The following is a 72,089-nucleotide window of genomic DNA, read 5'->3' as shown; positions in this document are numbered from 1 at the left end:
ATTCCTTCAGGTGACCACATGATCCTACCTAGTCTGATATAGAGAAGCCAAGAATATACTCCACTTTGTTTAATGGTGCTTGGTTATAATCCAGTCAAAACAAACGTTCTCTACTTTCCTCACATAGAAGACATAATACATTGATTCCTAGAGGTCTTGTCACAATTACAAATAGGAATAAGCAAATTTTATATATTTTTCAAAAGATCAAATCTCTCCAAAAGCTTCTGGTTTCAATATTTCTTCCTGTCTTAAGAGCAAAAAGAAACCCATTAGTAACCACATGCTCAGAATATTCAATGGTATTAATTAAATCCCATTTAAATGTACAGTAAAATAGTCACCAGAATCCTGGAGCCATAATTATTGAAGACTAAGGTTCTGGTTGTTGCAGACCTGTGGAACTGGAGAGGAAAGTGTGCTGGGGAGAGATGAGAAGAGGAAAGAAAAAGGAAAAGTTTTAAAAAGAAAAAAACAAGGTAATGAATAATATGGTCAATATTTCAATCCACTGGCAGCATTGGACACACAAAATCTTGATGGCAACACTGGACAAGGTTCCTCTCCAGAGATAAGGCCCATGTCCTGAAGAAGGAAAGACCAGAAGCCCAATTGATGTGCTATTGTACTAATTTTTCACAAAACCAGTACACAAAGTGACACTTTTAAGGTCATGATAAAAATTGCTATTGAGCCACCTGAGCACAGTGGCTCATTCCTGTAATCCCAGCACTTTGGAAGGCCGAGGTGTAGAGATGACTTGAGGTCAGGAGTTCAAGACCAGCCTGGCCAACATGGTGAACACCTGTCTTTACTTAAAAAAGAAAAAAAAAATACAAAAATTAGCCCAATGTGGTGGTGTGCACCTATAGTTCTGGCTACTTGGGAGACTAAGGCAGAAGAGTCATTTGAACCCAGGAAGTGGAAGTTGCAGTGCGCCAAGATCACACCACTGTACTCCAGCCTGGGTAACAGAGCGAGTCTCCATCTCAAAAATAAGTTAAAACATTTTTTTAATTAAAAATAAAAGTTGCTGTTGTACTCCTGAAATAATAAGTCTCTTATAGATATCAAAATGACATAAAAAATATAAGGAGGAGAGGAACATGCCTTACTGTTTTTTAAATCTGTATACGCCTAAAATACATGCTTCAAAAAAGATCGCTTGCTTCCTAGCTTTTCTTTTACAAAATTTCAAAGGCAGGACAAATTCCCATAAGAAATAGTTTTTTAAAAAACAATATAAATATGTATTTTGTGGTCTATGGTAAAACCTGCTTTTTGAGTCATGCTTCATGGTGACTGCTTTAGAAATGTCAGTCCAAAACAGACTCAAACTTCATCACTCAAACTTTCCTCTATTGCCCAAGACTGAAGTGGCATTAGTAGATCGTTTTTCTTTCTTTTAATAAACTATTGCTGATTGCTTCTACAATTTAAAAAATTCCAAACATGAACGAATATTTAGTATCTTTTTCCCTTCTGAGTGATCAATGTGAAAAAAAATACAAAAGTTAAAACAAACCAAATGGACTTTTCTCAATACCAAGAAGAAGTCTCCGGAATTATATTTAACATATAAACATATAAACATCAATAGAAAGAATTAACTAGAAAGTTAACTCTGTTGATCTACTTAGGTTTATGTGAAGACACTAATTATTTTAGAAATGACAAATTATCTTGATTGATTTCCTAAACCAATTAAATTTATTAGCTAACTTTCCCATATTCCACTTGATTTTCTCTCTAGAACAAAAACTTTTAACTAAATAAAGGAACTATCAAAAAGAAAAGTGAGAATATGATTGCGTTCATAGGTACTTAATGCAGGTTGACTAGCTATAGTTTTATCTATTGTGTGTTCTTTATGTCTTGTGTGTTTCCAAAGTTGCATTTCACATTATTTAATGAAGGTCAGCCTGAATGACTAGGGAAGAATGTACAAATTAGGTCCAGAGTAAAACACAGCAAACAGTCATCCATCAATAGAGGATCTATTGGAAATGGATCTCTCAGCTTTGCTACTATATATAATATTTTAATTCATTCTAATCATACACATTGCTCACAGATTCACACACACACACACACACACACACACACAGAAACACATATGCACCTCTGTTTAAGAAACTTCCAGGTCAATCTCTATGGAATCATTGAGTTGAAGAGGAATATTTTCCTCTGTTAATCTGTATGTCCTATATACATTAAGTCTAGTTTTTAATTGCCAGAATTGAATTCCTTTTAATGGATGCGTGAAAACATGTAGATTAGTGACTCCTGAATGCACGCACATGCACACATACACTTCTGTGACATACAGAAGAGAGAATACCTGGAGTATCTCCCTTCAGCAACACACTTTTCCTCTCCATTTAGGTCAATGAGAACTACATTCAGGTACAACAGCCTAGGGAGCAGGAATTTTTAGCAGGTAATTGTTATTGAAACAGCTTCAGAGAGCATCTCAAAAAAGAATCAAAGATGAATTCACCTGAAATCTTTGCTTTGAGCCAGAATAAAATAAAAACCTCACAGCATTCTTTATAAAAAAGAAAATTACTTTATAACTAATACTCAGAACCAAAAACAAAGTTTTCATGAGTCTTGCATTCCTCATTGTAACCTTGTGTACCTTGTATATTTATACTTACAAAGAATTTTTTAACTACTCTAAGTCAATTTGTCAGAAATTCTACATTAATCTAAATGATGATTTTTTTTCTCTAAATAGATTATTCAAATCTCACTCAGATCGACAACAGTTTAAAAAATAAAGAAGGCTCACTGTATATTATCCAATTCTAATTTTGCATTATGGATGGATGAAGTAACATCTAGTAGTAACAAGAATTGCTTTAGGCATTTTATATACTATGTTTATTATTCATTTATTCAATAAATATTTATTGAGCACATACTATGTTTCAGGCAACGGTACAAGTTGATGAGCATAGAGTAATGAACACAAAAATTACACTGCCTTCAAAAGAGCTTACATTTTAGCAGGAGAGATGTGTATTAAATGAATAGCTGCAAAAATAGTTGCGATAGGATGCTATTTTGAAATGTGAATTCACATATTTTCTATATATTTTCTTGGACTTTATTTAGCCAATTAATATCTTCTATGCTTTTGCCTCAGAAAAGGAATATTTCACAACTTAAAGAAAAAATATAATTCAAACAAACAAGTCTATTTTTAGCTTAGTCCTCAAAAGGAAGCAAAGAAATAAACCTCGCATTGTACAAAATGTACTAATTAATGAGTTAGAACCAAGATATCATATTTCAAGATGAAGGATACAATTTCCTAGAGGATGACAGGGTACATGTTGAGTGAGTTCTGAAGAAAGATTTCTGGCTCTCTGCTTCCTCTTGTACCTGGTCAGATTCAGGCAAGGAAACAACAGAAATCCTAGGCTGGCTGGAAATGTGAGTGTGAGGAGATCGGTGCTCCTTTCCCATGTGGAAACTTGGGGGTGGGGGCAACAGAACTACAGGCTGTCAAGCCTGGTGGATCTGAGTCAGCTCTGAGAGTGTTTGCATCTCTTGACAGTAGCATAATACCCACATGTTTAAGCATAGCCGAAAAGATGACAAAAGGCCTCTCAGAGATTTCTGTGACCCTGGCAGACCATGGGACTGGCAGAATTTTGCTCAGAGATGCAAAAGGAGGCCTGGGAAGGAAGAGAGAAAGAAAAAATCACCCGTCCTGAATGGGTTTGGCAGGCAGGATCCAGAAGCAGCCATGTGGACTAGTGGGTGAAGATCAGGACACAGGACATCTCAGAGGTTCCCATTCAGGCTGTGACCTTGACACTTGATGTCCTTGCCTGAAGCCTTGGCTCTGCATGAACCCCTTGGTACTTAGACATATTCTGTTTTGAGTGATTGTTGCCCCACTTTCCCTCCCACTTATGTATCCTTCTTCCTACCCATCTAGGACTAGCCAAAGAGAAGGATGGAGCGTCTTGTTCTTTTCTCAGGGACCCACTCATTCTAAATTTTCAATGTTTCTTTTCCAACTTTTTGTACACCTCCCCAGCCTGAAAAGGTTTTATCTTATGGCAATAAGGCAGCTTGGCTCTGTATTTATTGGGTGGTTTTTCAAATGTTTTGTCTACGCTCTGAGTCCTTTCTCCTTCCCCAGGAAAATAGGCTTTCGAAACTCAAAAGCTAAGACTTTACCAATTTTTACTTAGCATTTCACCACGTTATTACTTTCCTGAATTTTAGGGAAAGAACTAAGGGTACAAGGATATAATAGGAAATGTATCAACTAACATTTCAAAACCTTAACCCACTACATAATTATTTATGCAGAGTTGTAATAAGCCTTGAAAGAAAGTACAGAATTCATGAAGAGTAGAAATTAGGATGAAGCAAAGACAGTATGGGGATGAATTATAAGGAATGAAGAAGGAATAAGAAGGAAAATACAGAAGAAGGTATGTATTTGTCTTCAAATATTTGTGTAGGAGGGGGCTTAAAAATCTAACATTAAGTAAATAATATAATTCCAAGTACCCTGAAGTTAACTGAGACAGATCTTGATACTTAAAGAAAGACACGAAAAAATGCCATAAAAGTGCTCTGTTGTGACATCAGAATTTATTTGTATTTATTTTTAAGCACTGAAATTTTAAGATGCATTTTGCTATTCATGTCACCATAGAAAGATAACATTTTAATTACAATTAGGAAAATTACTAAATCCTAGAGCAGACACCATCACTTCTAAACTCCTCTAAACACTCTCACAAAGAAAATACTCTTCTCTGTCCCAGTTCTAAGCTTCTCCCACAGTCCTTACTCCAAAGCTCCGTTAGTGGCTTGGTCACAGAATATAGAGGAAGATGTGTTATGTAGACAAATGAAATCAATAATATTTCACTCATTTTACCAAATTCACAAGTTATACAGGCAACAGAAACAGAGTGCCCAGCAAGGAAACACCAACTAGTCCTGCTAAGTTTGTGTAAATAGATCACATTTTAGAAGTCAAAATCTTGACTATTTTCAGCTGACAAATTCTTTGGAAGCTTCTTAAAAAAAAATAAGCTGGCAATGCTCACATATTTCAACTTTAAAATGAAAGGAATCTCTGAACTTTCCTTCTTTAGCAATAAACTCCCTTAACCCCTTCCCCTCCATACAATAACAGCAAAAACAACAAAAGAGTATTGGTTAAGATTCTTTGTATATATGCACACACCCCTCTTTTCCTAGAGCCAAGCTGAAATTGAAACCCAGACTCTGAATTTACCCTTCAGATCTTATTAATCAAGTTTAATACTTGCATTTTTCTCCTTAGTTTAGATCACATTTTCTCATGATAAAAATTGGTAGTTGTGGCCTAGAAAATGGGAAAACTGGACGAACTGTGAACTAGAGCAAAGTTGAAGACAACTCGAAATATTCTGAGAGCATGTTCCCTGATTCCATGAGCTTTCCTGACAATTGGTCATTCTAGCCTCACCGCATCCTGTGGTATAATGTCACATACCCAAAGACTATGATGCAACGTAGCACAGCTTCAGGGGTAGGAGTTTTCATTTAAAAGCAATAAATAAATAGTTTTTCCAAGGAAGTCTAATTATTTTAAGGTTATTGGCTCTGAAAAAGAGTTGTGAGTTTATTAAAGATGTTTAGGGTGCTGGTTCTGTGAAACTTAGCTGCATGTGGCTATTGGATCACTTATTCATTTTCCCTGCCATGTAAGAAGAAAACATCTCAAAATGTAACTATTAGTTGGCTTTGTGGTGTTGGGTTAGTGTGCCAGTCTGAGGTTAGAGCAGAGATGAGATCCCAAGCCCTGGGCTTTGTATTATATAGTATTGTATTTTTGATGTTGTACTTAAGGGTCAATTACTGTTTCCATTATAAACCCTGTTTTTCAAGGGTTTATAGCTCACCAATTTTCATTTTGGTATGCAAGCTGCATGAATATACAGGTTTTAAAAATAGCTTAAATTGGGCAGTGCCATTTTTAGATATAAGGCAGTAAAATACACTTTTCATTGGTTTCAGTTTGTTTTCAATCTAAAAATTTATTCTTTCTTAAAATGCAAAAATGCACATTTTTTCATGCTTTTTCACAATAGCTTTGCATAGGGGAACTGATAAAGGGAGTATAAGATATATCAAATGACATTTCAAAAAAGGAAACAAAAATAACTTTTGTAAAAATGTGTAGGTAAATATCATTTTAGTCAATGTTCTCAAAAATCAATAAACTAATCAATTAGTATTCCCTGAGCATTGGCATTATTTTGTGCTCAATACTGTGGTCAGTACTGTGAGGAATAGCTTCTGTCCTCAATGTGTTTGAAATCCTGGCTCTTGGGGTCCTTATGAGAAACAGAATTATATACTTGGGGCTCTGGACGTCTGTAATCCTTCTTAAGCAGCCAACCCTAGTGGATTCTAACTATGAAGACATCAATATTAAGCATAATAGCACCGTACTTTGAGGCATTAAAGTGGTAAATCATTGGCCAAGACTTTAAGAGGCAAATGCAAAGGCACTTAAAGACTTCTGCAACTTATTTGTGTCCTACAAAAAGGGCAAAGAATTCCAGTGTATAGACAAATGCCCAGATACAGAAATGTATCCATCTATGGTCTTGCAAGCTTTAAAACTCCTACCCTAACCGTCAGAATTAGAAAATGCCTACCTAAGGGTGAATTGTTTTCCCTACCATTCTGAACTTTACAAATCATAAAACAAATTGAACATTGTTTTATTGTAAACAAATTATTAAAACAGTTGTCTACACTATTTCTACTCTCTCAGTAGGTGAAGGGGAGGAAGGCAGCAAATCACACTGCCACGTGTGTACCTATGCAACAATCTTGCATGTTGTTCACAGGTACCCCAAAACCTAAAATGCAATTAAAAAACATGCAAAAAAAAAAAATCAATTCTCATCCCTCAACCTATTCTTTCCTGGTTTCTAGCATTACTGGTTTCCAGCACTCTACTTGTTCTGCTCTTAATTAAGTTACCAATAACCGTCTTGTTGCTACTTCCTTTTTTTGTCTATTTTTTTTTTAATTATACTTTAAGTTCTGGGGTACATGTACAGATCATGCAGGTTTGTTACATAGGTATACATGTGCCATGGTGGTGGTTAGCTGCATTCATTGCCCCGTAATCTACATGAGGTATTTCTCCTAATGCTATCCCTCCCCGCTACTCCCACCTTTTGTTATTCCTCCCCTAGTCCCCCACCCCCCAGGCCAAGGTGTGTGATGTTTCCCTCCCCGTGTTTGTGTTCTTACTGTTCAACACCCACTTATGAGTGAGAACATGCCATGTTTGGTTTTCTCTTCTTGTGTCAGTTTGCTGAGAGTGATAGTTTCCAGTTTAATCCATGTCCCTGCAAAGGACATGAACTCATCCTGTCTTACCGCTGCATAGTATTCCATGGTGTATCTGTGCCACATTCTCTTTATCCAGTATATGATTGATGGACATTTGGGTTGGTTCCAAGTATTTGCTATTGTGAACAGTGCTGCAATAAACATACGTGTGCATGTGTCTTTATAATAGAATGATTTATAATCATTTTAGTATATACCCAGTAATGGGATTGCTGGGCCAAATGGTATTTCTATTTCTAGATCCTTGAGAAATTGCCACATTGTCTTTCACAATGATTGAATTAATTTACACTCCCACCAACAGTGTAAAAGTGTTCCTATTTCTCCACATCCTCTCCAGCATCTTGTCTCTTGATTTTTTAATAAATGCCATTCTAACTGGCATAGGATGGTATCTCAACGTGGTTTTGACTTGCATTTTTCTAATGACCAGTGATTATGAGCTTTTCTTCATGTTTATTGGCCTTATAAACATGTTTCTTGTCTTCATGTTTCTTGTCTTCTTTTGAAAAGTATCTGTTCATATCCTTTGTCTACTTTTTGATGGGCTTGGTTTTTTCCTTGTAAATTTGTTTAAGTTCTCCATAGATTCTGGATATTAGCTCTTTGTCAGATGGATAGACTGCAAAATTTTTTCCCATTCTGTTGGTTGACAGTTCACTCTATTGATAGTTTCTTTTGCTGTGCAGAAGCTCTTAAGTTTAATTTAGATCCCATTTGTCTATTTTGGCTTTTGCTGTCATTGCTTTTGGTGTTTTAGTCATGAAGTCCTTGCCCATGCCTATGTCCTGAATGGTATGCCTAGGTTTACTTCTATAGTTTTTATGGTGTTAGGCCTCATGTTTAAATCTTTAATCCATCAAGAGTTAATTTTTGTATAAGGTGTAAGGAAGGCATCCAGTTTCAGCTTTCTGCATATGGTTATCCAGTTTTCCCAAACCATTTATTAAATAGGGAATACTTTCCCCATTGCTTGTTTTGTCAGGTTTGTCAAAGATCAGATGGTTGAAGTTGTGTGGTGTTCTTTCTGAGTTCTCTGTTCTGTTCCATTGGTCTATATCTCTGGTACCAGTACCATTCTGTTTTGATTACAGTAGCCTTGTAATATAGTTTGAAGTCAGGTAGCATGATGCTTCCAGCTTTTTTTCCACCCCCTAGGATTATCTTAGCTATGAGGGCTCTTTTTTAGTTCCATATGAAGTTTAAGGTGGTTTTTTTTCCAATTCTGTGAAGAAAGTCATTGGTAGCTTGATAGGGATAGCATTCAATCTTCAATTCCATATGAATTCCAACCAGACCAATTCCATTCATTCTTAAGGTACCTTTGTTTTTCCCAGGAAGCCTCACTCTTCCTACAAGACTGAGCCATGTCCTCTCTTATGCATTCCTAAGTCATCTTAGTCTCCCTAACATTTATTACTCTGTATTATTAACTGTTTTGCTTTACTGGTAGATTTCACTAGACTGTAAGATATTTGAAGGCAGAAGCCATATCTCCTTGTAGTTTTTTCCATACCACATAGTGTATGACCAATAAGCATTAGCTAAGCAAAGAGATGATAGCTATTACACTTGCATTATCAAAAACATAATTTCAAACTGTGAAATTATTGCTTTTTCAAGGCATATAATACTTTGAACTATTCTCAGATAGTTATACCTATCTGAAAATTTTGGCACTTACGTTAATAAGCTGTGCTACATTGCATCACTGATCAGATAATAGAATAGCAGCAGCCTCTATATATGTTGATTAGACATACCCAAGACTGGGAAGAGAAAGAGACTTAATTCGACTCACCATTCCATATGGCTGGGGAGGCTTCAGAATCATGGTGGGAGGCAGAAGGCACTTCTTACATGGTGGCAGCAAGAGAAAATGAGGAAGGTGAAAAAGCAGAAATCCCTGATAAAACCATCAGATCTTATGAGGCTTATTCACTACCATGAGAACAGTATGGGGGAACCTCCCCCATGATTCAAATTATCTCCTACTGGGTTCCTCCCACACAATACACTTTCAGTACCCTATTTTCTTTGAAATTCATATGTTTTTGAAATCGTTTTAGAACCCACTAAGGTTGGCTACTTCAGGAGGATTACAGAAATCCAGAGTCCCAAGAATGTAATTTTGTTCCACATAAGGATCCCACAAATCTATTTTTTTCATTTTTATTATCTTTTCCTTTTCGTCCTTAAACTTCTTTGAAGGCAAAGAGAAGTGGTCCTGAGAAGAGATCCAGAGTGAGAGAATGTTCTCCATAATCACAGGGGTGTACATGAAAGTACCTATTGAGTGTCAGGTTATGTAGATAGTCATATGGATTCAATGTTTTATAAAATTAGCATTGTGGAGATTCTGCAGGATCAAAACTATTTGCATAGTAATATTAAGATGATTTTTTTTTTTACCCTCATTTTCTCATGGGTGTACAAAGGAGGTTTTTCCAGAGGTGACATACTATTCGATATGACAACAAATCAAATGAAGAAGCAGATATAAGAACCCAGGCAATTAATGAGATTTACTAAAATCTCATTGTAAAACAGTAAAAACAGTGCTACTTTTCTCTCTAAGTATTTTTGGCATGGAAAAATGTGGTTATTTTTTAATCAAATAAAACCACATTTATGTTAACATGGAATAAATACTTTGAGAACATATTAATAAATAAATGTTTAAAATGTCAGTTTTAATTTCTGGTAGGGTAATATTGACAGCTCTAACACATAATTATTGCATGTTCTTGGTAACTTTTTAGTGTGACAGGATCTTGAAAGCAAAAAGTTTGAGAAGTGCTGATATAGACAGTGAAGTAATCATAAGATGAAGCACCTAACCATAAATGATACTGCACTGGACCCCACTGGAAATGGAAACATATCCAGGTGTAAGTGATGATCAGGTTTGGTTTAGCACTCCTCTCTGCCATATGTGTGTCAGTCTTCCAGAATTGCAGCACTAGGATAAAGAGGGAATCAGCCTGTGCACTCATGTAAATGTAAGCACTAGGCTTTCCATGATTAGTTGAGGATACTCCTTGCACTTCCAGAGTCCTTTTCTTTCTCACATCATCTATTCAAAGAGTATAATAATGATTTGATTCTTACAGAAGGCCACATTTTCAGACAAACAGCTATAGTGCAGTAAAATTTGGCCAAGTGTGAGTTAAATAAGGAGAGTCTTGGAGCACTGATCATTCTCCATTCTGTTTGCAGCTGTCTTGCTTCAGCTAACTCTCAATAGTTGTTTGGATGCCATGCCAAGAAGGTGTGCAATGTCTGTTAAGTAATTGACTAATTGATCAATTCTTGCCTGGAGTCCAGGAGAAAGCATTGCTTCATTCTTGGTAGACTAGCCTATTAACAATGTAACAAACTATACTCCTGAATAGTAGTATTCAACTACTTTCTTATTCAATGTGTCTCCTTCTGAAAGAGTGAATACAAAGTCAGTGCAAGTGTCTTCAGTGCCTTGGGAGAGGATGTTAGGATTTCTCTTTTTAATTGACTTTTGCTAAAAGTAGCAAAGGCATCATAAAAAGAACAGTTAACAAAATTGCTTTTCTTTCCATTATCAAATAATATAAATATGTCAACACAAATATTCTTCTTTTTAAAAAATTATTCATGAAGTCTATCTTTGCTGAACTAGAGGGTAAAGATAAGAATTACAGAAGAATAACTCAACTGATCGCAATTTGAGAGGGCTAATATAAAAATAATTTAACCCCAATTAATATAAGGGATAATTCTTCACCCCCTAAAAACACGATACAGTAAAATAAAGAATGCAGGTTAATCCTTAATTTGACCTACATCAAATAGTCACCATGTAGAGGTAAAACTATAGATAATTTCAAGGTATCTAGAAGGTCTCCGCTTAAGTAAATGAGAGCTCAGATTTTACACACTGACATTCCTCACTTCATTTTTCCTTAGGTACAAAGTTCTATCAGGACTCCTCTCCTATGAAATCAACAAGGTAACTGGCTTACCTAGCGGGTATTGCCCCTCTTTATATTGAGGTCTGCAAGCATTTGCCACTTACACTCAGATCATGTTTTTGTAAGAGGCCATAGAGTGACTTTCTTTAAGGCTATCAAAGCCTTCCTCATTATCCTTTATGGGCTGTGCAGAAAACATCTCAACTATTAGATATTTAACTGGAGTGCAGTAGAATGGGTTTGCTGGCCCCCTCCAGTTCCTCGGGTAAAAGCTCTGTTCATAATCAGTTTCTGGTTCTTTAAATGACCCTCAAGAGGTTCCTTCTGGTCCACTTCAGCTCCCTTTTTAGTGTCCCATTGATTTTCCAGACTTTAGGAACGTGTTCTTAACGGCCTGCTTTTCCATTGGCTCTCTACTGAATGCCAAAGGAACACTTTGTGCTTCATACATTGAGACAGGAATATCTTGAGAACTAACACACCATTTATAACAGTATAGTTTACAATAGCACTTCCTGCAGAAAGAAGGTGCCTCTCTCAGAAGGAGAAGGACAATTTCTGCCCCAATTTACTTTTATAACTACAAGCAACACCCTTATTTCTTGTCAATAAAAAGGAAGATAAAATAGAGTAGCAATCACAATACATAAATGATATTATTTTTCCCCAGAGTGCATACCAAAGAGTAATTCACTCAGAGAGCTCACATGAATTATGAATGGCAGGAAGGCGAAGAGAGGGAGTGTTAGTACAGACGCATCTGCACTGCTGTTCTACGAATATTTTAAAGTCAGAGGAGCCACAGGAACTATGTGATAAAATTGTAAAGGTGTACCATTTACTTTTGACTCCTTCTCTACTCTCATTCTCATTTTAACATTGAGACACTATAGAATTTGTGAATCTAAAAATATAATTTGTATTAGTAATATCAAATAGATGATCAATATAAAATCTGAAGAACCTCATGGGAATGATGAGATTTTTAAAGAGATACTTCCTTGTCCTTACCCACCCGCAAAAGAAGGAAAATGCAAAAGCAAAGGAAAAAAGAACAGAAAACAATGAGTTCAAAATTACACATAGAAGGCAGAAATATTTGTTCATAGAAGCTTGAGCATTTATGTAACATTTGGTAACGTAATAGTGTGCATGATGGACTCTGTCCTGACTGAAACTCAGGGGCAAAGCCGTTTTTGTTTCTGTGGCCAAGAAAAGGAGTATTCATGTTGTAATATAACATATTGTTATATTGTTTAGTTCTTTTTTGGACTCCATAATAAAAAATTATAGTCATTTTCTAAGGAAAAGTCATAGAATGATCAGATCATAAGCTCCATAAATAAAAATGTGCTGGAGACCTTTAGTCTCATCTCAGAATACAGTATTCATGGACCCTATTTTCTTATTTTTTTCCAGCAACATTTTCTTTGAGGCCCTTTTGAACTAAAAAATCAGGGAGAATTTGGAGGGGAAGGAGGCAAGAAATTTTTTCTTTTTGTAGGAAAAAAAAAGTTCTAATTTATAGAAGAGTTTTTCTCTCATACATACACCCCCCAAAAGGCAGCAATTGAATTGAAACAGAATCATTATGAGGAAGGAATGTGTTAGGAGGAAAAAGAAAAAATATAAAGGCAGACTCATATAAATGAACCTAGTTTAGGGCCTTACCAAGGAGACAGCTTAAGTTATCTTTGAAAATGGGTGAGTCGCCCTGCTTGGCTGAGTTTGAATTGAATGTTCCCAAAGTAACATTTCACAAATAGGGATACCCTTCCATTTCACACTGCTCTTTCTCGAAATAGCAACACCATTTAGCAATATTTCATATCAAGACAATTACATTGTAGAATTATTGTAGTCTTAGTGCTTCATTAAAATTAAAAAAAAAAAGTTAAATCCCTGTTTTGTTGAACACAAGAAATGAATAGTAAATATTGATTTAGAATGAATGCAAACATTTCCCTAGGAGTGGATAATTACTGCCTTTCTATGCAAAACACTTATATTTGAAGAAGCACTTCACTTACTTTGCCATGCGGCATACATTCCTTAGTACATTTTAAATTATACGTTGTCCTGGACAGTGTCTGCTCTATAATTTCTTGTGTCTCTACACCAGAGTCAGTATGTAATTTTAAACTACAAAGTTTCTGCCAACTAGTAGAATAGGCTTAACTCTTTCTCTTTGCTGGTTCACAAATCCTTACACGAGGAGATCTGGAAAGCCATAGGATGGATGATCTCAGACCTTGAGCAGTTTGGCCTCTTTTTTGGGCTAGTGGAAATGCCACTAGTAACTGCCCACAGTTTTATAAACCAGAGACTAAATGGAATATAAAATTTATCGACCTAAGCCAGCATACTGTATATTTAAAAAACATAAATTAAATAATTACACTAGAAATGTTGAATGAATGACAAGTGGGATGAATACTTGCCATAAAAGAGTTTCGTTTAAAAAGGGACCATCATATTTTAGAATACATCTTTTGTCAACACTGATTATCTGAGTTTTTTCCTTCTGCCAAGATATTTGCAACTCAGCACTGCCTAAATTATGTAGAGAAATACATTTTAAACATTTCAATATCACCTGGGTATGTGGTGATTTAATTTAAAAATTGATGTTGGAACACTTTTAATTGAGTTCCTAAATACAGAAATATTAAACAGTACAAAGTTATTAAAGATTATGATATTCATCATTTTACCTATAAAAATGCCCTTCCCTAAAATAATAAAAATACTGTGGAATAACTTCATATTAGAAAGCTCAACGTAAATGAAGAAAGCAAAGAAATGCTAAATTTGAAGTCAAGTAACCATGTAGGAGAAAAACAAGGTCAATGGATTGTTTATGTATCTGGATGCAGCAGCGTATCTGGATTCCACAGAATCTCTGTATTTGTAGCTTGTGGGATTTAGTCTTATTTATTCTCCCTGGTTTCAAACAGCATGCAATCTTGGATATATTAAAGTTTTACAATATAGGAAAGATAAATTCTAAGAGAAGCAATACAATTTCAGTGATTATTCCAACTACATATGTACTTTAAAAACATAGATCAAAGTTCTGCCCTTTTGCATGTCATGTGGTATCTTGTGGCATCCACTGTGTTCTCTTATGTTTATATCCTCTCCTGTTATTGGCTTATTTTATAACAACTTGCCTGGTCACAAGAACTGCCTGGGGAGCTCATTAAAAATACCATTCTCAAGACCTTACTCCTGAGAGGCTGACCTGATGATACTGGAACCGGGCCCAGGAAGCTACATTTTTTTAATGCTCCAGATAATTTTTATGATTAAGCTTGATAAACACTGATCTAGACCTTCCCTAAACCATCTTCTAAGCTCAGCTTTATTTTTAATCAGTGTGAGTAGTATTTTCACTGACATACTTCCGGAGAAAAGAGTGAAGTCTACTCCTTCAGCCTGCTCAGTGAGAAAGTCTTCTTAAATGTCTCAGTGTAAAATGAAAGCACAACCAGACTTGACATTAATCCATACCAAAGTAACAGTAATGAGTGCCAGGCCTACTTCTTGATGAAGGTTCTGACAGAGATGTGTTTTAAGGAATGGAAAGGTACTGAATTACTGAAGTGCAGACCGAAAAGGAGGTGGGCACAGTAAATAGAAACAGAACCGAGAAGACTGGATGAAGAGAAAACTGATGCGATGTTGCCTTTGTCAGAAACAAGTCTAAACTCTGCTCTTTGGAGATACATTAAATCCAACAGTCATCTGAGAATAGACTGAATCTTTAGAAGACTATGAATTTTGCTGGTGTTAACTAAAGGGAAACAAAAACAAATGCACACACTAAAAAAACAGAAATGATAATAATTCTGCAGAGATTATAAATAAAGAGAGACAGCACTGGTGAATTTACTAGCACATGGAAACATTTCAAATGTCAGGTTCTATCATACCCAAGTGAATTGAATACAAGCTCCATTGTATCTTTGTGAGCAGTATCAAGAGACGTTCTGAAACAGAATGTTGTAAATATCCTAGATGATGTCAATACTAATGTAAATGATATTGATAAGTATCAAACATACTCACTACACAGTAAATAGTCGAATGTGAAATATCATAAAAGTAATATATGGGTACATTAATGTGTTTGACTTGGTCTATCATACCCCACCCTCTTCTTAACCACTCTAAACAGTGAATTTTATATAAGTAGCTTTTGTCTTTTTACTGCATTCATTGGGAACACAGGTGATAGGGAAGGTGTGAGCAAAATGCCAAGGCTCCTACTGAAAGAAGATACTCTAGACCAGGGTCTAGAATCTAGCCTTTGACACCAGCATTCAGTGAATTTAGGAACTACCTTATTTTTTCCTATCTAAGCCACTACTGATTGTAACACACTTCCCAAGTTCAGAAATGTTAAAAGGTTAAAAGAAAATGTGCATGTCATACAGTAGACTTTGAGGACTCAGGACAAAGGGTGGGAGATGGGTGAAAAATCAAAGACTACACATTGGGTACAGTGTATACTGCTTGGGTTGGGTGTACCAAAATCTCAGAAATCACCACTAAAGAACTTATATAAATAACCAAACGCCACCTTCTCCCTAAAAACTTACTGGAATAAAAAAGAAATTTTTAAAAAAGAAAATGTGCATCTTAGAATAAATAATATGTAGAATTTCTTAAAGTTCAAAAATAAAAACACAGACAGGAAGACTCCTTAGGTTTTTAAAGGCGTTTATCAAATAAACTCAAAACTGGCAAATAAAGGGCTGGGAATTGTCAACCCTTGAGTCAGTCCCCTGGTTACTGGCCCCTGTGAGGATGACATGAGCTGTTGAAGCCACTTTGTCATGGCACAAGGACCTTTGTACCTCTCAGATGAGGCTGTGACACAATGGACAAGAGATATCTTTCAGAGAGCAGGTCTTAGGGCAGCCAGACTGGGGGACCTTGGAAACTGTCTACTATCAGAAGGGAGCAGTCCTGCTACTCCAGTCCAAAAGAATATGGTATATGCCAAGAATTCCCAACCACTGTAAGTTGTTTCCCTCTCTCTCTCTTTTTCTAAATGATAGTTTTAATAAATTTATCCTCTCCTTCCTGCTCCATCATCTATGGAGGGAGTACTTGAAAATACCATTAAGCATTCAGTGAGTGGACCACAGAATTTCCACATCAGAATCAAACTAAAGGCAATTACATGCCTCTCAAAGATCCTAAAGATACACTTGAGATGAAGTAACAGGGCAATATTTTGCTTTATATCTCCTTTGGAAGGGGTAAATATTTTTATAGGATACCGGAGGGTCACATTATTTTAGGCAAGTGCATTACAAAATTATTCCCATATGGAATGTAAATTAGTTCAACCATTGTGGAAGACAGTATGGTGATTCCTCAAGGATCTAAAATCTGAAATACCATTTGACTCAGCAATCCCATAACCCAAAGGATTATAAATTATTCTACTATAAAGACACATGCATATGTATATTTATTGGAGCACTACTTACAATAGCAAAGACATGGAACTAACCCAAATACCCATCAATGATAGACTGGATGAAGAAAATGTGGTACATATACACCATGGAATACCATGCAGCCATAAAAAGGAATGAGATCATATCTTTTGCAGGGACATGGATGAAGCTGGAAGCCATTATCCTCAGCAAATTAACACAGAAACAGAAAACTAAACACAGCATGTTCTTACTCGTAAGTGGGAGTTGAACATTGAGAACACATGGACACAGAGAGGGTAATAACACACACTAGGGTCTGTTGGGGCATGGGGGAGGAAATTTAGAGGACAGTTCAGGAGTTTAGGTGCAGCAAACCACCATGACACATGTATACCTGCACATTCTGCACGTGTACCATTTTTTTTTAGAAGAAATAAAGATCAAAAAGTAATAAACAAAGATATTCACTGAAAAACAGTTATTCTATTATAAAGAAGATTACATGTAGAGAAAAACAGGGCACAGTGGTAACCTGCTGATGTACATCCATTACAGATATTCAGGGTCATGTTTGCCATCATGTGGAGGCAGCTTGTTTAAAATGAATCCATCATACAGGAAAGTAAGTCCTGGAAAAGGGAGGGAGAGAGATTTAAAAATGTGCGTGCGTGTGTGTGTGTGTGTGTGTGAGAGAGAGAGAGAGAGAGAGAGAGAGAGACAAAGAGAGAGACAGAGGATAACAGGCAAGGGGAGGGGAAACATGGCAAGGGTAGAAAAGAGTCCACAGGACAGAATTCCTGGAAACATAAGAAAATATGAAAGACAGATCGAGGTTATTTTTTTTTATCACTGTCAATTTAAAGAGACCTCATTAATACAGAATTAATGGGCTTTTAATTCAGATTTTTTAATAGCTTTGCAAAGATAGGATCGGATAAGAAAACTGTTCTTGGTTTACTGTCTTTAAATCTTAGATATATATATATATATATATATATATATATATATATATATATTTACATTAACTCTTTCCATCCCCTCAACAACTAAATGAAGTACTTACTCCATCTTACAGATGAGAATACTGAGGCTTGGGGAAGATCAATCATTTGCAAGTTCCCATCACCACCTGGGACTGGAACCCAGGCTCTTTGCCATCAATCACCCATGCCTGACCACCTTGCTCAAATCGGGACAAGTATAGTACTTCTAAAATACCAATGAAACTTTTGAATTTATCTTTATCTCCTGCTCAAGTCCAGGATGAGAGAAAAAATCATTTTCCCTCTGCCAACAATACCACTAACATTGCTATATTGACATATTCAGCAAATTGCTTTCACTTAGGAATCATGGTGAGAACTTGCCGCCCAAATACTCAAGACAGTTTTCCAACAAGCCCAAATTCAACTAGAAATAAACCAAAAAATTTCACAAGTAGTAGAAGAGGTGGAACATTATTTTTAAGTCTACTTCAAGATTTATTTCGAGACCTGACTGACCATACTTCTATGTTAGACATTAGGACAGAATGTAATTTGCCTGGCTGTTAGTTCAGCATTGAGCTCAAACTCACCCTTCTCCAGTCCTTGCGGTGGGACACCATTTCAGAAAGCTGACTGTTCAAAGGAATGTTACTTCTGCAAACAGCATTCCTAATGTCAAAGGATAAAGCATCATAGTTGTGAGGAAAGTTGTGCATCTACCAGGAAAATATTCATCAGCCTACCCAGTTGGTCATTCACTTCCCCTCTGGCTGTTTGGACATATTTGAGTACGTATTAAAATACCCACGAGATCCCAAATCTTAATTATAAAGCTTGAGAAAAAACATCCAGTGAAAGCATTTTCAGGTATAAAATTAGAAAGTCCTTTTAACTCCTTTGCCTCAAGATTTACATAACTGTGAGGGCAAAGGAATCACATGATAAAAATACCAGATACTGCAGATTAGAAACGAAAAGTAAACCAGATGCATGCCAGTCTCTTGCTATGACTTCCAGAGGAGACCAAAATTATCGTGACTGAGAGAAGATGTAGCATGGAGAGAAAATCTCCCAGGATAATCAAGGGATACATTTCCCAACTCTGTTTCCCCCCACAGAACTGTTTTGTTTTCTCACATCAATGAGCTAGAATCAAATGTGGATCCCATGATCAAGCTGGCAGAAGTCAAACTCCCTACCTGGATGCTTGCAAATTGTAAATCACAACTTTACAAGGATTTAACTTTTCCCTTTCCAAAATAATCAAATGTTGTGGTGAGGGGGCCACCAATCATGACAAAAAATATACTTCAAATTCTTTCTTTTGGTGCCAAGTCCAATAAGTTCTCTGAGTGAAATTAAATGTGCGATCTTATTCCAAACCACAGCTTCCCTTGGGGATGTGCAAATCTCAAGTGGGGGCCGAAAGGCCAGTTGTATCAAAGCCCAGGGTTACGCCCATTTTTTCAAGGCTTTTTCCCCCCTTTTTAACTACTGCCTGTAGTATAAACGACTCAGGCCCTTTTGCTTTCCAACCTTTGCAGTCAAATTAGCATCTTCATACTTTCCACATTCCGTCTCTAAAAAGCAGGCCAGTCTCTGACTTCTCTTAGATTCTCACAGTTTTTGTTTGTTTAAAAGATTCTCAGCTGAACTCCAGGGAAGCAGGGAGAAAGGAGAGAAAGAGAAAAATATATATGTATATATATCTTTACATATCTGTTACGTTGTAAGCAATTACCAGCTCCATCTCTTCCATCTGCAGTATTACAGGAATTAGAGATGCAAAAGCCCATTAGGTCATTGTGCACATCCTGTGCCCACACAGAGCTTTTGCCTACAGTATGTTATCTCTTCCGAGAGTTTTTCATACGTTTAAAGGGTAGCTAATGATAACATAGTTTCACCTTATTTCTTTTTGCTTCTTTGTTCTGTCCCAACCACAACACACCATTTCTAAGGATGCTCTAGAGTGACTTCCCAAAGGACATTTTTGAATGTCCATGAAAATTTAGAATATTTGTGCTATCCAACAGCTATATTCAGTAAGTTCGGCATGGAAGCATACATAAAAACAAATTTTAAAGAGCCAACATTTAGTCCCAGGATGGAAGTGTTACATATAAAACAATTTTACATAGACATATTCTGTATATCTGGTGCATCATATCATAAATATAACCGTGTTAGTGTGCATACATGTTCACATAAAGTGTGTGCAAATACTCATCATTACCCCAGAGTGTTTCTGTTTCCTAAAACTTGTGCCAAATGCTGTATAATTCACGAAAATGTGATCCAAAATAGTTAAGGTTATGTTTCACACAATTTCTTCTTATCTCTCTTAAGTCATACATTTTAAATGTCAACTTGCATAGGGAAATATTTAATTTCAAGGATAGTCCTCCATCATAAAACTCTTTATCTCTTCCTTAAGTAGTTTTGTTTATTATTCTTTGTTCTTGTTATAAGATAATGGAGTATTTTGACTTACTTTTAATGTGCCAAATCTAGGTATGTCTACCTGTTGGACCACCAGTTTCATCCCTTTAGGAAAAGAAATACAATGTTAGGGGAACCTAGCATGTAGAATGGACACATTGTTTTGTTTTTGAATGGCTACCATCTTAAACCACTGTCCTTAAATACTAACAATAAGTCAAATCAATATTACTATTTGAAAGCTTATTATGTTATTCTGGGACCATAATGAACTCTGATAAAATGTGTATTTTTATTATGCCATATTCTAAGTTATACAGTATTTGTCTAGGTGTAATGCAGGATATATTTTTATTTTTCATAATTCTAATAAGTTAGTCCATCATTGATATGTGTGATAGAAAAAAATTCTCACTGTTCTTACAAAAGGCACAATAGTTCAATAAGCAAGGCCCTGAGACATGAATCACCAAGGTTTAAACTCTTAGTGTACCCTTCACAAGTCTTGTGATTGTAGGCATTATCAGTTATCTTTTATGTTTATTTAGTCAAGTTGTTCATCATATTTCACCAGATATAAGATGTCATCGATCCTAACATTGAGGCTTATTTGATGTACTTGTAAGGAAGTAAAAGCAATGCTAATTAAATGAGACCGTGATGCTTGCTTATCACTTCGATTTCTTTAACACAATATCATTCCATGTGCCAATAAGAACAAGAAGATGCTGTTTCATTTCTCTGAGTACTACACCATTGGCTCTAGGTGGTATTTTTAACCAAATTATTAGAGATTTATTCTGTTAAGTTTTGATTTTACATTTTTTTGATCACAAGGAGTCAATAAAATTTTGAAACAATTAGAAAAATATTTTAAAAGGCAATTATACTCAGCATACATAGTTCTAACAATGCATGTATAACACAATTGAAGTAAAATGTTGCAATCACCTATGATCAAGTGCATGCATTTATAGGCAATGACAACTATGCTATGACTGAGATTATAAAGTGCCATCAATTGTAGGACGTATCCTGAGATCAGAGATGGGGATAGATAGATAGGGGGAGAAAAAGAAGGCACCATAAAATTGGACCAACTCCTATGTGCTTTAGTTTCTTTATTGGTAAATTAAGGAATATAATAACATCTAGCATAGGATTTCTGGAAAAATTGAATAAAACCAACACACTGGACACACAGGAGGGCCTCAATAAATATTAGCAGCTATATAATTTTTGCTGTTACTGTTCTAAATGCTTAAACAATGAGTATCATAAGGAAGTGTGGTAGCATTCAGTGATTTTCAACTGGAAAAACAGAGACAGGGATTGTGAAAAGGGTAGTGTCTTTTCAAACTTTTGTTCTCCATTTTTCTTATGCATTGCCCTTGAGAAAAGAATTGTGCCTCTTCCTCAGGCCCTCAACTCCGCTAAGGATTTCTGCCCCATCTTAGGAAACCGCTACCATAGGTAAGATTATACAAAGTCTAAGGTGAGTTATAGATAGAAAGTATTGAACAATTTTTAGAATCAAGCAGACAAATTTTTCTTTTTTGGGGGGGTGGGGGTGGATAGAGTCTTGCTCTGTCACCCAGGCTGACGTGCAGTGGCACAATCTCGGTTCACTGCAACCTCCACCTCCCAGGTTCACGTAATTCTCTTGCCCCAGCCTCACAAGTAGTTGGTAATACAGGTGCAAGCCACCATGCCCAGCTAATTTGTGTATTTTTAGTAAAGATGGGGTTTCACCAAGTTGGCCAGGGTGGTCTCAGTCTCTTGACCTGGTAATCTGCCTGCCTTGGCCTCCCAAAGTGCTGGGATTACAGGCATAAGCCATTGCACCCGGACTAAATTTTTCAAATCTTGAGTTAGCTACTAACCAGTTGGGTGGCCTCAGGCAAATTTAAGATCCCTGGGCCTCAGGGACTCCATGTGTAAAATGATTTAGTGATACAACTTACTTAAGTGTGAGAATTAAATAAGATAAAGTATTAGAATGCTCTCCATGACACTTTCACATAGTAAACACTAAACACATTTTCATTATTTTCCTTAATTTGCCAAGAATCAGTGATGATAATTTTTAACAAACATGATTATTTAAAAGAGAAAAGCATCAACTGAGATTATAGAAAATAAAAGAAGCAGAGATTAAGGATGAAACTAATAGTCTTAACAAAAGCTTTATTAACAAGTAAAGGTTTACTTATGAAATTAGTGATCTATGGTTTAAATAATACTCTTTAAAAAAAAAAGAGCCTAAGTTATCCACAAAACAAATGTAAACAACAGGGGAACTCAATTTACTCTATGTAGGGAAAGATTAAATTTGTGAACGTTAGAGGAAGAAAGTTTGAGCTCCAAAACCCATCCGATTCTTCCCCACCCTCACTGGGGAAGCTTTGGCACTTGTTATTCCCTCTATACAGGGTTCTTCTCATGACTGATTTCTTGGACTCTTCCCTTCCTTCAAAACATACTTTTTGAGCACTGTGGTTTAATGAGGGTCCCCCATTAAGCCTCTTACAGAACCTTGCTTATTTACTTCATTACTATAACAATAATAATCAGTTATTGTGTCATTTACTTATTTGGTTAGCCGGTGAATCAGAGAGCAGCATGATATAGGGGTTAAGTGCATGGGCTGCAGCACCATCATGACTGCTTTAAACCCTTGCTCTGCCACTTTATTAACTGCTTCTCTTTGGCAAGTTACTTGTGCTGTCTTCGTCACCTGTAACAGGAAAAGTAATAGTTTCCATTTGATAGGCTTCTTGTAGGAGTAAATGAATTAACATATGTAAAGCACCTACTAACTGACATGTATGTGATGCCAATAAATGCTAGGTGCTATTGTTTTATTATTATCCTTCTTTGTGTTTCAATGCCTTGCTTAATTCCCGGCAAATAACTGGCACTCAATAAATGCGTATTAAAGCAATGAAAGAATAAATATTCTGAGGAATGTTCCTAAGAGACATTCTCCTAATGAGACCTCCAACAATAAGACAGGTATCTCTTTGAGGGCGTAATTCTCTCTTAGTTAACAGAATTGCTGAAAGAACTTTTAGAAAGATTTTAGAATTCATTCTCCAATTGCAAAGGAGATGTAACTAGTGACTCACTAAGGTATTTTTTAACTAGAAGATTCTGATACTGATCTAAGGTAGCTCTCACTACCTTCCTTCAGAGGGTTCTACTTTACTCAAAGACAAAATAAAGGTTTTTGACTAAATAATCTCTAAGCTCCATCCTCTCTAGCAGTATAGGGTTCTATGTGAGAACTAATCTGTTACTATAGGCATTACATTTTTCCTGCAAAAATTTCCATAAGAGAAATTGGCTCAAATAGCACGTAAACAAGAGTTGTTCTTCCCCACGGCCAAGGAGCCTAAACCACCATTGACTATTCTGTAGTCATTGCCATTTGGTGACTGGAACATCAACAGTCCATAGTCCATGCCTCCTCTTTCCACTATTATATTCTCCTTCACTTTTCATCTTCTGCAGCAATACAGCCTAGCCCTGTGCAGCTCCACAGCAGAGGCATTTCTGCCCACACATCTATGCAGAAACCAGAGCCAGAAAAGCCCTATTAGGTCATGCAGACCACACCCCTTTTAGAGCAGGAGCGTCCTCTCCAACTGACATTTCAGCTCCTCTTCTGCCTCCAAAATGTGGTTGTATTTCAGTGGTTCCTGTACATGGTTTGAATAACAGTTTATAAGCATTCTGGGGTCCCTTGAAAATAAAGGTTCCATATAAAGTTATATTGTTATTTTATTTATTATAAAAGTTTTTTTGTTCTTTTTTAATCTTCCTGGGAATAGTCACAAGAACATTTCTCAAAGAGGAAATTGTACCAGCAAGTATTTTGACCTGATTTTTATCAAAACTGATGGCCTTCCAGAACTTGGTTGATTAATACCCTGGCTGCCCCACTGTAAATGTGCAATAGAAAAATTAGCTTTTAAAGCAATTAAAATATTATTTAAAGTACTATGTGTTAATTACTGCTAATGTATTTACTCACATTTCCCATGAGTTAAAGTATATATTTATTGTCAGTGTAAATTCTGCTTATTTTTAATCATATAACAATGCTTCATTGCCTTTGGATATGAAGACCTATAACTGTTAGTTTGCTAGATGTTCAACATTTTGAAAATGTTCGCTTGTTTTACTTTGCTGAACAATACAAATCCAACTTAGCATTACTCTAGGTGACAAGAAATTCAACTGATTAATGCAAATTTCAAACGCCACTGGGGATTCAACCCAAATCCTTGGCCATCAACCAGCCATTCCCTTGGCTCAAGGACACGTTCATTATTTCTTTGTTAGTCAGGGCACATGGGGTTGAGAAACGAACATCCTAGACAATCATCACCAGTAGCTCCTTGCATGATACTTATGGCTTTCTTGTTGTAAAAAGTTTAAGTCACACAGCCTGAGATAATCCTGATTTTTACCACACACACAAACAAAATTAGCAACATCATACCTGTTTTACAGTTGAAACCCCGATTGTGGCCACTGGTCATTGTTACTCAAGGCATAGAGATGGAATCAGAGAAGAGCCGAAATCTGTCTACCAAGCTCTACCTCATAATTGTATTCACAAGCCCACATTTTCTTAACACTGAATTGGAACAGAAAAGCACCCCACAAAATGTAAAGTGTTATTCAAAGGTATACCAGAAGTTGGGGAGTGGGAACGGTAGCTCACACCTGTAATCCCAGCTACTTAAGAGGCTGACACATGAGAATCGCTTGAATCTGAGAGGCAGAGGCTGCAATGAGCCAAGATCAAGCCACTGCATTCCAGCCTGGGCGACAGAGCAGGACTCTGTCTGGGAAAAAAAAAAAAGAAAAGAAAAAGGAGAAGGAGAAGTGGATTAGTTGGTTTTCCCCATCTGCCCCTCTATTTAAAAGGGATGATTGCAAGGAGTGGTGCTAAACTCAATATATGCTTAAGAAATTGCTATCATTTTAGATAATTCAATAGATCATACGTTTATCAGTGACATTCTATGAGCTAAATATAATTTTATGATTTCAAAAAGGCTGCTGTTCATATTAGAAAGCCCTGGGTAACTATTGCCTACACTGACACAGGACTAATAATGCACAGGAACCAAATGCGGCCCATAGTCAGGAACAAACTGCAACTTCAAAAACTTTCCAATGAAACAGAGCCCAGAAAGGAAGAGAGACAGATATGCACTCCTTAGAAATGTGTAATTTCAATTTTTTTGAGCAAAACTAGAGCAAGTCTTCAGGGAAAAAAAGGGACTCAAGAGATAAAGAGCTATTGAAGAGAACATTGGAAACACAATTTTTGGATCAAACTAGAAGAACATAGACTGGGTATAAACTAGCAGAAAGCATTTTGAGGTTATTTTGGACAAAAGGCCAAGTGACAAAACGAAAACAATAGGTTCAGCAGTTCTAAAAACTTGGTAGTAAATACATCAACACATGTGGAAGGATGTCAAAATTTTCCTACTAGAAAGCATTCCTCCTAGGAATGCAGTCATTGAAGGCAATATAAAGACACCAACATTTATGCTACACTTACCATAATATGAATTATCTGTTTATCTACACATCTGCCCAATTAAACCTAGCTATCACCTCAAAGTGGAAATATTTAGAACATTTGAATTTTAGAGACTATCTAGGGTCTATCCAATATGTCTTGTTTCAAGTTCAGTTTGAGTGATGAAGACCACAGGAAGGCTGCTTGGGTCACTTCATTGGGAATTTGGGGGCCTCACGCTGGGCTCAGCAGGGAGAGTCTGTGATCCATGATTGCTGCCTGTCATGACCAGAGTACAGGGAGGGAGAGGGATATAAGCCTACCTGCCAGTCACTTGATTTTCTGATTCAGTCCATCTCTCTCAGTCTACAGTTGAGGAATGGAGACATAGGGAGCTTAGTCTTAGAAATAAAGAGAGAGAGAGGACTTGGCTAAAGGGTAGATGGATGCAAAGTTGCTTCTTTTTGCAGAAGGTATGTATCTGGATATTCAGTTCTCTGCGTTTTCTTTCCTCCATTGCTCTCCAAATACTAATTATTTTAAATTTTACAAAATAAAACTAACTATGTAACTAATGAATGTAATGAAAACAAGTTCATTTCAACAATAATATAATACTAGATGGAATGAATCAATTCATTCTGCCAAAAAAACTTCTTATGTTTAAACATATTCATAAATCTATGCAACCTTCTAATATCTACCATTCTGAAAAAAAAAAAAAAAAAAAAACACAACTATTTCTTAAAACTTAATTTGTCTCTGTAGGACATTTACTTCTGCAAGTATCCTGTTTTTCCTAGGCCCCCTTCCTTAGGCTTCTTTCTCTCTGTTTAGAGAGTTTATAAATCTAACTGACTTAATCCCATTCAGTGTGATACTAAAACCAGTAATGAAGTGTAGAGGAACCATTTATGTACCAACTTCCCTTAAAACTGCACACCAAAATGCCCTTGAGTAATCTCAAATTACTAGCCATATTCACTTGAAGCTTATAAGAAGAAGTATGGAATATCCATTGGCCCAGCATTTACCTTCTATAACCACACCCAATATAGAATTACTTTGTAGAAATCCAAATGAAATATTCCGGGTAACCAAGTAGTTGTTGCAATTGCAAGCACTGGATATCTAGTATCTACACTAGATATCCAATATAAAATATCCCCATCCTAACAGATGTTATGCTTTACCTATTATTTCCCCTTGTCACTTGACCCATTTTCCCCCTTCTATTCAGATATATTTATTCTAAAACTTATTTGCAAGATAAGAAAACAATCGTCTCAACAGAAAGATTTCTGGTGAGGAAACACATGAGAACTATGACAATCATTACAATGGAAGTACCTCATGCATACTTGGATTCTTCCATCAGATTTCTCAGAACTATCTACACTGTTCATTGGGAAATCAATGGCATGCCTCTATTATGTGGGTCTTTGTTGAAAATGTTTTAACACAGACTACCCTTTAAAAAAATAGCATGGGGAAGGGTAGTCACAAGACATATTTTATGACTTTTATGGCTTTGCCTCTCCAGCTGCCCACTGAAGAGATATTTTGGCTCAGGTTTACCTATCATGGCAGCATGGGCCCATGGGGACCCATGGAAGGCTGTAATGAGGGGTTCCATTAACCAGTTTCATTATTTCAGAAGGCCTAAGGGAATAACACATTCACCAATAATAAGGCTGCTAAAGCTAGAATGTCAAATTACTTTGCTTTGGGGCAAGATCTTATCAATTTCATATGAAAACCCTTATTACCTCATGCTGATCAGTGTCTCTGATTGGCAACTATATATGTGTCTGATTAATAAAGTGTGAAATAAAAATAAATGAATTGTTTTGTTTGGACATTAATTTTTTTCAAAACATACAGTCCCAGACATAGAAGATAATCAGAAAAGACTAATTTACATCAAGTGTTTAATGTCAGCCTAACATCTTGAATAAGGAAGGTGATGATGACACAATAGCTAAAACTTACATGGCACATTCTGAGTACCAGGCACTGATCTAAGCATTACACAAACACTAATTTATCCAATCATCACAACAGCCATATTAGGTAGGGCAAATTCTTAGGCCAAAATAAGGTTATAAAATAATAACTGAGGACCCTGAGAGGAAGGGTGGTCCAACATTATTGCTATTATGACACAGTCATATGGAGTAACTGCTGAAGCAAGAATTGGAACACAGGCAGTAAAGCCTCTGAATCCAGACTCTCAATTTGCCCTTTCAGGAAATACTCTAATTAGGGTTCTCATTTTTTATTATAACAAAGATAGCAGCACACAGTGGCTTACTCATCTGTAAAACTAGGATTATCAATAGTTTCGTCAAGAAGTGATGATAAGATTAAATAAGTTAACTTTTGTGAACCTCTAGAACATACCTGGTACAAGGTATGTTCTGTTTGAATAATCATACTCTTCAAATGACAAAGCTTTTTTTCTTCCCTTGAGTGCAAATTAAAGTCCTGAGGCCAACCCTCTCACCTGTGTTCAATATGGGTAAAAAATTAATTTTGAAAATGACTTTGCTTTTGTCTAATTACCAATATGCAAGGAAATGCCATTGGCTGCCTAAAAATAAACTATTAACTCATCATACTGGTAAAAGCTCAGCATGAACACTTCTCCTTACAAGCAGGGAGAGGGAGATGAGGAGGATGCCACCATGACACGTTGAGTTCAGGGGCATGCAACAAGGCACCTGGGCCCTGCTAGGGACCCTTGCTGAGTCTTCCTTTCTTTTCTGCCTCTTCAGAAACACTTTTGTGAGACTGGCAATTTACCACTAAATCTGTGAGCATAGAAAGAAACTTTTAAACTGTAACACACACATAAGCTATACATTCCTGGGACAAGCATATCATTGCATAATATAGCTCAGTTCTAATAAACCTCCATCCTTTGAAGCTCCATTGTGGAGGAGGGTAATTCCAAGGCAGCTTTGAAGTATACTCCCTTAAAGAAAGTAAGAGAAAAGCCATTGTTTATTTCACTACTATTTAAGAGTTAATGAGAGATTTGCACCTGTACAGCTGTTGTGGACTGAAACTAGCTCATGGAGTGAATGTGTTTTCTGCTTGAGACAGTTGTAAATGCCTTGAGTAAAAACACTGAGGACTGCTAATGGATAGGTTTATTTTAAAGCATGCCATCTGCTATCAATCATAGAGAAGTATAGGAAGCAAGTTTGGCTGGGCTCCCTCCTTGCGAGCCTGATAAAGACAGGGCTCCAGGACTCGGGAACATTGAGTCCTCAAGAGAATAAAACATCAAACCTACTCAGCAGCTCCACTAACAATAATAAAAATGCCTCTGCCTAAAGGTGACATTCTAAATTTACGATTATTTGTGTCTATAAAGTGTATTCTTTGGCTCCTGACTCATTCTGACTGTCTCACTCCGAGAACAATACATTAAGCCTGCCTGGAGTAAATGGAAATCCTATCCTTTTATTAAACCAGCAGCTAGTACCTGAGACGATCTAATGCCCTGTAGGATCACAGGAAGATTTTCAGTTCTGTTTTGTTTCTTTGTAAATATTTTTCATTAGAAAATTACAAACAAAATCTATGTTCACGTGCTAAAATATATATGTTTCTTAAGACAAAATAAAATAAAAGATTAAAATAGAACTAATCCTACTATTCTATCATGCACCCATTATAATGCAGACGGAAAATTAACTATGAGAGATATGTTATGGTAAAATTTAGAACCAGTTGCTTGGAATGGCTTGTGTTCTTTATGCTGTATGAACCAAGCATAGTTTCAAGAGGACAAACGTTATTTTCTCGGAAATCTTCCAGCTGTGGAATCATAACCAATATTGCTTTCAAAAATGGATCCCAAAGTATTCCTTGAAAAATGCCGAGCCTGGCTTATTAAAAGTGCTGTCTGCTGAAACCCTCAGCAGATGAAATGAGTTGTGGTGGCACTGGAACCTTCTACAGCTTATAATGTTAGATTCTGCTTCAAATCTGCAGCTTAACTTAATTCTATTGCTAGCCTGGAATATAGAGTTGTGAGTGTTTGGGGAAAACCCACCTGACCAGCAAACTCATGAGCGTAATTAAAGTTAATAGAGAAATTAAAAGAGGACAACACTGCCTCAGTATTGGTTAAAAGATACGTATAAGGCACTAGAAATTAAGGGCAAGAACTTAGATTTTTATGTTACACATTTGTTAGAAATAGTTCTTTCTTAAAGACATGAAAAATAAATTGCTATTATTTGACTTGCCATATATTATGGTTGATGTTATAATTCAGTATATGATTTTTGCGCTAAATAAAATTAATGTTTTACGTTAAATCGTATGAAATTGAAAAATATTTAACCAATAAGCATACTTCAGATCTGCTATGTATCAGAACTTTGCTAGGCTCCATGATAGTAGGAAAGTAAAAGTCACTATCTCTGCCCTTCATGGACAAAAGGTTTAATACATTCAATAGAATTTTAGAACAACACCATAGTGCCAATCTTAAGAGCTAAATTCTTAGAAAGAATAAAGGCTACAAGAGTTCAGAAAATAGGGAGAGCAGCAAAGACTGCAGTAGCAAGAAAGACTGGTAAGGAAGCCTTTCATCATTTCCATAAAAGAAGAAAAAAAGATAAATGCAGAAAAATTAGAATAATTCTGACTTAGAAATATAGAAAATAAATTTACCTATTGAAATTTCAGTGTACTTTCTAATGCAATATGGAATTAAATGTTGAGTCAAGTTACAAAACACACCTAGGCCAGAAGGAAGCACCAACAATGCTTTCGTCCTTTGACAAAGGTCAAAAAATAATATCCATACTGACAGAGGAGGAAATGCATTAATAAACGCATGAAGCAGGCGAGGGCAGAGGCCGAGTGTGGCAAATTAAAGAGCACCTGCCTCATCTAAAGAGGCAGCCTCTACTCAGCAAGAGCAGGTTAGTGCCAAGAGAGGAAGAGAATCCAGTTTTGGCAGATCTCCAACTATCAAAGAAAGCTGGAAACCTGGCTCTTAAGTAATACTATCAATTTTGTAAAAGTTAAGGTCAAACTAAACAACTTACGACTGTGGGACAGATCCACCCACCCTGCTCCAGGCTTCTCAATAGTTCATGTCATGGGGAAGCCTGACTCTATTTCTAGGAATCTTAAAAATAAATCTACAAATGTCACCAATCACTCCTGTATTACATTTGAAGTCTTTCTAAATGGTGGCACCACCTAACTTTCCAGAAGGCCAATTCTGTGGGTTATTTTAGAAGAGCCAGTGGGTTTCTGAAAGCTTTGTGTGAATTCTAAAGGTTAGTATGTTTCTTACACCAGATTTCAAATCCCTGACAAATAAGTTAGTGGAGCACTAACAAAAAAACTACTGTGATAGGGAATGTGCTGCTCCGATTAGACATTAGTGGCTGTATCAAGAAGAGAAATACCTGAAGATTAGCACAGTAATTTGTTTCTCTAAACCTGAAATATTTAATCTCTTTTCTTAAGAAGGCAGTGGTCTATGAATATTGTAAAGAATTAAAACCACATTTATAAGATGATTTCCAAAAGATTTATGTTTTCAATAAACAGATGGATCATTTAAATATAGTTAATAAACATTATTCAGAACTCATTACCTTAAATGTGCTCTACTTAGAAACTGCAAATATTCACTGTCTCAATTGTAAGAAGGTTGGAATACCAGGTAGGATTATATGATGTTTTCACAGTTAATATTTGCAATGTAAGACCTACATATTGTGAAACAGAAGAGCTTAAACCAAAATAATCTATTCCTGTAATTCAGGACATCTCAATTCCATCAATTTAAGGAATTATTTAAATACTGCAGCCAATTCTAACTATTATAATTCTATACCATTAGGGAAGTGTTTCCAAACATCATGCATTTATTAATTCAGTCAACAAGTATTTATTGAATTCTTACAAGGTTCTGTACTTCATGTAGAAAAAAAATACCTTACTAATATAACTGTCTTACTGGATTGAAATAATTTATTTTGGTTTATTTTTCTGGCATTTTTGATTAAGCAGCCTGTAATTCAACACCATCCATGTTAAAACTAAAATGTGTAAATAGCTACAGGTTCAAACACAGAAACTCTTGCTATATATCAAGGCTAGTCAGACATTGTTCGCATTAAGTGTAAGGCTGCTTGTCAATGTTGTGTTAATCTTTTTGAATTCAGAAGGTTAAAAGACCCATAATATCAAGAGACAGGTGAGCATTTGGTAGGTAAATATGCCAATCAAATTATCTGAACTCAAATCAAAATCCATGATTTAATGTAAACAAAGAACAACATTAACAATTACATGCAATCAGTTTCTTGGGCTTGTGCTAGGACATGTTCTGGCTTTATCATAAACTATAACCACAATAGAAGAAATATCACCCCTCTGTGCTTCTTGTTTCTTTATTGCAAAAGGAGTGAGCGTGACTCGTTGGTCTCTAAACATCTGCCCTGCCTAGGATTTCTTATTAGTTTTAAGCAATTTCACTTCTGTGGTAGTTAGACCTATGAAAGAAAAATGTTTTCTTAAATACAGTTTAACATTAGATCGTTCATACCTTGAAATATTTATAGATTGTGTAAACATTTTTCTTTTATATGTCTAATAAACTGCCTTTTCCTCATTACAAAAAAGTTTTCTCTATATAATATCTATCTATCTAGCCTATCTGTCATCTATCTATCCATCCATCCTACATGCAATGCCAATCTATAGAGAAAATCACTGTTACAATTTTAGTATATCTGCTGTTAGTCATTTATTCTATAGAAGAATACATATATATTTATAGGAAGTTGTCACCACTCTGTGTTAGTTTCTTATTCAAAAATATTAGCCGGGCATGGTAGCAGGCACTTGTAATCCCAGCTACTTGGGAGGCTAAGGCAGGAGAGTCACTTGAACCTGAGAGGTGGAGGTTGCAATGAGCCAAGATCACGCCACTCCAGCCTAGGTGACAGAACAAGACTCTGTCTAAAATAAATAAATAAATAATATAAAATAAAATAAAATCAGGACATTTTTAAAGCTCTTGACTTGTAGTACTACAATGTCATCCAGAAAGATTGTATAAATTCACATTGTCAGCAGTGTAAAAGACTGCCTATTTCAGATTAACACAATCATATGTATGACATCAATATGATAGTTGGCCAATCACAAGAGATTAACATGTTGCTCCTTAGGGAGCAACAGGGGAGGTAATGCCACCGTAATGTCTAGTTTTTTTCTATCACATTCTTTAAGAATGCTAAAAGCTTAAAACTGGGCACTCTGCACACCCCTTTCATGCACGCACATGCACACATATACAGCCCCATAGTCATACACATAGGATGAACCTTCTGGTGACGGCAAACAAACTCCCACTCACACACTCAAGAAAAGGAGGACTTTTCTGAGACCATTTGGTTATAAGCCAGCTGTCAAGAGGCCATAGACAGCCAGAGTGAGTCTTCAGGGGATGCCTGGTAGAGATAATAGGTTCTAAAATGATAGAAATGTTATGTGGTGTAGATAGAAGAGATCTTTCCCTTTATCTCCTAGAGAAAGATAACTGCTACCAGGAAATGTGGTATTTTTGAAAATTCAGTAACAACAACTAAAAGAAAAATTTGCTAATTTTGCCAGCTAGCACAAGGAACTCTGCCACAAGTCAAAAGGCTGTGTGTCCAACTCAGAGCTGGATTCACTTTAACAAAAATTTCCCTCTTTAGCCACCTAGTGCTTGTTGCATTAGGCCAGAAGCCAAGGTGGGGTAGAAACAGTCACTCACATGAAATGTCCGTTTCCATTTGGATCCCCGTGGCCGTTTCCCATGTCATGGTGAAAAAATGCTTCCTCTGCTTGGGTGTTTTCAGGATAACTTGGTTTGAGGAGGAAGTCGGATCTGCTGCTCACAAGGCGCCCATAGGAGGCAAAGCCACAGCTTTGCACGGTCAGAACCAGGCTGTCCCTGCTTTAAAAAAAAATTCCTCGCCCACTCCTACCCATGGTTTTGATGTTGAAAGAAACCTGTTGTGGTTTAAATGACTCGGTCAGTTCTTCTGGGATTTTCCAAAGTTTCCTATAAAAAGAAATCTGTGGGAAATAAATGATTGCATAATCACTAACATATGCCCATTTTGCTAAACCTGTTATCTTTTTGGTGTTTTGAATTGCATCGTCCTATCTAGTGAATTACTATATTTTAATAGTTTTACCTTTTAAGTAATGATGCTGATTATAGTCACCTTTTTTTAAACCTTTGATCAGTGTGTAGTTAAAGGAAAAAACAACACTACAAAAGGTAAGGCCATGATGTTTATGCAGCAAAATTAAAAGGAAAGTGTGATAAATGGTAGGGAAATAAGGTGATTACCCAAATAAATGGCAGATGGAGGGAAAACTTGATACTTCAATTACTTGGGTACCTTAAACATATGATTTTTGGCCTTACTTGGAATAAATGCCTCCAAATTTTTCTTTGGTAGTGCAGACCTGGTTAAATAGCAAGACTATTCTTTTTCTATCATACACACAGAATTTCCTATTTTTTGCTCAAAAGAACTTAAATGCCTGGACCCAGAAAACCATCTTTAAAATTAGAGAAAAGCCGGAAACGAAGCTTACAGGCCAACATATCACATTGAAAGGTGCTGATAAAAGAAATAAAATAGATGTTATTCATTATCTATCAGGATGAGGATTTCAGATGTCTGATCTCCAATTTATTAGATGACTTACAAATAAAGAATTCCAAAGGCTGCTCTTCCTGGCAGCTGTGAAGCACAGCAGCCACAGGTTTATTCCCTACTGGTAGTACCAAAGATTCTACCAAAAAAGTGATGATAAAAGCAAACCATCTTAAAAAAAAAAAAAAAAAAAAAAAAGTCTTTGACTATTACCATTCTTGCTGAAAGGTGGAAGAGCCCAGTAAGATACTGACAGTTGGCCAGAGGGGCACATGTGAGGATCCAATAAACTAAGGCTTATTAGTGGGCTTCAGCAGAAGCGAGGCCCAGTAGCTCTCAACTCTAGCTGTACATTAGAATAATCTAGGGCACTTTCATTATGCTTATGCCTCAGGTCTGCTCTACACAAGTAAATAAGAAGATGGACATTAGACCAAGGTGTTTTTTAAAAAGGTTTTTAGGTGATTCCAATGTAGAATCAAAGAAAATAATACGTGTGATCTTATGGAATCTAGGACTTCTGTATATTAAACCATACTCCACTTGATTGTGGATACATTTTAAATGTACTACCATTACGACCAGACTGTAGGAGAGTTTATTTTGCTACTGTTCTACCACAGTACCTAACATGCTTGGATTATAGTAAGTGTTCAGTGCATATTTATTGAATAAATACAGGAAAAATTATATAACAACATTTGTTTTAACACTGAATGATTATTTTACAAGTGATGAGTACATTATGAGAAGAAATTTTTACCACAGGGCATAACTAGTCAGAGAAAATGTTATGAAAATGCTGAATCTTTGCCTGGGCCTTGAAGGCACTATGAAATTTGGTTTATGAAGAGGAGAAGCTGCAGGAGCAGAAATTGAAATGACTGCACTTTCTAGGATGAGAACTAAAATTACACTTAAGAAGTATCTATTATTGCCCCCTGAATTCATGCCAGAATATCTGAATGTGGGAAAATCTACCCAATGTTAAAGGAATTCTAGAATACATGAAAAGATAAATGGGTTACAAAACAAAATTTGTGATGACATAGAAAAAGAGAAGGATAGCTAGGAGCTAGCAAATACCCACAGATAACAAGTAATACTGCACTAACTTCATTTTAAAGGAATGTTTCTAGTTTAGGAGATTAAGGAAAAGCAAAATAATATTTCTTGATTCCCATCAGAAATTATACATCCTATCTTTATTGATAAGATAGATATTGTAGGTTAAGTTATGGGACAGCTAAGACAAGTCATATCTTAAAAGCATGTCTTATTTGTAGCATAGTAGTAATGTACAGTCAAAACTGCCCTTGAAATTGTTTTTAATATGTCCTAATAAGAACAATACAAGCAGTTTCTTCTCCAGCTATGAAACTAATCCTTTTTACTATGATTGAGCATTATATGAAGTAGTTTGGCTCATGTTTATGAGCTATATTGTATATCGAAAACATTTTTAACTAGAATCACACTCAGCTTGACAAAATGGTCAAACTGAGAACTAGATAAAAATAGGAATTTCATTAGAATCAAATTACAAGGTAAACATCGATTGAGTAGAATGTAGGGAAGAATCGCCTCTATTATTTACAGTGTCCTCTTTTATTCTCTACCTCTCTCAATTTTCCTAGCTCTTATTTGCAGAGAATACATGATGTGATTCACGTAAGTTAACTGCATCTCCAATGAAATGCACCTAGAGCCATTTGATTCTGTCCACTAGAGAAGTAGCATACTTGATACAGTGTGACGTGGGTTTCTGTTCTCTTATTTCTGTACAGAGTTTTTCTAAATGGCTTGGATTAAGGGATGCAGAAGGAAGCATATTTATTTTTCGTACCATAAAGCTTAAAAGAGAGCTGTTTTGGAATACAGAGTCAATATACAAACATCTCAATAATCAAGAATTGTGGCTGCAAATGAAGATGAGATTTAACAGAGCCAAGTAAAAAGCTGCAGAATTAGGTCCAAACATTAGTTCATCCAGAGTGGCAAATACTAAATAATTTTCTTAAAAGACCAACTGTTGGATATGAATTAAAAAGCAAGAGCTATAGTGGTGAGAATTCTATGTTAGAATAACAATAATAATGCATATGCTAATCAAAAACAACAACTTTACAGGAGAAAGCATTTTCACATCCTATTTTAATAATATAATCATATAGAAAGATGGTGATCAGAGAGAAATAAAAGATAGGAATTGAAAATCTTGAATCCCCTTGTTTATTCACATACATACACACACACACACACACACATATACACACAATATATGTATATACATATGTATATATATGTGTATATATATGTGTACATATATGTATGTATGTAGTATAAATATATGTACATATATATATATATGTATACATACATGAGGGTAAATAACAGATACTCTAGAGTGTATTGTGTTGCCAGATGGTTTTGCCCAACTGTAGGCTAATATAAGTGTTCTGGGCACATTTCAGGTAGGCTAGGCTAAGCTATGATGCTCAGTAGGTTAGGCGTATTAAATGCATTTTCACTTTATGATATTTTCAACTTGGGATGGGTTTATTGGGATGTAACCCCATTGTAAGTTGAGGGGCATCTCTACATTATAGAGAATCAGTTGTTTACCCTGGTGATCGCATGGCTTACTGAGAACTGTGGGTTCACAAGAGAGTATAGTACTGTATTCTCTAGGCTGGTAAAAGACCAAAATTCAAAAATTACCATTTCTACTGAATGTGTATCATTTTTGTGCCACCGTAAAGTTTGTAAATTGTAAGTCAAACAATAGTAAGTCTGGAACCGTCTTTATTTAAAATTTAACCACTTCTAACCACCTTCACTCCTAGCCCTCTAAACTATGACAGGCTTTCACTGAACCTATTCAAACAGCTTCCTCACCAGTCCTTCTTTCCCCTTGCTTCCCTAGAATCTGTGTTTCCACTTAACTGTCCAAGGGATCCTTTGAGATACAGCCAGGTAATAACAGTACTATGCTCAAAGCCTTACAGAGACTGGCCATCACTTATCCTTGGAGTTCTGATCTTTCCAAGGATAAGTCAGAGACTCCCAACTCTCTCTGTAGCCTCACCTCCTAGCACTCTCTCAGTCGCTTACTGTTCTATAGCCTCATTGGTCACTTGCTATTCCTGAAATACACTTAGGGCAGTCTCTTGCCTCAGAGTCTTTGAGTGGCTGGTCTCCTGCCAGGAATATCTTCCACGGTTATCTACCTGACTTGTTCCATCACTTCCATCAGATCTATGCTTAATGGTCACTGGCTCGAAAAGGGGTTCCTAAACACCTTTTCCAAATTAGCCTACTCTCACTCTTTATCCTTTTGTTCTATTTTCTTTACAAAACAAAACCTGGCACAATTTGTCTGCTTGTTACCATCTTTCTATTTTCTTTAAATGCAAACGTCATAGATACAGAGTTTTTTTCCCCCTTTTTTTCCCTCCCCACTGCCTATAAAAAGGCTTAAATAGACCTCAAAAGAGGTTCAATGGATATTTATGAAATTAAAACATTAATAAATGATTTCTAATTGTTAGAAAGTTGCACCCCGCCCTTGTATTCTTGTTTCTCCTTTTTACAGTTTCTCAAAAGAACTCTATACACTGGATTATCCACATCTAAGTCTTACCTAGAATGCACCTTCCTGTGGGGTGTGGCTTACTCCATCCATAAACAACTAGTCCCTACACACAGTTCTGATGCCTGGCAGGGGCTTCCTATCACAGCATCCCTGCTGAAATGCCATCTCTCCTCTCCATCATGATTAGTCCAACTAACCAAAAGATGCTTGCTCTGGGATCTTGCCCATTACTTTCTTTCAAGAATTGCTAACTGCCTAACCTATTTTTAAATAGTTTCCACACATATTAATAGCTGTTGCCACCAATGGTGGAGTATGGCTCAGAGTAAAGTTATGCATTATATCATTTTCCCCCAGAAGTCACATATTTCTCTTACTGTCTTTTTCTTTACCATATACAGCAGAGATGTCCAAGAGAAATATAATAAAAGCCATAAATGTAAGCCACATAAGTCATTTTAAATTTTCTAGTAGTCACATTTTAAAAATGTAAAAGAAATATGAAATTATGAGACCATATTTTAATTAGCAAAATGTATCTAAAACAATATAAGTTCAACATGTAACCAAAATGAGGATACAAACTCTTGTATCAGTTATGGGGATTGTAGCAGTCTGGCCATATCATGAATACCTAAGGGTGATCAACTGAAGAAGTAGTCAGTCCTACCTTGAATGTTAAAAAGCTGGGGTTCTCAAGGAGGGTGTGGCAGAATGAGAGAACCAGGGATGGGAGTTAGGATCATCTCAGAGAACTTTTGAAATAAGCATGTAGAGAAAAAAAGCATGTGTGATTTGAAAAAAAAAAAAAATCCAAAACAACGTGTAAGTCACCTTAATTTCTTTCCCAATTTGAGAATCAGAGTGGAAAAGAGAATTCTTCCCATGGGAATGGGTAATTAATAAAATATCTTCCACTTCTAACATTCAAAGACTAGATCATATAGAAGCTTGGCATCCTCCCAGCTCTCTCCTAAATCATCCCACATTATGTAACACTTATTTTGCCAAATAGAGGTAAAATATTACATGCTTAATGTCCATTTTATCTAAATACATCCCTTTTGGCCCAGAGTGTAGAACATATCTAGATTAATGATTGAGGACTTCTAACTATGAAACAAATCACTATGACCTTTCCTTTTACCACCCTCTCTGTCTCTCTCTCTCTCTTGGCTTTTCTCTAGTATAGGATTTCTCACAGGACAATACCTTTTGACTTGGACTTTTAATCTCTTTGGATTGAAGTGGAGAGGGGCTATATTAGAAGAAAAATTATGGAGAAACTCAAAATTAAATATCAAAGTGTAGGCATGATTTTGTGGGACAATTCTGGTTTGTTTTTGCTTTCCCACACTGTTTTGTATCCCATGGTAGAGGTTGTCATAAGTAGGGAAGGATTCCAGTTAGTTGACCAATGGCCTGTGAATTCATATATTGGCATCAACTTAATTCTGCTCTGTGACTTCATCTCTCTCTTTAAGATTTACATTGTAACAATGGTAATCTAGACATTTCAGGGTTGTCTGAAAGATGTATCTAAAGATGTAAAAAACAAAAGTACATAAATGGATGGTTTCAAATGCTTTGGAAAAAACAATATAAACATCACCAAAAGGTTTTGTTTTTAGTTGTCAGATGTTTTCTTTCTCATTTTCAGATGACAAACACAATGGCAGATACTCAATATTTGAGAGTTTTTAGCATGCAAACTGTTTTTATTTGAAGATTAAGAGTTTTATTACACACAATAGCCTCTGTGGCTAATTATTTTAAATGCAAATGTAAAATTCAGACACCTAGTGTTACTTAAGTGCACCCAGGTTTTTGTGGTTTAATAATAACATCTGTTTTGGTTTTTCAACCACAAAAGTGTGTTTAATCTGTTCTTCCTTTAGTTGAACTTTTCACATCTGCTTCGGCTCAGTTCCCATAAGCTAAAGACCAGATCTTTTCCAAAAGTAGGAAGTCTACCTGTACGACTGTTGTTCTAGCTCAAAAGATCTGTTTTTAATACCAGCTGAAGATTTCAAAAGAATAACAAAAATAAACTCCTTACCCATAATGCACTTCTTATGCTTTTTGGCTTACATATCATAGTGTGGTCATTTTATGAATGCAATGCTCTGGAAATTTTAAATTAAAACAGCGAATTGTCAGATCACACACACCCAGGTAGTCCCTGATTTCTTAAGTTTTTTAATCATGGAAAAAGAGTGTATTTATTAAGTTAATTTTTTATGAAAAAGTTATACCAAGGATGGACAGCAGCTTAAAAACCTCAGTGGCTTTTTTTTTGGACACATACTTAGTACTTATCTGTCCCATGGGTCCCGAAAAGTAGGTCGAAAAATGTTGAAAAGACAACATTACTTCGCAGATTTTCCACAATTGTTTGCTGCCTCCGAGGCTTCAGCTCTTATAACGATCCTAAGAGACCTATCTAAAATCAGAGACTCTGAAACCAAATCCTAATAAGCCATCTTTGAAAACCAACCAAGGTGCTGGGAAGAAACACAGTTTTCTTTATGTAAGAATTTTGGTAGAGAAAGTTATTGAACAAATGAGTGCCTGGGTTAGATGTGATAACTGTTTTTCTCAACTGGAAAGATTGACTCTCTGTATCAGCATTTACAAGAGATTGAACAAGGCTGAATATTCAGTCTTTATTTGGACAGGATTTAATTGATATCAAGTTAGTCTAATTATTTTATTTTAGAAAGTTATTTTGAATATGTGAGATGCACATAATTATATATTTTTCCTGATGTATGATTATGTAATTATACGTGGTCCTGTTTATAGGACAGAGTAACACAGCATGCCGCAATTAGTAGGTGTTCAACTCATGTTTGGTGAATGAGGCCTAATGAGGCAATATAATGGAGAGAGCCTGGTATACCACCTTTGTCGGTGCAAACAAGATGATTCTGTGATTTGAATAATTTCCCAATGTCTTACGTAAATAGGAGTTGTCAGTGCGGGTGATTCAACTTAATTCAAAAAATATTTACTGATTGCATGACATGTGCAAGTCACTACAATAAGCAGAGTGACAACACAAAGATAAGCAGGAATTCTACAAGGTTAAAGTAAGCAAATTATGAAAAGTACCTTACGAAAAATAGCAAAACACTGTTATGGTGGAAATAGCATTTGAGACAGGCCTTGAAAGAAAAGTCATCAAAATTTGGAGAGTGTTGAATAGAAGAGTTTTGAACAAAAGATGAGAAGGAAAGTGATCTGGTAAGAGAGCAAAAAAATTCAGGTCTAGAGAACATAATTAGGAAAAGCAAAGAATGACAAGCAGTTTCATTTGTCTCATAGACAAGGATAAAGATAGAAGAGTAGCCTGGTGGTACATTATGGAACACTTTAAATGCTATGCCAAGGAGCAGGCACATCATATAATAGACAATGAGAGCCTGAATCTTCAACTCAGATTTCTCAATGGTATTCAAATATTTACCACAAATTTCAATCATTTTGCCAGCAAAGGCAGAACTAAAAAAGTACATTTCTTTTCCAAACTTGGTCAAAATCATGTGGTGTTATTCTTAAATTCATTTTTCATTTAAAAGATAATTCATGGAGGGGAATATCTGTCAAATTTACTGAGACTTGCATTCATTGCTGGGCTCGAAGATAAAGCATAAAAGGTTCTTTTACAGTTCACACAGAAGAAACAGTCTCTGGAAAAGAGAAGGAAATTCTTAAAAATATGAGTAGAAAAGCCATTTGTGGTACTTCTTGCACCCAAATACTCCAAATTAAGTGTTATCAAGATCTATTCGACTATTGGCAATTCAAAGAAGGCGGCTCCCTATATAAACCATTAGTTAAATGACAGCTAATGAGATTTTTATTTAATAACAAGAAGGAAGTAGAATATGACACAACATAAAACAAAGACTTTTCCTATGTGATTTTTGATCTAAGTGTTTATTTATAACTATTATAAATACAACTAATATTTTGGTCCCTTTGTTGAGAGAATCATAAAAGCAATGCTGTAAATATTAATTGAGGAAAGCTCCATGCTGAAATTTTTCAATGCCTTAACATGAGTGATGAGATGTTAAGAAATACAGAATTTTATTTTGTTTTATTTTCATCATGATGCAATATAGACAGATCAGGAATGGACATAGCTACCTGTGTGTATCTGTTTGCTATACACACACCACACACACACACACACACACACACACACACACACACACACAGATAGAGGAAATAAAATTTTAATATTTCTGCCACTCTGAGATTAAAGTGATATGGGTCACACCCTCACTAGTTCTTTTATTTATTTACTTTTACGGGGACATGACATGTGGATGAAATCTAGAATAGAAAGGAGAAAAAGATTTAATATGTCCCAAATGTCCCAAACCAACTTAGAATTGTTATCTCTATCTTCTGCATTCCAACCTACGCTGCTTCCAATATTATCTTCTGTCTACTGAAGAATATAAAGCAATGCTCATGACTCCATTCTCTCTTCCTGCCCTATGTCCAACCAAACATAATCCTTACACTTTTACTTATGAAGTATTTTCCAGTCTCAATTCTATCACCAGTTCTACCACCTAATCTAAGCCACCACTGTGGCACATGTAGAGGACCATGATAGTACATTATCTGTCCTAGTTGCCCCCACCCCACCCTTCTCCAATTCATTTTCCATGCAGCAGGCAGATGAATATGATCTTGTCACCACCCACTACCTAACTCTATCCTTTGCTATTGCTCTTAGGATGTTTCTCACTGTTGTACCTCTTCAATTTAGCTATGAATGGAATTAAATTTATTTTAATCGCTGTGCTCCGATGGGAAGCAAGACTGATAAACAAATAATGGAATAAATGAGGAAACTGGAAACATGCAGAGATTGGTCATTTTGCTCTTATGCCCCAAGGCAATGAAGTTTCACATTTAAAAAAAAAAAGCATTCTCTTTTCCAAGGCAACATTATCTTTGCTTTTTTATAGAGTTCCCATGATTATTCATTGGTTTGGTATTCTGGAGTTTGTGGACTTTGTTCAGAATATGAGGAACCTAATTCTTTAGAAGTCAAAAGCAAGTACTGAAAATTTAGTTCATAAAGAAAAGTTTTCCACATATTTTCACAGGCTTCCTTAAAAATCTTCCACAGTTTGCTGGTCACAGTACTTCCAGAACGGATCATGTTATTACCCAAGATTTCAAGTAGGGCTGCTATTGAGAAGGCTACCTGGACTCAGTTCTTAACTTTATATTTCAGAATTCCACCATGTGTTTTTCCTTCTCATAAAGGATCAAAACCACATCAAGATAGAACAATCTGTGAGAATCATAGGCTTTTAACAAGGAAGAAATGGATTAAAAAACACTTTATGGCTTATTAAAGAAATCCCTATGTTCCTCAGAAGCACTTTTTAGCATCTTATTAGTGGTATTTGATCTGACTGACATATTGACCAGTAATTTGAGCAGAAAATGGATCTATTCCACTTAGATCACAAAGGGAATATAAATTTGTGGCTGTAAATTCAAGAGGGACAACTTCAAATAATTCCTTTAGAATAACTCCCTCTTACTCTAAAACAGCCTTCAAAGTTGTTCTAGATACATCCTCAGATTCTTTAGTAAATCAGTGGCCAATAGGTTTACCTTGTTTTTATTTGGATTTACAAATAAACCCAAATAGAATTGATCTGAAAGTGAAAGTGATTTCAAATGCCCACCCTCTACTTATATCGACAGAAAAATCAGTATTAGTAACCAAAACATTGTTGGATAATGTTTTGTTGTTGTTTAGCTCGTGTTTTTTCTTTTTCTTCCTTTTTTTAATCTCACTACTCACACATTAACTTTAATAGGTTTCAGTATCATATTCTGATTGAGTAACTACTTCTCAAGTTGGAATGAAATGGTTATTTCAACATTTTCTAAAATTTCTTGGCCAAATAGCTCTAACTTTAACACAATGATAAATGTTTCACCATTTCACAATTATGTGAAACAAGAAGCTATAAACCAACCAAGCATCATCTACAGAGCATATTCAAATATTTCGTTTGTAACTATACTAATAAAGTCTCATTATCTAGATCATTGCCAATATTAATTATTGTCTTGCATTTTGTGGTTTTGTTTTTATTGTTTATAGAATAAGGGAAAGAATTAGTTGCAGGTATGTAAGAGAAAATATACACGTCTACATGCATTTTGAAAATCATTTTTTCCTAATGCTTATTCCATCGAAGAAGATTTACAATTTAAATCATGGATGTTGTATGAATACTTTGAAGGATGCGACTTAATTTTCAGAAAATGTGACCACACAAAAGTAACTTCTTTATGGCACTTAGGGATTTATCATGTAAACATATAAGCTCATACATTTCCGGGGTATTGATCTTTATTTTGCAAATGTTTCAGCAGCATTTACTATCATTGAAATAGTGGCAACATGTTCCACTTAAGATCAAACAATTTCCCAAAATCTGGCAAGATTTAACATAAATTTAAAACAATACTTTCCAGGGAAAACTCTAACCATCTGTAACTGTTATTATTAACACTATTCTTTTCTCTTTTTTATTTTTATATTATTTACACTTCCTGTTGCTCTCAAAGCTTTCAACTTATCATTAGCAATTAATTATAAACAAATGGTTGAAGAGGATGTTTACATGTATGGTTTTTTACCCTGAGCCAAACAAATACAGTATTTTGTTTTAATCACATGAATTTCCTGTCCACACACAGGTCTACCTGAGCCTTGCTAAGAAAAATCTATGGCAGAAGACAAAAATGACTGCTTTCAGAAAGGGGATTATTAACTAGATAATGCTCTTGGTGTCCTTGTATTAGTTGGACAGATCTTTCTTAAAAAAGTAAAAAGAGTGAAACACGTTAATAAGGGAGGGCTATTTTACATTAATAGTTTGTTAGTGTTTTTTGAACTAGTAAACTCAAACTTCAATATGTTTGCACATAAAGAAAAATTCAAACATCAGAAAATAAACTGTCGTTTTGTGTTACCTTTACCTAAACACATAAGTCCTGCTACATTAAAGGAAGCTGTCTAATATCAAATTATGACCTCTTTGTTTAGTCCTTGTCATAACCATCAGGATCTTTAGATCATCCAAAGCCACTCACTTGTATCTCTGCCAGAGCAAGTACACAGTTACGTGCTCAGTTTTGCAGTAGAGATGCGTCTTTGATGTTGTTCAGCCACCGTTTCCTTTCCATTCACTTTTATCTCTGTCCTGGCACTCATTCATGAAGCATCCTCCTCTCCAGATGGTCTCCATCTCTCCTTTAAAAGTACCCAAAATACTCCAGCTTCCTCCTCTTGGATCTTTTCCCATCAACAGCCACATTATCCCTCAGGACCTTTTTTCTTTTTTTTTGAAATGGAGTCTTACTCTGTTGCCCAGGCTGGAGTGCACTGGCACGATCTCGGCTCAATGCAACCTCCACCTCCCAGGTTCAAGCAATTCTCATGCTTCAGCCTTCTGCATAGCTGGGATTATAGGCATGCATCACCACACCCGACTAATTTTTGTATTTTTAGCAGAGATGGGGTTTCACTGTGTTGGTTGGGCTGGCCTTGCGCTCCTGACCTCATGATCCACCCTCCTGGGCCTCCCAAAATGCTGGGATTACAGGTGTGAGCTGTAATACCAACCTATTTCTATTTTATTTTCTTCACAGATTGTTTTTATAGAAAGAAAGAGCCACAAGGTAAGATCACAACATCCTCAGCAAACATTATTGCATTAATAATACTTCTCAAATATTTGCTGGAATGCTCCTGTGTTACTTTGATTACCCAACATGTACTGAATAACTACTGTTTATCAGGAACAGTATTTGGCACTGAGGATTAAGATAGAAATAAAAGATGTTTGATAATAGAAGGTAAATGAATTCTGAACAAGGTAGGGTGGAACAGGCATTGGAATTGCAAGGAAACAACAACCATTTGTGCTCATGGGAATATTATTAAAAGGTTCATGTAGCTGGGTCTTGCAGGATGAATAGGAGTTCATTGGGCTGATCATGGATGAAGAATATCAAAGGTAAAGGAAACAGTATAGGGATAGAGATCTAAAACAGGATGCCCACTGTTTAGAGAATTATAAATATTGTGTAGGCTTGTAGTGATGCTTCTATGGGCAGGTGGAGGAAGTTCAATAGATAAATTTAGAAAAGTAGGCAGGGAGAGAAAAGATCTTTCATGACCTGTTTTTCGAGCTTATCTAGAAGGTAGCAGGAAACATTAAAAGGTTTTAAGTAAGTAGGGAAAATGCATGATCAGATATGTAGTTTTTAACAATTTATTCCACTACACTGTGATAAAGAGATAAAAAGAAAAATTGTATAGCAAACTCAATTAAACAGCTATATAATAGTTCCAGTGAGGAACTATCAGCCTACACTGAAGAAATATTAATAAGTTAAGAGAGGGAAAAGGGTAAATTTTAAGATTTGAAATAGATTAGCGACAAGTAACTTGGTTAGGCATGTACTATGGAGACAAAAGTTTGAGAAGCTTATAGATAGCTAACTTGTAAAGTTGGGGAAGAGATACCATGGTTTCTGTCTTAAACATGTTAAGACTGAAGTGCCAGTGTAGGGTCTGAGTGAAGTTGACCAAAAGACAGATATGATTTAGGAGCAATGATTTGACTACAGGTAATGATTTGTGTGATACAAGTTACCTGATATTTATGAAACTCAAATGTATGAATGAGAAGCCTAGGGGAAAGCATATAGGCTCAGCCTCAACTCCCTGAAAACACCAAAGTCATAGGTTTAGTGGAAGATGAGAAGCCAAGAAAGACTATCGAGAATGAAATGACTGAGAACAAATTTCAAGAAGGTAGGAGGGTGTATTTGACGAAGTCAAATGCCATTAAGAAACAATTTTAGAAAATGAGTAGCGACTGTTGGTTAATAATTAGAAAAATAAGGAAGGTAAGTAAAGCAGCACTATGAAATATTACTCTTGGATTTGAAAGGAAATAGTGAAAGAAGATGATGATTAATGTGGGTCAATTATTTTAAAATATTGAAGAAACTTTAACATATTGTTAATAGAAGCAATCAGAATTTAGTGAAGGACAACAGCATATAAAATTGATAAGTAGATAACATGAGTGTTATGACAGAAAAACACAGAACTATGGGAGCATTGTTAAAGCTACTTTCACCATCATTCTATGAATACAAAAGTCAGTAATGTTTTAACTCAAATTTACTGAATGATAACTTCCAGGTTATAGTCTATTTGTACAAAAACAAAACATGAGAAATGGAATTTCATTATCTATTGCCTGAAACAAAGTGCTTATGGAGTGTTAGAATATACAAGAAATATTGCAATTAACATCATTCTATTAGATGAAGAAATTAAAGGCCTGAAGAGGTTCCCTGGAATACTAAAGTCAATCAGAACACTGGAGGCAGAGATAGAGCACATTTGTACTACAACTGGTTTGTCATCATACTCTTTCAACATCTAAGTTTTAAATATCAAATTCAGCTGTGAGGAAGAAATCTATTATGATTTGCATTGATCCCAGGAACCTGATAACAGAGACAGTTTTCAATAACATGTATCTGATATGGTTTGGCTCTCTGTCCCCACCCAAATCTCATCTCTAATTGTAATCTCCATAATCCCCACATGTTGAGGGAGGAACCTAGTGGGAGGTGATTGGATCATAGTGTGGGAGCATGGATCCCCCATGCTCTTTTCATGATGGTGAGTTCTCACAAGATATGATTATTTTATAAGTGTTTGACATTTCCTCCTTCACATGCTCTCTCTCACCTGCCACCATGTAAGACATGCCCTGCTTCCCCTTCCACTATGATTGTAAGTTTCCTGAGGCCTCCTCAGCCATGCAGATCTGTGAGTCAACTAAACTCTTTCCTTTATAAATTACCCAGTCTTGGGTATTTCTTTATAGCAGTGTGAAAACAGACTAATATGGTATCACTTTATCCTATTTAAACAGACACTGTTCAGAAGGCCAAGTTATAACTAGATAAAGTTATATTATTTAATGAGTATTAAATACCTATTACCTGTCAATAAGAAGAAGTTATAACAATTGTATTCCCCCCCCCAACCCAGAAATATAGAAATACATTTGGAATGGCATTCTCTTACTAATAATAGTGCAAAGATGTCACAGGTTTGGTTTGGCTGTTGTTGTTCTGTTATTGTTCTTGCTGTTTTTGCTGTTATTGTTTTTCCAGTGATGGGAACAGGAGTTGAAAAAAAATCTTAAGTTTAACTTTCCTTCTTAACTAAGCAAAAACAAAGCTTTAGTTTTCAGCCTCAATTGACTTCAAATCTTTTACCCTAGTCCCACTGGCACTGTCACTTCAAAATCACAGCATAATGCAGTATGCTGTTTTCCAATGTCAGTAAAACAAAAGCTTTATTGAATAAATATGTGTGAAAATGCTGCAAACAAAAACATCTCCACAGGCAGCACCTGATTGGCTCACAGTAATGCTCTCCATTGTCATACCAGTGCTCAGCAAGTAACTTCCTAGTGTATCAGGCCAATGTTCCTTTTAAGGTTTTTGTCTTTTTGAAAAGAAGGAAATAAAGAAAATTAGGGTAGAATGTTTTCCTAGCCAAACCTGGGAGTAAACTGTATTCCTCAATTATAAGAAGATGGTAAAAGAGACTGAAAGAAATATATTTGAATGATACCTCTGCTTTTACTCTGCACACTACATTTAATATAATTTTTGAAGGTGATTTCACCCTTTATAAAAGCACTCCAGATGCCAGTGCTATAGTTTTAACCAAGGAAAAAACATAGTTGCATCTGTTTAACTGCATTTTTATGAACACCAGGTCTCTACCTCCTAAAGAATTATAGACTTATATCCTTCATTCCTCACCCTTGCATCTCAGCACTTGGCCACATCCTATAGCTAAAAATTGCTGCATTAATACAAAACTCAGCACTGCTGTGGTAGCAAAGTCAGAGCAAACAAAACTGTGCTAAGGTCTCTGTAATTCCCTGTACTCTGTAATTTTTTCTCTGCTTATAGGGCAGCTACCCTCATAAGTGTTTAGAACACCAACGGTTGAAATCTCACTAATTATGATTAGTTTTGCTTTCCTCAACCTAAGCAGCTGCTCCAGCAGCAAGCCACTGGCTTGCACATTCAGCCAGTGCTGCCTTGAACTGCCTCCTGCTGATGCTGCCAGTAAAATGGACCATGGCACTCCACACAAGACCAGTTTGGATTTCTGTCTTCGGGGTCTGTGTCTCAACACTTTGCTACAACCTCATATTTTAAAGTACTTGAAAAGTAGCCTCAGAATCATCTGAGACAGAAACAATCTAATAGAAATTAATACACTTTCCACCAGCAAGTTATCTAACAAGAATTCTAAATTGCAAAAGCTAACTTTGTAAAGGTTACACTAGGAGTGCTTCATTCATGGTTATTTCCAACTCATTAAACATCTTTAGAAAAATATACAAATGCCTTCAAAGCAATGACTTAAAAGGATCCATTCAGGCATTGAGGTAAGAGCAAAAGACTGGGTCACTGTAAAAGTGAGAAAAGCTAAGTGCTATTAACTGTAATCAGGTGTTTAATCTACAACAGATAACACATTCCCAGAATATAGACTTGGCTACCAATTTTATTTAGAATTAATGGAATATATACTTCTCTTTCTTCATTTATATATCCAGTCATTTGTTATTTCAATAATTATTTATTGAGCATCTATAACGTGCCAGTCACTAAACAAAGAGCTAGAAATATAATAGGCAAAGCCCCTGCCTTCCTGGATTTTATATTCTAGTGGGGGATGGTGGGTACAAATAATTGAAAGTGCATATATTAAACAAAGGTAGCATTAAGTATGATAAAAAAATAAAGTGAAGTTGTGGGACTAAGAGTTACAGAGAATACTATTTTTTAATTTATATATATATATATATATATATATAATTGCACTCTGTTTCTGGGGTACATGTGCAGAACATGCAGGATTGTTGCATAGGTACATACATGGCAATATGGTTTGCTGCCTCCATCCCCTTGTCACCTATATCTGGCATTTCTCCTCATGTTATCCCTCCCCAACCACCTTACCCCCCACTATCCCTCCCCTATTCCCTGCCAACAGACTCCAGTGTGTGATGCTCCCCTCCCTGTGTCCATGTGTTCTCATTGTTCAACACCCACCTATGAGTGAGAACATGTGTTCGATTTTCTGTTCTTGTGTCAGTTTGCTGAGAATGATGGTTTCCAGATTCATCCATGTCCCTACGAGGACACAAACTCATTGTTTTTCATGACTGCATAGTATCCCATGGTGTATATGTGCCACATTTTCCTTGTCCAGTCTATCATTGATGGGCATTTGGGTTGGCTCTAGGTCTTTGCTATTGTAAACAGTGCCACAATGAACATACGTGTGCATGTGTCTTTATAAAAGAATGATTTATAAACCTTTGGATATATACCCAGTAATGGGATTGCTGGGTCAAATGGTATTTCTATTTCTAGGTCCTTGAGGAATCACCACACTATCTTCCATAATGGTTGAACTAATTTACACTCCCACCAACAGTGTAAAAGTGTTCCTATTTCTCCACATCCTCTCCAGCATCTGTTGTCTCCAGATTTTTTAATGATCACCATTCTAACTGGGGTGAGATGGTATCTCAATGTGGTTTTGATTTGCATTTCTCTAATGACGAGTGATGATAAGCATTTTTTCATATGTTTGTTGGCCTCATCAATGTCTTCTTTTGAAAAGTGTCTGTTCATATCCTTCACCCACTTTTGAATGGGTTTGTTTGTTTTGTCTTGTAAATCTGTTTTAGTTCTTTGTAGATTCTAGATATTAGCCCTTTGTCAGATGGATAGAATGCAAAAGTTTTTCCCATTCTGTTGGTTGCTGGTTCACTGTAATAATTGTTTCTTTTGCTGTACAGAAGCTCTCTATTTTAATTAGATCCCATTTGTCTATTTTGGCTTTTGTTGCCAATGCTTTTGGTGTTTTAGTCATGAAGTCCTTGCCTACACCCATGTCCTGAATGGTTTTGCCCAGGTTTTCTTCTAGGGTTTTTGTGGTGTTAGGTCTTATGTTTAAGTCTTTAATCCATCTGAAGTTAATTTAGTGTAAGGTGTCAGGAAGGAGTCCAGTTTCTGCTTTCTGCACATGGCTAGCCAGTTTTCCCAGCACCATTTATTAAACAGGGAATAGGAGTGGTGAGAGAGGGCATCCTTGTCTAGTGCCAGATTTCAAAGGGAATGCTTCCAGTTTTTGCCCATTCAGTATGATATTGGCTGTGGGTTTGTCATAAATAGCTTTTATTATTTTGAGATATGATCCATTGATACCTAGTTTATTGAGAGTTTTTAGCATAAAGGGCTGTTGAATTTTGTCAAAGGCCTCTCTGCATCTATAGAGATAATCATGTAGTTTTTGTTTTTGGTTCTGTTTACGTGGTGGATTAAGTTTATAGACTTGCTTATGTTGAACCAGCCTTGCATCCCCCGGATAAAGCCTACTTGATTGTGATGGATAAGCTTTTTGATGTGCTGTTGCAATCGGTTTGCCAGTATTTTATTCTTTCTATGCTGTTTATTCTCATTAGCATTTTGTCAAACAGTTTTCAATGTTTTTTAGTTTCTTTGCATTGTGTTAGTACACGTTCTTTTAGTTCAGAGATGTTTGTTATTACCCACCTTCTGAAGCCTGTTTCTGTTAATTCATCAGGCTCATTCTCGATCCAGCTTTGTTCTCTTGCTGTTGAGGAGTTGTGCTCCCTTGGAGGAGGAGAGGTGTTCTGGTTTTGGGTGTTTTCATCCTTTTTGCATTGGTTTCTTCCCATCTTTGTGGATTTATCTACCTGTGGTCTTTGTAGCTGGTGACTTTTGGATAGGGTCTCTGAATGGATGTCCTTTTTGTTGATGATGAAGTTATTTCTTTCTGTTTTTTAGCTTTCCTTCTAACAGTCATGCCCCTCTGCTGTAGGACTGCTGGAGGTCCACTCCAGACCTTGCTTGCCTGGCGATCACCTGTGGCAGCTGCAGAACAATAAGGGTTTCTGCCAGTTTATTTTCCTATTATCTTTGCCCCAGAAGGATACCTGACACATGTCAGCCTGAGCTCTCCTTTATGAAGCGTCTTTTTGGATATATGGGGGTCAGGGAGCTGCTTGGGGAGACAGTCTGACCCTTATAGGAACTCAAGTGCTGAGCTATGAGCTCCGTTATTTTGTTTAGAGATGTTGGGCAGTTACATTTAAGTCTGCTGCAGCAGAATTCATAACCGCCCTTTTTCCCAGGTGCTCTGTCCTGGAAAGGTGGGGCTTTATTTATAAGTTCCTGACATGCTGCTACCTTTTTTCAGAGATGCTGCCCAGCTAGGAGGTAGCCTAGTCACAGTCTGCCAGCAGAGGTGTTACTGAGCTGCCATAGGCTCTACCCAGCTGCTGTGTGAACTTCCTTGTGGTTTTGTTTATAGAGGTATAGTTAGAACTGCCTCGGTAATGGCAGTCTGCCTCAGTAATGGCGGACTGCCTTGGTAACAGAGGACTGCCTCAGCAGCAGTGGACTGGCTCGGTAATGGCAGATGCCCTTTCCCCCAACAGAGCTGGACCAACCCATGTCCAGCTGCACATGCTGTGAAATTCACAATCCAGAGTGTTTCAGATTGCTGGTCTTTGTTGGGATGGCACCCACTAAGCCAGGTCACCGGGCTCCCTGTTTCAGTCCCCTTTATTTCAGTTGAATGTGAGGCTCTGTCTCCCAGGCATTCCAGGTGCCAGTTGAAACGGCCACCCAGGTTTGTGTGAGTTTCTGCGTGGAGACCCGCTGCACCGGCTGAAACAGCTATGCTGGAAACTTGTGGCACTTTTCAGTCCAGTAATCTCCTGGTCTGTAGGCAGTTATAACTCGTTTGGAAATGCAGTGATCACTCACCTCTGAATTGTTCTCACTGGGAACTGCACTCCAGAGCTGTTCCTATTTGGCCATCTTGGACCCACCTAAGAATACTATTTTAAATAGATAATCAAGGAAGACATCTGAGAAGAAGTGGCCTTTTAGTAGAAACCTGGATAAAGAGCACATGTGAGTCATGCAATTATTAGGATTGAGAGCCTTATAGGAAAAGGAAAAGAAACACAGAGTTCCTAAGCAGGATATGGGCTTGGAGTGTTTGTGAGAAAGCAAAGAAGTGGAAATAGAAAGAAGTGAGAAGGAAATAAGTTTGAAGCAAAAAAAAAAAAAGTCTTGAAAGCCATAGGAAGAACTTCAAATGTTATGCTAAGTTTTATGTTAAGCCCCTGGAAGATTGTGCGCAGGGAAAGGACATGATCTAATCACACACACACACACACACACACACACACACACACACATGCACATAGGCTCCCCAAACATGCCTGTGTTCCTGTTTCCAACACACAAAGATGTTTGGCAGCCCATTATCTCCTTGAGCATTTGTTACTGCAAATTTCTAACCTCCAGTCCATGGAGTGCCATTTCCTCCAACAAAGAGAGCGCTACAATACAGTGGGCCAAAGGAGAGAACATTACTACAGTTCACATTATCTTATTCTTCTTATTATTATTATTATACTTTAAGTTCTGGGGTATATGTGCAGAACGTGCAGGTTTGTTACATAGGTATACACGTGCCATGGTGGTGGTTTGCTGCATCCATCCACCCAACATCTAAATTAGGTATTTCTCCTAATATAATCCCTCCCCAGTCTCCCACCCCCTACTATCCCTCCCTCCTCTAGCCACCCTGCATCCCATCGACAGGCCCCAGTGAGTGATGCTTCCCTCTCTGTGTCCATGTGTTCTCACTGTTCAACACCCACTTATGAATGAGAACATGTGGTGTTTGGTTTCCTGTTCCTGTGTCAGTTTGCTGAGAATAATGGTCTCCAGTCTCATCGATGTCCCTGCAAGAACATGAACTCATCCTTTTTTATGGCTGCATAGTATTCCATGGTGTATATGGGCCACATTTTCTTTATCCAGTCTATCATTGATAGGCATTTGGGTTGGTTACAAGTCTTTGCTGTTAACAGTGCCTCAGTAAACATATGTGTGCATGCATCTTTATAACAGAATTATTTATAATCCTCTAGCAGCTTCTCACATGCCCCATATGGACCTCCCCACCTCCCCCAAGGAAATCCTGTTAGTTATGTAAGACCACTATGATGATCCTCATTTTGTAGATGAGGAAATGAAGAGTTTAATTTCTTTAAACAATGGCTTATTAGTAAAGAGAGCGAAGCCTGGAATTCAGATCTGCTGCCAAGTTCAAGGTGTATTCCCATATACGACATTATTTCTCAAAAAGAAAACTAAATTAGGTTATTGTTCCATCTCCTTCCGTAGCTCACTTAGAAAGAGCTGAAATAAAATCAGGCAGAAGGTTGAAGAAAATAGAAAGTCCCACACAGAAGAAGTAAACTCAATGCCAAATGAGAGTGGAAAGAGGAGAGCAAGTGTATTGTATTGCTCTTCTAAAACCAGAAACTATGACATCTTAAAATATGTCTTATAGCACTTTGCAAAATCCTCGGCAAACAATGCATCATGAATATAACCAGTTGATTGGTTGAGAAAAAGAGAAAGAAAATAGAAGACGAATTAGAAAATTTTATATCATGGAAAAAACTGTATTCATTATCTGCATAACCTCCTTCAATACTTCACAGAGCTAAAAACATGTATGATTAAATATTTTCATATACAGGTATTGATCGACTTACGACCTATGCAACTTAGGACCATTCGACTTTACGACCACAATCGCTAGCTGCGACTGCTCCGCGTCTGGCAGCGCAAAGGTTGCCCAGCTGGGCGTACGACAGTGCGGACCAGCTTCCGGCAGCACTACCGTCTCTGCTTGCACCATTTCAACTGTTATCCCAGACTCGGTACAGCAATTTGTGTTTTGTGTCTTGGATGTTTTTCATCAAACCCCTCCCAAGATGTCTACCAAGAGGAAATTGTCTTTGTCTACACCTCAGCTGGCCAAGAAGGAAAGAAAGGCCATCAATCTTGACACAAAAATGAAGGTAATTATGCAGTACAAAGGAAGAAAGAAAGTGAATGTGATCGCACATGATACGAAGTTATCACACTCGACTGTGTCGACGGTTTTGAAAGATAAACAATTCGTGAAGCTGTGAAAGGTTCTGCACCCATGCAATCAACAGTTATAACAAAGCAACGAAGCGGGCCCAACCACGAAATGGAGAAATTGCTATATATTTGGATGGAAGATCAAATTCAAAAACAGACACCATTAAGTCTTTTTACTGTGCAGATGAAGGTGAGATGTCTATTTCAGACTCTGAAGGAGCATGCTGGAGAAGATTACAGTCAAGAATTTGTAGCAAGCACTGGCTGGTTCCAGAGATTCAAGAAAAGATTGCAAATGCATAGTGTTCGAGTGACTGGAGAAGCAGCGAGTGCGGATGAGGAAGGAGCACGTAAGTTTGTTGATAGTCTGGATGAATTAGTTACAGATGAGGGATATCTAGCAGAACAGATTTTCAATGTTGATGAAACTGGATTGTTTTGGAAAGGGATGCCAGCAGAGGCCAAAAGCATGCCGGGATTTAAAGCATTTAAGGATAGGCTAACTCTGTTGCTTGGCGGGAACATCGCAGGGTTTAAGCTGAAGCCATTCGTAATCTATCACTCAGACAACCCGCGTGCGTTCAAGAATGTTAACAAGCACACACTGCCCGTCTACTTTCGTTCTCAACGTAAAGCATGGATGACACAAGGATTGTTTGAAAACTGGTTTATGAACTGTTTTATTCCTCAAGTTCGAGAATATTGTTTGGAGAAAGATATTCCTTTCAAGATTTTATTGCTACTCGATAATGCGCCCGGACATCCACCACATCTAGGCGATCTCCACCCAGATGAAAAATTTGTTTTTCTTTCGCCAAACACAACTCCACTCATCCAGCCTATGGACCAAGGTTCGATTGCTACATTAAAGGCCAACTATCTCTGAACCACCTTCACTCAAGCAATATCCGCTATAGATGCTGACTCAGAACCAACATTGTGAGATTTTTGGAAACACTACAACATTTTGATGTGTATCAAGAATATCGCTACCGCCTGGGAGGCTGTGAAAACAAAGTGCATGAATAGCGTGTGGAAAAATTGTGTTAAGTGCTATGTTAATGATTTTGACGGATTTGACAGTGAACATGAACTTGAAACGATTCAGGAAAAAATAGTAAAACTCGCTAAAGACCTTTCTTTGGAGTGTGAAATGGAAGATGTCGAAGAGTTGCTAGACAAAGAATCTGGAGAACTTACAAATGAAGAGCTAATCGAACTGGAAGAAGAAAAAGTGACGGAATAAGAAAGAAGAGAAGCAGAGAAAGAAGAGGAGGAGCCAGAAAGAAAGTTCACCACTAAGGGATTATCAGACGGTTTATCTTTACTGAATAAACTTCTTATACATTTCAAAGCAATGGACCCAAACATCAAACAATTTGCAAGGATTGAACGGATGGTGCACGATGTGTTTCATCCGTATCGTGAAATTTATGAAGAAAAAAAGAAACATACAATTCAGACAAAGCTCACCACGTTTATGAAAAAACCAACTCCGGTAACCCCAACTGCTGCCTCAGATGACGACATCAACGATCCACAGCCAAGCACCAGCGGCCAATAAAATGTTTCTTACATGTTTATATATTTTGATATGTTTTGCAATTGGGAAAATGTTTCCTATGGTATTTTTTACACCTGTATTTTGTATTTTTGTATGCACCTGTATTTTGCAATTTTGTATGTTTTGCAAATATTAAACCAGTTGTACTGGTAATGCAGTGTTTTACTTAAACCTGACGAATGTAAAAATAAGAAACAAAATGGTGTAGAGATGATACAAATGGCATAAAGTGAACAAAGAAAATTAAGATATATAACAATAATGAAAGAAAATTATGATAAATTATGACTTAAAGATTTTTATAACATCATTTCACAGTACTGAACATATAGCCTACTCAACTTACGACCAAATCATGTTATGGCCAGTCTGTGGGAACCAATCATGGTCGTAAGTCAAGCACTAGCTGTATGCTTCAACTTTAAGTAGTTCTCATATTTTGTATGGACAACTCATGTGACATTATTTGGGAATAAAAAGTTTTCCAGTTTTTTACAAGATCTACATTCAGAATCACTATTTTAAGACCAGGTAATTGTTGCATCAGTATAAAATGTATTTAGCACCAATTATGTGCTTGATTACACTGTTGGATACTTGGACTATAAATATAAATTAGATACTAGCGATCTAGTATCGGAAATGTTCAGTCATACTAATATTGACAGTCATTTTCAGTACTAATTATAGCAATGTCATAGTAATGTCCAGTAATTTTGGTAGGGCAGATTATTTTATATATTAATATGAGATGGGAATGGGGAAATAACATTACTTTGAACATAAATCAATAACTTTGCTCACCTTTTCCTTTTCCCTACACTCCTCTCAATTCCCCATCCCTAAAACTTTCAGCTAAAGACTGCTTGGACCCTTTTCCTATTCTGTTCCTGGAATTCCTCCCCCAACCTTGTCATCTACCCAACTCCTCCCACTTGAACTCCCCCACCTGCCACTACCAAAAAAAAAGAGATAAACTGAGGGAAGAATTCTCTGAAGCATGTGCATTTCTGCTTGAGCAGGTTCATCATTCTCCATTTCTCATAAAGATAAATAAAAATGCCTCAAGACAGACTCTTGTCAAAGGAGAAGAGCTTCCCAGAGTTAATTGTCCTGAAATTTTCTCTTAGAGGAGTCAAGCATGGAAGGAAGTTATTGAATCCTCACTAAGTCAGGATCAAAATTTATAGCAAATAAGTCAGCCATACAGTGGTTATAAAGACATTCAGGATCAAGGGAGCAGCTATACCAGTATAAGCCAGAAAAACCAGACCAGTGATATGCCAAGGAAGTCTCTATTATGTTATTTTATTTAATTCTGAAAGCAGAAACATCAGCAAGATGGCAGACTAGGAACCTCTGGGCCTTCATTATCCCATGGAAACACTAAACAAATAACTAGAAGTTAACTGAAGTAACTCCATAGGAGCTCTGAAAATCAATGAAAGATCTATAACAATCGAAGCAAATAACCATGAAAAAGTCACATTTGAAATGGTGGGAAATTTCATGCATTTTTAGTTACCCTTGCCCCACTCAGTTTAGGGGAAGCAGGAGTCTGGTCAGTCTCCAGGTGCCTTTCATGAACTAAAGAAACAGGGTGGGTCAATTTTTTCATTTTCTTATCTGTCTGTGGACTACCTGAGGGTCTAGTCTATATGTCACACAACTCAGAGCTTAGACAGACAAAAGTGGCTCAGATCTCAAACTAGGAAAGACTGTGGAAAGTAGTGGGCATGATTTGTGAAAACTACAAGAGGATTACAGACCCATAGATGCCTGGGTGCAAGAGATTAAGCACAAGAGAATATAATCAAACAGTTAAAGCCCTAAGAAGCAGCAGAAATGAGACTCCTTGTGAAATTAAGACATTTTAAACCATCCACGTTTACTGGGAAATTGGGAGGAAAGCACTCACACAGGCCCAAAGAAAATGCATGTCAAGAAAATGCCTAAGAAGATTTTTAGCCTTCACCCTGAGCTTATTAGTGAAGTCTTTCCCTCAACATGGAGCCAGTCTGCAAACACTGGGAAAAGTGGATGTTTTCTCAAATGCTCAAATTTCTACAAAAGATCACAAGACATACAAAGAAACAGGAAAATATGGTTCACTTGAAGGATCAAACTAAACCTTCAGAAACTGCCCCTGAAGAAACACAAGCTTCAGACTTACTAGACAAACACGTTTTAAAAATACCTTAAATATGTTGAAACATGTAAGGGAAAAACACCAGAAAATAACTAAAGGGAATCAGGAAAATGATATTTGAACAAAATAAGAATAAAAACAATAAGACAGAAATTATACATTTTTATAACACCAAACAACAATTCTGGATCTTTAAAATAGAATAACTGAATTAAAAAATTCATGAGAGGGATTCAACAATAAGCTGAAATAGGCAAAAGAAAGGATTACTGCATGCAAAGACATGTCATTTGAGATAATCAAGCCTGATGGTGAAAAGAAAAAAAACAAAGATGAAGAAAAGTAAACAGAGACAAAGGACTTATGGGACATCCCCAAGCTAACGAGTATATAAGTTATGGAATTCCAGAAGGTGAAGAAAGGGAAAGAAAGTTTGTTTAAAGAAATGAAGGACAAAAACTTCCAAAATTTGTAGACAAATATCGATATGCAAATATAAGAACTTCAGTGAACTCCAAGTAGGATAATTTAAGGAGACTACACAAAAAATGTATTATATTTCAAAAGACAATGACAAAGAGAATACCTTGAAAGCAGCAAGACCAAAACAATTCATCACATAAAAGTGATCCTCAATAAGACTGTTAGCAGATTTCTCAGCAGAAACCTCACATGCAAGAGGGCAATGAGATGACATATTTAAAGTGCTGAAAAAAATTTGTGAACTAAGAATTCTATATCTGGCAAAACTGTTCTTCAAAAGTGAGAGAGAAATTAAGATATTTCCAGATACACAAAAGCTGAAAGAGTTCATTATCACTAGACCAATCCTGCAATAAATACTAAAGGGAATCCTTCAAGTTAAAATGAAAGGATGCTAGACAGTAACTCAAAGCCAGACAAAAACATAAAGTTCTCTTGTAGTTAAATGAGTGGACAAATTAAAAAAAAAAAAAAAAAAAAAAAAAAAAAAAAAAAAACCTCTTGAGATCAAGATCAATGACAATTTGTAAGGGTGTAACGAAACCGCTCACTGAATGAATATTATCACTACCCAGAGGTACATGCGCCATATAATTTAAAAATTACAAATCATATAAAGGTGCTCTCACTTAGAGCTACTCTTCTAAAATCTCATAAACTCCATAGGAGGCAGAAAATGAGAGTTGGCAAAACAAAGCTGCTAATGCAAAATAATTCTTACTCTAACACAAAAAATTTCTGAATAAGTAGAACTTGGACATGCCAGTATATACATTGATAAGGAAACCCTACATTGAATTCTCCATTTATATGTGATGAAAACATTAAGAATAGAAATGAGCTATAAATGCTTTCTTTGAAACAAAACACACAGAGCCAGCAATGAAAGAATTGGATGATGATGCTCCAGGAAAAAATAAATGCTCATAATGTTCTCTTAAAGTTGTCAAAAAAGATATTATTTGGTAATGAAATAATCAGAGGAATATAGTGGCTTTAGTTTCTTTCAACTTCAATATTTTTCCAACTGTTACAGATTCAGAAGAAATTTGTTCACCCAATGAAAAAATTTTTACAAAAACACACTTGCAACTCAAGAAATGACACATCTTATCCTGTAAGAGTGATTATTTTTAAAAGATCACATAATTATTCATAGTGTCACTAAATTTTCTTTATTTGTATATTTTATGTTATTTTAAAAATAATCCTTTGTTGTATCAATTTAATCTGCTAGAGTAAAGATGTATATAATACTTACGGTTATATGAATTTAAGTTTTACTTAATGCTTTGTATGTTTATAAATGTAGTTGAAATGTATTATATATTATGTTTTGTTGAGATTTATTTTTAAAATAAAATATGTAATACATATTTGGTAAGGATTTTATGTTGTAAAATATGTAATACATATTTAGAGAAGGATATTTAGAGAAGATGTTTTGCATGGCTTTTGAAAGATTAGTCACTAAACAGCAAGTCAAGAAAAGCAAGAGCTATTCCATGCAAAAGGACCAGAATGAGTGAAAGCATAAAGCAATGCAAAAGCAAGATGTCCACAGCTATACTACAAGCTATTTTGTGGTATAGAAATGGAATGTGGCCGGGCGCAGTGGCTCATGCCTGTAATCCCAGCACTTTGGGAGGCCGAGGCGGGTGGATCACGAGGTCAAGAGATCGAGACCATCCTAGTCAACATGGTGAAACCCCGTCTCTACTAAAAATACAAAAAATTAGCTGGGCATGGTGGTGCGTGCCTGTAATCCCAGCTACTCAGGAGGCTGAGGCAGGAGAATTGCCTGAACCCAGGAGGCGGAGGTTGCGGTGAGCCGAGATCGCGCCATTGCACTCCAGCCTGGGTAACATGAGTGAAACTCCGTCTCAAAAAAAAAAAAAAAAAAAAAAATGGAATGTATGAGGCAAGGAATAGAGATAGATCAAGATGAAAAGGCAGCTAGAGGAAGGGATGTGAAAAGCTTTGTATGGGAGGGCTGCAACTTTATCCGGAGAGGGGCCGCTCTGGCATCATTCTATTCATGGAAGTAGCAGAATCAAGTACACATTTTATATAAATCACCTTGGCAGCTAAGTGCAGATGAATTTAAGGAAACAAATTAAAAGGAAAAGAAATGAGTTCAATATTATTATTGTATCTGAGGCAATAGTATTATATTTTATTGCCTCAGAGGATGCATAGGATATATTTCTCCCAAGGAGAATAGAAGGAATTCATTTGGAGAGAAAAGGAATTGAAATTCTCTTCCTAGTTTAATATCATCTTTCAAAAATTCTCAACTTTTGCCATGTCTTTTATAATATACATAACCAACTAATACAGCAGGCCGGGTATGGCAGCTCATGCCTGTAATCCCAGCACTTTGGGAGGCCAAAACAGGTGGATTGTCTGAGCTCAGGAGCTCAAGACCACCCTGGGCAACATGGAAAAACCCCATCTCTACCAAAAATACAAAACATTAGCTGGCTGTGGTAAACCCTGCCAGTGGTCCCAGCTACTTGGGAGGCTGAGGCGGGAGGATCATTTGAGGCTGGGAGACAAAGGTTGCAATGAGCAGAGATCACATCATTGCACTCAAGCTTGGGTGACAGAGTGAGACCTCATCTCAATAAATAAATGGTAAATTAATACAGCAGTTCATTTACACATATTTATCAATAGAAATACTGACAAAATCTCAAAAATCCCACTGTCTTGGGTAAGAGTGACAAAGGTATGTTCTAGGGCAATGATTTTACTGATGGAGAAATACAGGTAACATTTAAAAATATCTAGGAGTTTATATCATCAAGGTTTGATGGTCGCTTGGACAGAATGGTTAGAGTTATCAAGCATATGCATGTGAACATTTCCATATTAGAAAGCAAAGCTACAAGTTAATCTAGGGTTATGAGGTGAAGCAGAGGAAAACAGCTCTGTGAGAGAGGAATTCGATCATTGAAAGGCAGAGAGATTCTAACAGCAAATGAAAAGCAGCTGGGAAAAGATCATGAAAATGCTTTCTGCTGTAAATCAAAAGTATTTTAAAATATATTGAAACAGGAAAAATTGTCCTGGGCTGTACCATAAAGTAGTTAGGTTAGCTAACAGAAAGAACATTGTTAGTAGTTGCTGTTAAAAACTATGTGTTAACAGAGAACGTCATCATTTCTGTTTGCTGTGGTTTAAGGTTTCATTCTGTGTCCATGCAGGGAACATACCAGAACATCTTCTCTTTGGTGTTTTTCTCAGCTGTCAAAATGTTTACATGGTGGGCTTAAGACCCCCAAATCAGAATCTTCCTTACTATGGCTTATCACTCATTGACATATTAATTAATTCTTTGATAATTCAGGCTTATATACCAGAAAAAGTAAAAGATTAGATACTAAGGAAGAACATATTTCACTATTGCTGAATAGAGGACTGGCTATTTGGCAGAAATCACACAGACCTTTTGATCCAGTTATCAAAAGCCCCAGTTTTCTGTAGGAGTTTGGATGCTTCCTAGCAATATTAAATGCTTTGATATCATCAGGTTAGAAACTTCAGGCTCACCCTGTTGTGACTAGCAGAAGTGGCTGCTTCTGCTATGATTCAGGGCTAACAAAAGTAGTTGCACACCCCAAATACATTCCCCAAGGGTTTCCTTTTACATGAGCTAAAATTCTTGCTACCTAGGATATTTTGGTTAGAAAACAAAAGCAAGGTCCTCCTCTTCTGGAGGTCATTGTTAAACTGTATGTTACCCTGTAAGTCAACAAAGACCTTGGGAGCTGCCTTCAATCTTATCCTTTAACATATCAACATGGATAACAGTTCAATCAGCCAGTTGTAGCCTTGGAAGGCAGAAAGGCACAGCCTTGAGAAGATAAGATATGGGGATAGGTAAGCCAAGGAAAAGCTCTGCCTCCTTATTCCTAACAGTCACAAGAACAGACCTTGGGAAAATTACTGTGTGCTCCTCACTCAGGTTAATCCAAGCCTATAAAGACTATTAAGAAAAGCAAGACTTTATAAAAATGTATGTTGATATTGTAGACACTCAACTGAGAACACAGCTTTCTTATACCTTTTTTGTATTTTGAAATAATCCAAGACCATGTTAATTCCTTTTAATATTATTTTAGTAGGATAACAATATAAATTAAGCACCTAGAGGGCAGAGTCCAGTACAGAGGTTAATTTAATTTTCCTAAAAGTTGTAATTCTGAAGTTATTTAAATAAATTTGTTACTAAATTTGAATCGTTCGCTATACTTATGAGAGAACTTTTAATGTATAGCAATAGCACTAATTTTCTATAAGGTTTATTAACTCGATATCAAGTATAGGTGGTTAATTATGCATAAAAAACTGTAAATTCACAATTTATCTACAAAAAACTCACTGTACAGATGAAAAAATTGAGGCTCAAAAAGGTTAAAAGTAACATGGCCAAGGTGTCACTTAAGATGCAGCACACCTGGGATTTAAACCAAAGTCGGAATGTTCAAAGATCACTCTTACATCCATGATGGAATTATTAATTCTGTATATATTACTTGACATGTATTGAAGACATTTATTATGTTTTATTTTATTTTGTTTTGAGATGGGGTCTCACTCTGTTGCCCAGGCTGGAGTGCAGTGGTGCAATCTCAGCTCACTGCAACCTCCGCCTCTTGGATTCAAGCAATTCTCTTGCTCAGCCTCCCTGGTACCTGGGATTAAAGGAGCCTGCCACTGTGCTTGGCTAATTTTTGTGTTTTTAGTAGAGATGGGTTTTTACCATGTTGGCCAGGCTGGTCTTGAAGCCCTGACCTCAGGTGATCCACCTGCCTCGGCCTCCCAAAGTACTAGGATTGCAGGGATAAGCCACCTCACCTGGCAGGGGACATTTAATGTCAGAGATGAAAGTACAAAACTGATACAAATTGGATACAGCTACTACCTTCAGGGAGATAATAGGCTAATCAGAGAATTAGTATATACAAACATATAGTCATATTAAATATGCATATGCAAATATACAAATTACAAGTCTGAATTGGGCATATGAAAGGGTATATGATGATATTAAGAAATGTGTGAAGTTCACCTTCCTTCCTCTGTAAATGTATAAGTTTTTCCACCACAGACACTACAGGCATATTCTGTTCCCTGCCAGGGCCTGGATTCCTAGACATAAGGGCATGCAGTAGAATAGAGCCATATTGGGCCAGTATGGCATCTTTTCTGAATTGAGCTGTATTTTCAATATGGTTACCTATTACCAACTATGTCAGCACAGACTTTTTTGAGAAGCAGATGCGAAACAGGGTTTGACATATGAGATCAGGGGAGTTAAACTTGTCTATGGGTAAAAGGGAAGGGAACAGGAATAGGCAGAAACAGCTTTCAGATCACAGGTCTGGTCTGATACCTGTAAAAAGATAGAAAACTAGAAGAGTTGGGAAGGAAGGACTTCAGACCGTGGTGCAGTTCTGAGAAATCCTCAGGCAGGCTAAAGGGAGGAGTTATGAGTCTTACAGGAGCAAGCTGACACTAGTTCCCTTACCATCTCAGACATTCAGAAAGCAGCCACAAGAAGTGTGGCCTGGAAGTTCACAGAACTAGCTGGGCTGCTAGACATCTGCTCCAGGAAGTAGATTCTCCTGAAAGAGATATGAACTGTGCATCTCCATGGCTGTCACATCTAAAATTAGCATGGCCAAGCACGGTGGTACACACCTGCAATCTCAGCTACTAAGGAGGATAAAGCGAGAAGACAGCTTGAGCCCAGAAGTACAAGGCTACAATGAGCCATGATTTTGCCTCTGCACTCCAGCCTGGACAATAGAGACAGACCTCATCTCTTAAATAAACAAATAATAAAATAAAATCAACATGCAACAAAGATCTGTGGAATTATGTCTTTACAGTGTCTTAGCATACATTATAGTTTCCCTAATGGGAAGTGAGTAGGCCAATATCATGATCCTCCTGTCCATCTGAGGCTAGATCTCTTGGTCTGCTCTAATGTCTGATGTATGTTTTAACCATAAAATGGATCTTTTGTTTGTTTGTCCTTTAGAAAATAATCAAACTCTTTGTCGGAAATCAAAAGCTCTTGGGTGGCAATATTGAATGTCACTGGCATAACGAGAGGCCATGAATGAATAAACAAAGCAAACGCTATGGGAGGATAGGGCTCACTGGCCAAGCAAATGCTATGGAAGGCTAGCGCTCACTGGCCAGGAGGGTAATTGAGTATTTTATTGGCTGACTCATACCTTAAGAAATTACCTTGTTCAGCGCTCAGTGAGGTTTGCCTGGTGTCTTATCAACATGTTATCATATGCAACAGCAAATCTTCATTGATCTCCTATTGATTACACAACTTCTTTCTTAGACCTGTGAATTAGAAAAAGTGACCATCCTAAATACTACTAAAAATAACCACCTACACTTGTAAGGAGATTTGAAATTTATATGCATATGTATATATGTTATTTTAAATATGTGAAGCTGGTAAAACCGAATATCTGCGTAAGATACTTGTATTCTAGCTAAATATCGCTGAACACTCTATGCCAGACAATATGCTCAGTGTGTTACACTGATTATATCTAACCAAGACAGCAGCCTCTTGAAGTACCATTATTTCCCCATTTTACAGTTGAAGAAAGTGGTAATTAATCAAATTAAGCAACTCACCCAAGGGAAGGAGCAGGAAACTGAATCAAGGTTTTGTAGGTACAAAGTGACTGCTTATAAGCCAAACTTCCTCCACCTTAACTGATATCTAAGAGTAAAGCCTAGTAGATGGCACATACTGAGTGACTGCTTCAAGTAATTAAATGCACCAGGAATTCAGAGAAATGATAGTACTGGGTCCCTTCATTCTTTCAGAAATCCAATAATATTTGTTGAATTAATGACCAAAGGGAAAGATTAAATGCATTCGTAACTATGAAGTTTATAAAATCACAGGTATTATGACAGAGGTTTTCCTCAGCCTATGGGTCAGCTTAACCAAAAGGCAGGAGAAGGAATGCCATGAATCCCATGAGAAGATAAATTACAAATGAAGGAAATTATTTGATATTATTAACTTGATAGCCTAGTACTCAGCTACCATTTACTTAATGATTTCTAATTGTCATATACCATAGTAAACTATATCTATAATTTTAAATACTTCTCAGAACCCATAATCTGAGGTTTATTGTTCTATTAAACATAAATGAAATACTCAGAGAGATTAAGTAACTTGACCCAGGTCAAAGAGCAAATAAGTTGTTAGGCCAAAATTTAATTTCAATGCAAAGCTAACTCTCTTTTTACTGTATGGCAGTACCAAATTACCAAAGAATTTGTGAGTTCTCATTGACTATATAGGGTAGCCAGCCAATGTCCACACTGGACCATTTAGTAAAGAACACAGAACTCCTAAAAAGACAAATGCATTATGGAAGTTACTCAAGTGGCTATCATGTTTCAGCCTAAGACACTCTCACAATTATGATATACCAGTAGTTGCTACCATGTAAAAAAATTCGAGATTCATCAAATTTTTAAGCTTGGAAAATATTACTTAAATCTATAGAAAGGTCAGTAAAGTCATGTTTTTCCTTTAACTCACTTCCTCCCAAAATAAGAAATAATGTTAGGTATCCATCTCATGCCAGTTAAAATGGCGATTATTAAAAAGTCAGGAAACAACAGATGCTGGAGAGGATGTGGAGAAATAGGAATGCTTCTACACTGTTGGTGGGAGTATAAATTAGTTCAACCATTGTGAAAGACAGTGTAGCAGTTCCTCAAGGATCTGGAACAAGAAATACCATTTGACCTAGCAATACCATTACTCGGTATATACCCAAAGGATTATAAATCATTCTACTACAACAACACATGCATACATATGTTTATTGTTGCACTGTTCACAATAACAAGACTTGAAACAAACACAAATGCCTATCGAAGATAGACTGGATGAAGAAAAGGTGGCACATATACATCATGGAATACTATGCAGCCATTAAAAAGGATGAATTCATGTCATTTGAATAAATCATCATTCTCGGCAAACTAACGCAAGAACAGAAAACCAAACACTACATGTTCTCACTCATAAGTGGGAGTTGAACAACGAGAACATATGGGCACAGGGAGGGGAACATCACACACCAGGGCCTGTTGGGGGTTGGGGACTTAGGGGAGGGACAGCATTAGGAGAAATACCTAATGTAGACAATGTGTTGATGGATGCAGCAAACCATCATGGCACTCATATACCTATGTAACAAACCTGCACATTCTGCAAATGTATCCCATAACTTAAAGTATAATAAAAAATAAATACAAAAAATTAAAAAGCAATAGGGGAAACAAAAGAAATAATGTTAGGTATTGTGAAATATTTGTTAAGATGTCCCAGAAGATATCACCAGAGTTTTTACGCACTAATTCTTGACAAAAGCTAAAGACTGTAAAATGTTTAGACATGATTGGCCAATTGTTCCCATTTATATCAACCTTGGTTTATTGAAGTATCATTAAATATACTCAGTGAATTTAATTCAACAAATATATATCGAGCACCTACTACATAAAATCTATCATCGGGCCAGGCGCGGTGGCTCACACCTGTAATCCCAGAACTTTCGGAGGCAGAGGTAGGGGGATTAAGAGGTCAAGAGATCAAGACCATCCTAGTCAACATGATGAAACCTCGACTCTATTAAAAATATATAAATTAGCTGGGCATGGTGGCGTGCACCTGTAGTCCCAGCTATTTGGGAGGCTGAGGCAGGAGAATTGCTTGAACCCAGGAGGCAGAAGTTGGAGTGAGCTGAGATCATGCCACTGCACTCCGGCCTGGCAACAGAGCAAGACTCCATCTCAAAAAAAAAAAAAAAAAAAAAAAGATCTATCATCAACTACCCTGGGGGCAGGAAAAGAGTTCGAAGTCTAATATGGAATAGCATCTGACCTCAAGAAACTTTACAATTTTATAAGGGAGAAAGCTGCCTACAGATGAAAATGAAAGAATGCAGAAATTTGTAATGTGGCAAAACACTAGTACACATGATGCATTATGGGAACAAATAAACAAGCACTCTCAACTCATGTAAAAGACATTACTTTTTACTACAGAAAAATATAGAAAGTTTCAGGGGTTTCAAACCCAACTCCTGGCACCAAAGCTGTATAAGTTATCTATTATTGCACAAAAGAGAACCCCAACATTTCAGTGGCTTTAACAACATTTGTCATATTATCAACTTCTGTCACATGCACATCCAGATTCAGCTTAGCTGGATGCCTCTGCCTAAGATTTCCCACAAGGTTGCAATGGCTTCTGAAGGCACCACCAGGGAAGCAACTACTTCTAAGTCCCTCATATGGTGGTTGGTAGGATTCAATTATCCTCAAGCTATTGGCCTGAAGGCCTTAGTTTCTCATTGGCCATTGGCTTGAAGCCTCAATTGCTGGCCAAGTAGGCCTTTCTGAAGGATGGCTCCCAACATGGCAGCTGGCTTCCCTCAGACAGAAAGCAGAGAGTAGGCATGAACCCGATCTCAGTCAGTCTCTATGTCATCTAATCTCAGGAGTGACATCTATCCCTTTTGCCATACTATGTATAGTATATTTTAGGAAGGAGCACTCTAGCCAGTCGCAGACAAAGAGCAGGGATCACACAAAGAATAAATTCCAAGAGGTAAGATCACTGGGGCCATCTCAGAGGCTACACCCTAAAGTTTGCCTTGAAGAGTAGGTAGAATCTCAGCTGATAGAAATACAAAGAGTTGGAGGGTACAGGTTTCAGGAAAAGAATAAGTCTATATGCAGAAGTGAGGAAAGAAACATAGAGGTTTGCTTGAGAAGAGCAAGAAGTTACTACAGCCTGGTGGAAACATGAATGCATAACAAATATCAGAAAACAAGTCTTTGAAGTAGGTCAGGTTTTAATAATGTTATGCCAACAAGTTAGAGCTTTATTATTTTAGATTTGGTGAACTGTTGATTTTTTTTTAACATAACAGTAACAGGAACAGAAATGTACTACAAGCTAATTGATGTGAAAGTCCTCTGAAAGGTGGGATTGAAGTGTGAGACCTTGTGGAGGCAGAGTCCTTTAGGGGAGCGACCCTAAAAGACAGCTACCATTAGGACCCAAAGCAGAGCAACAGAAGTGGGAGGGGAAGGAAGGGGTCAATTGAAATAGCATATTTTATGCCTTACTGTGCGTTCCTATAAATGAAATTTTTTCAACTTCTAATTCTCAAAATACCTAATATTATATGGATTTTCAAAGGTTTTTCAGTTTCTATTATTCTTTCCCCTGACTCTTTCATGCCCTGCTTCAGGGCAACTGTTACCTATTGAATGTCATGCTAGCAAAAACATTTGATCTGAACCTTGCCCATTTGCCCCTGCTGCCTTAAAGCAGGAAACACATGACCTGTCTTTGATCACACTCTTTTCCTAAAATGAAAACATCCTCCAATATGTGATTCTTATAAAAGGTGAGTGTTAAAATTCGGGGATAAACCACATTTAAGCCCAGGGACTCAGTTAAAGTTAATGAAAACATATCAGGATAAGACAAGCTGCTGCAGGGTTTGGGGGCTATTTAATTCTTTTGCCAACATCAGAAAACCTGCCTAGCCTCAATATAGACAAAAGCTGGAATGAGTGCTCAATTAGTAGCAGTTTCTCAGCATTTTGTCCAATTACCTAATAAAGAAAACGAGAACCTCGGTACATAAATTTGTTCCATTATGGAAGCAACCTTCGGTGAGCAAGCCAGTCAGCTTTATTATTCAAATCATCAATGTGATGCTTGTAAGACGAAACAAAGGCAGCTCTTTAATGATAAATATTACAATACAGCTACTTTTCACACATGTCTCCACACACACACACACATTGTGAACCATTCATTGCAGTATAAATAAGAGACAACCAGTGACAATTCAGATAGAAGAAAAATAAAGACAACCCAAAACAGAACAGATTATCCAGTTAGCGCTCTGACATTATTGCTGCTTTTAGGGAACAGCTGACTTTAGTCATCAGTTTCCATCATCTGTTCTATTTCTTTTGCAGACTCTTGCTATAGAACTTTTCACAAAAGATGCCAGGAAAATATCAGAAATAGATAAAAGTCTAGGAAATGATCCTTCAAATTAGCTCCCTCTCTCCCTTGAATTGCAAGAAGGGATATAGTTTTTAGGAGGGTCTGTCCTTTGACAGATTATTCAGCAGCAGAGAGGTGGTACTCTCAGGTATCAACAAGGTCACTGCCAGATTCACTGCAGCCTGAGTCTCCTGGAGTGCTGCAGGCTCAGAGCAAAAGGATGAAGGCCCAGGAACACCTTAAGAGATAAGCTGCTAGGACTGAAGTCAGGGTCAGGGCTTCTGGAAACATAAAAGCAGACACACATATCACCAGAAGTATTACCACTAGCACAACTCACATATGTTTTTGTATTGGTCTCCTTACATTTGGACACTTTTTTTTTACTCTTGAACACAAAGAATGAGTTGTACATATTCCAGCAGAATACTGCAGCCAGATTTGCCTGAATTGAACAAATACATTCTATAGAACCCCTATCACCTTTTCAGGCCCCAACTTCTACTCTGCTACTCATCTTACCCTAATTTTCCTTAATTCATGCCCAGTGGCCCCTCATATTCTAGACATTACGATAAACATCATGGTCGTAAGATATCTACTTTTGGTATTGCCTGGTAGACCTTCTTCTTAATTACAAATAGCATATGACTTTTCCTAAGATCCTTGAAATCTACTGTATGCCTGGCCTCAGCTCTCCTCATACCAACATTTTTAGATATCCCACTTCTCGTACTTGCAAAGCCTCCCTAAGCACATTCTAAGTGACACTATACTGAGTGACTCAACAAATAACACAAAAATGACATGGTCTCTGAAACTGCAATATCTATTCTTAATCTCACAATTCATTAAGGAACTATCCAGTGACTTTGTCTTCAACTGCTCAAGTAGCATTATTTAAGCAATCATACCCACAAATTACCTGACATCATAGAGTCTTATTTTCTCCCACACTATCCAAATGAACATGGGAAACCACTTGTAAATGTTTTCAAGATGTGTCATGATTTCCCTAAACTTCAGAAAAAGGCCACACCCTAGCACAATAGATGTCCATGAAAGACACAAGTGATTTAATCTCGCTATTTTCAAGTGAAGGAAAATATCCTGTGGACTCCTTATCCCCACTGTATAAAGAGGATACTGGATATACTATTTTTATATAGTCTACAAGTGTGCTCATCTTAAGAAAAAAAATGCAGAAGGGTAACATGGATTAGCCACCATGCTTATCTTTGACCTGTCATCATGCAGACTTTCTTAAAAAGCAGATGTCACATTGTTTGTGAGCCACACTTCTTCATCATAGCTAGTACCCTCCCTTGTAATGTTGTCATGTGATATGATTTGGCTGTGTCCACACTCAAATCTCATCTTGAATTGTAGTTCCCATAACCCCCATGTGTTGAGGGGGGGACCCAGTGGGAGGTAATTATTCATGGGGGTGGTTACCCCCATCCTGTTGTTCTTGTGATAGGCAGTGAGCTCTCATGAGATCTGATGATTTTATAAGGGGCTTTTCCCCCTTTATTTTCAGCAT

The 72,089-nt window shown here is 36.7% G+C and overlaps 1 long non-coding RNA gene across 1 annotated transcript; it reads right to left on the bottom strand.

Annotated features, from left to right (window-relative positions):
- Positions 1-17,827: 17,827 nt before the first annotated feature.
- On the bottom strand, positions 17,828-63,979 carry LOC116556973. Its single transcript, XR_004271290.1, has 3 exons — positions 62,891-63,979; positions 20,279-20,331; positions 17,828-18,453 (listed from the first exon to the last, which is right to left on the bottom strand). It is a non-coding gene; the product is annotated as an uncharacterized LOC116556973 (long non-coding RNA).
- Positions 63,980-72,089: the final 8,110 nt, after the last annotated feature.

The sequence above is a fragment of the Sapajus apella genome, unplaced genomic scaffold (assembly GCF_009761245.1).
Source record: "Sapajus apella isolate SASKATOON/1434 unplaced genomic scaffold, GSC_monkey_1.0 scaffold18, whole genome shotgun sequence".
Lineage (NCBI taxonomy): Eukaryota > Metazoa > Chordata > Mammalia > Primates > Cebidae > Sapajus > Sapajus apella.
This window is presented reverse-complemented; position numbering and strand designations above follow the sequence as displayed.